Genomic DNA, 72089 nt, shown 5'->3' on the forward strand with positions numbered 1-72089 from the left:
GAGGCCCTACAATGATAAAAATGAGGCTGCTTTCAGGAGCTGCTTGACATCACCACGCTCCACCTGCACCCACAGGTCCTAGTGCCTCCAGCCCATTTTCTGCTTGGTGGTTTAAACAGGCGTGTGAGGCCAAACCGCGCCTCCTTATGCCTCCGATTTCATAACTGTGGCCGTACCCTGTCTGTCCGCTCCGCAGCAGATGTACGTGACTGAATGGTCCTTTTATATCTCCTTTTCTATATCAGATACGCCCACGTCACCGCCATATGTATTTTTATCCCTGGAGCGGCTGCAATGGGGTCATGCAAGGCGCGGAGACGACCTGTCAGATGATCTGGATTCACTATGGCAGCTGGATGTGCACAGTCCGGGCCCCCCGGGCACAAGGGCTCCTGGTGTAGGAGGTGGTGAATGATGGGGGTGATTGACACAAGGTGACCTGTGTGCGGTACACATCATGGACTCGTATGGGTCATCACCTCCACATTGCGTCTAATGCAGATTTCCTCACAATATTGGGTATATCCCGATATCTCTTAATGCATCGCCGCTGGACGTTGACCTGAAATTGACCACTGGCTGCAGCAAAACTACAACTCCCAGCATGCACTTGAAATAGAGAGGATGAGTGTTTCTTACGGTTACAAATGGGACATGATGGATTAGGAGTTTGCGCTCTCGCGGGCTGTATGTAGTTTAGACTGCGACTGCTGTGACTTCCCGATTTCCTGCTGCGCTAAAGGGGGATAGAGCTGCTGGACTTGGTTTTTCGACTCTGTTTTATAACTTGTTTATAAAAATTGCAAGGCCTCGTGCCCACGGCTGTGTTTTTTCCACTACGACAATCCTACCGACCTGTAGGTCCTCAATGTGCTACCATGCAGGGCACGTAGATGTAATAATGGCATGGGCATGAGGTGTGAGGATTTGGATGCAGCAAATTCCATTTAAACGCCTCATCTATACATTTTTAGGGTGGGGTCCAACTTTCCAGGACCACCACCAATGCCTACCTTTAATGAGACTGAGCTGCAGTACCGGGCACAGCCACACTCATATGCACAGCGCTGTACATTCTGCCGACCGACAGTGGTTTGTGGAGTCAGATTGTCGCAGATCAATATTTATGTCCAGGAAAATGCATCAAGCAATGAATAGCGATTCCCCCCTATAGAAACATCTAGGAGCAATACTGAGCGCCGGTGGTGGCGGCTGTGTTTATGGAGAGGCCCCAGTTCTGGACTTTCCATGGCAGGTGCTGCTCCGCTCCACTATCGGGGGGGGGGCTACTGCTGGAACAATGCTTTCTGCTCAGTGTTTCCGCTTTTGATAAAAGGATCCAATTTTTTTTATCAATTTCCCAAATGATTCAGTTTCACTGTTTCCCCACATCTGTTTCCTAAGATCGTCCACGTGATACTGGTTATACTGGTATGTGCCCCGACCGTGCAGGAAAGACACAGGGAATGTGGTCAGGTCAACAGCAGGGAAAGACGGAAACCACCCAGAGATAGATGGATAGATAATAGATAGATAATAGATAGATAATAGATAGATAATAGATAGATAATAGATAGATAGATAGATAGATAGATAATAGATAGATAATAGATAGATAATAGATAGATAATAGATAGATAATAGATAATAGATAATTGATAATAGATAGATAATAGATAGATGATAGATAGATAATTGATAATAGATAGATAATAGATAATAGATAGATAGAGATAGATGGATAGATAATAGATAGATAGATAATAGATAGATAGATAATAGATAATAGATAGATAATAGATAATAGATAGATAATAGATAATAGATAGATGATAGATAGATAGAGATAGATAATAGATAGATAATAGATAATAGATAGATAATGGATAATAGATAGATAATAGATAATTTATATCTACACTGAACATAAACATAAACACAACACTTTCGGTTTTGCTCCCATTTTGCATGAGCTGAACTCAAAGATCTGAAACATTTTCTACAGACACAAAAGACCCATTACTCTCAGATATTGTTCACAAATCTGTCTAGTTCTGTGTTAGGGTACTTTCACACTAGCGTTTTTCTTTTCCGGCATTGAGTTCCGTCCTAGGGGCTCAAATCCGGAAAAGAACTGATCAGTTTTATCCTAATGCATTCTGAATGGAGAGCAATCCGTTCAGGATGCATCAGGACGTCTTCAGTTCAGTCTTTTTGACTGATCAGTCTTTCCAGAAAACCGTAGCATGTTGTATTTTTACCTCCGGCCAAAAATCCTGAACACTTTGACTGAACGCCGGATCCGGCCTTTTTCCCATTGACTTGCATTAACGCCATGTGTTCCGTCAAACCGGATCCGGCTTTTGGATGTTAAACCCGAAAAATGTGAAAAAAAAGTTAAAGTCCATAAATGGCGGATCCGTTTTTTCCAATGCATTTTTTCATTGTGATCAAAATCCTGATCAGGATTCAAATGTAATCCGTTTTCACACGTTTTTCCGGATCCGGCGGGCAGTTCCGGTGTCGGAATTGAACGCCGGATTCAAACAACGCTAGTGTGAAAGTAGCCTTAGGCTACTTTCACACTTGCGGCAGAGGATTCCGGCAGGCAGTACCGTCGCCGGAAATTGCCCACCGGATCTGTCAAAACACATGAAAACTGATCCGTATGACAAATGCATTGAAGTGCCGGATCCGTCTCTCCGGTGTCATCTGGAAAAAACGGATCCGGCATTTATTTTTTTCACATTTTTTTCGGTCTGAGCATGCTGGATCCGTTTTGCCAGAACACTCGGGGCCAGATCCGGCATTAATGCATGTCAATGGGAAAAAATGCAAGTGTTCCGGAATTTTGGACAGCATGCTGCGGTATTATCTCCGTCCTGAAAAGTCAAGAAGACTGAACTGAAGACATCCTGATGCATCCTGAACGGATTGCTCTCCATTCAGAATGCATGGGGATAAAACTGATCAGTTATTTTCCGGTATTGAGCCCCTAGGACAGAACTCAGTGCCGGAAAAAAATAACGCTAGTGTGAAAGTACCCTTTGTGAGCACTTCTAATTTGCCGAGATAATCCATCCCACCTCACAGGTGTGGCCTATCAAGGTGCTGATTAGACAGCATGAATATTGCACAGGTGTGCCTTAGACTGCCCACAATACAAGGCCACTCTGAAATGTGCAGTTTGATCACACAGCACAATGCCACAAATGTCGCAACGTTTGAGGGAGCGTGCAGTTGGCATGCTGACTGCTGGATTGTCTACCAGAGCTGTTGCCCGTGCAATGAATGTTCATTTCTCTACCATAAGCCGTCTCCAAAGGCATTTCAGAGAATTTGGCAGTACATCCAACCGGCCTCACAACCATTGACCACGTGTAACCCCCCCCCCCCCCCAGTAAGGCAAAACTGTGCACATTTCAGAGTGGCCTTTTATTGTGGGCAGTCTAAGGCACACCTGTGCAATATTCATGCTGTCTAATCAGCACCTTGATATGCCACACCTGTGAGGTGGGATGGATTATCTCGTCAAAGGAGAAGTGCTCACTGACACAGATTTATACAGATTTGTGAACAATATCTGAGAGTAATGGGTCTTTTGTGTATGTAGAAAATGTTTCAGATCTTTGAGTTCAGCTCATGCAAAATGGGAGCAAAACCGAAAGTGTTGCGTTTATATTTATGTTCAGTGTATATATATATGAAATAGATAGATAGAGTAATAGATAGATATGAGCTATATAGATAGATAGATAGATAGATGATAGATAGATAGATAGATAGATAGATAGATAGATAGATAGATAGATAGATGATAGATAGATAAGAGCTATATAGATAGATAGATAGATGATAGATAGATATGAGCTATATAGATAGATAGATAGATAGATAGATAGATAGATAGATGATAGATAGATAGATGATAGATAGATAGATAGATAGATAGATAGATAGATAGATAGATAGATAATGTGCTCCTGCTCCTCCCTGTATCTCCTTTTCCTAATTTCCTTTAAATAACCAGTGAGCCCCCTTCCTTGTCAGGAAATTATGGGCTAATGGGGAGTATCCTGGGTTCAGGATAATCTATATTATCCTAAGCAGAAAGCGGCTAAAGAGCGTCTCTCACTCTGGAGGACCCGGCCTGTCCATGCAGCACACAGACATCCTACAGATATCTGTGAGAACTGTGCAGTACTCCATTTCCCCTGCGGGGGTGCTGCAGGGAGAATGAGCACTTTCACCAGGTTCTAGCACAGATTACAGGTGATCGCTGGGGGTCCATCAGCAGGACACAAGGTGGCCCCCTGTAATAACATCCTGGCAATCTTCTCGGAGCACGGAGAGACGCTCCTCAGTGGCAGCTGCTGTGACCCTTGTCTGAGGTGAACTCTTCCTTGGAAGCTGCTGCGCTTTGCTATTTCCGTCTCCTCCAATCAGGGACATGTTACTTCCAGGAGAGCTGAGTACACGATCCGAGCGGCCGCGGGGCAGCACTTAGCATGAGGCTGAGCCCGGCTCCAGCGCTCATTTCCCGGCTCCTCCAGATCTGCTGCCCTGCAGACATGTGGCCTACTTTCATGTGCTTCCTGCAGAGCTGACATCCGGGCATGCCAGCATGCAGAACACGGGGTTTCTAGTCTGGTCATGTACCCAGCCACGGGGAAAGGCATGGCACATACTGGAGCTGGAGAGGGAGGGGGGACTGGTCTGTCAGGGGGTCTCATAGCCGAAACCTGGGGTCTCCATGTAATGGAAAGGGTCATGTAACCATTTGTTACCAATTACAGTAATCAAACGGAATCCACAGCCGATGTTGTGTCATGCGGGGTCTTGTTTGTCATAGGACCACCAGGGCTGTGGGGGAAAGGACAGCGCCAGAGTAACAAAATAATACTGCTGTACATTGCCCAAATAATACCGCTGTACAGTGCCCAAATAATACCGCTGTACAGTGCCCAAATAATACCGCTGTACAGTGTCCAAATAATATCGCTATACAGTGCCCAAATAATACCGCTGTACAGTGCCCAAATAGTACCGCTGTACAGTGCCCAAATAATACCGCTGTACAGTGTCCAAATAATACCGCTGTACAGTGCCCAAATAATACCGCTGTACAGTGCCCAAATAATACCGCTGTACAGTGCCCAAATAATACCGCTGTACAGTGCCCAAATAATACCGCTGTACAGTACCCAAATAATACCGCTGTACAGTGTCCAAATAATACCGCTGTACAGTGCTTAAATAATATCGCTATACAGTGCCCAAATAATACCGCTGTACAGTGCCCAAATAATACCGCTGTACAGTGCTTAAATAATACCGCTGTACAGTACCCAAATACCGCTGTACAGTACCCAAATAATACCGCTGTACAGTACCCAAATAATACCGCTGTACAGTGTCCAAATAATACTGCTGTACAGTGTCCAAATAATACCGCTGTACAGTGCCCAAATAATACCGCTGTACAGTGCCCAAATAATACCGCTGTACAGTGCCCAAATAATACCGCTGTACAGTGTCCAAATAATACTGCTGTACAGTGCCCAAATAATACCGCTGTGCAGTGTCTAAATAATACCACTGTACAGTGCCCAAATAATACCGCTGTACAGTGCCCAAATAATATCGCTATACAGTGCCCAAATAATACCGCTGTACGGTGTCTAAATAATACTGCTGTACAGTGCCCAAATGATACCATCATACAGTGTCCAAATAATATCATCACACAGTACCCAAATATTACCGCTGTACAGTGCGCGAATAAGACCACCATTCAGTGCCCAAATAATACCATCATACAGATTGTGAGCCCCATTAGGGACAGTTGGATGCTAATGTCGGTAAAGGGCTGCGGAATATAGTAGCGCTATATAAATGCATACAATAAATAAATAAATACCAAATACAAATAATACCTCTGTACAGTGCACAAATAATACCATCATACATAACCCAAACAATACTATCATATAGTGCCTAGATAATACTACCATACATTGCCCAAATAATACTGCAGTACAGTGCCCAAATAAAACCATTATACAGTGCCCAAATAATACCGCTTTACAGTGCCCAAATAATACCATCATACAGTGCTCAAATATTATACAGTACCTAAATAAAAGTATCATTCAGTATGCAAATAATACAAATAGTATAATGCCAGGTGCCCAGGTCATGGTGCCAGTGGAGCTGCCTTAAATGGCATCTGTCAGCAGTACCTATGAACCTGCTGACCTGTTACATGTGCACTTGGCAGCTGAAGGCGTCTGTCAGGCCTCATGCCTGGTCCTGTCAATCAAAGTGCAGACGGTGCGGTAGTTGCAGAGAGAGCGAAGCCTCTAGGAGTAACAGTAACGCCCCCCTTGCTCTTAGAGGCTTGTTTTCATATATTAAAACTGCAATGCGGGAACGTATGAACATTGGACCAACACAGATGCGTTCAACTGCCAGATGCCCATGTAAAAGGTCAGCCAGAGACAGAGTCCCCCTTTATACTACAACTCCCGCCCTCTAGTTACAGGCCATACAATGACTTCACTCCGGGGTCTCTGTGGACTCGGTGGTCTGATGTCTGATCCTGCTGGGACAGAATTCTTGGACACACCTGGAGAATACTCCTCAGGCCCCTGTCACCCCTCAGGTGACGCCCCCCTCTGCTGGCACATGAGGGCACGCTCCCCGCAGAGTCTTCCTCATTTCTGCCATGAAGATTCTGTTCATGTTTCTTATCGGCCTCTGTATAAGCTGGGTGACAACCAACATGTCCACCGCCACCACGGCTCCCACAGGGGCCCATCTTCCTAAAGAGGCGGTGCCTAGTGTAAAGGATAAGTCTGGGGGTCTGACCCCTGGGAAATGTGCACTGCCCCCCATACTTGGCAGAGCTCTGGACCGGGGTGTCTCCAGCAGTCCCATCAATAGGAATGTCCATTCATACAGGGGCGGGGGACACGGGGCCCCTTATTGTGATTACTGGGGGTCCAGTGGTCAGGCAGCTATGTATACACAAAGCCAGGGGGGGACATTAATCATAAATGGGAAACTGGCTTAGTTGCCCATAGCAACCAATCAAATTCCATCTTTCGTTTTTCGGAGCTCCTATGAAAAATTAAAGGATCAACCTGATTGGTTGCCCTCCATCTTTCTATTTGTCTCTGGTATATATAGATAAAACCTCCCATACACTGTCCTGGAGTATATAGAGATATATTTGTAGATTTCAGCACATTGTACATGGAAAAATACTACTGAGGTTTTTAGCCTTAGAAAATCCCCCATTTGCTCGCAGTGAGCTCTGTGGCTCAGTGGTCAGAGTCCTTGCAGAAGTTTGTTGGTTCCGGATCCTGCAGAGAGAATTTAAAAATAGAGACTGAATGAAAGTGAAGTACACAGGGGAGCCCCCCAGGCATACTGACAGTGCTTGGGGAACCCCCCCCCCTGGGGAACACTCCCCCCCCCTTGAGGGTCACAGCACTGACATACACTACTCGCAAAATGTTCGGGATATTTGGCTTTCGGGTGAAATTTATGGAAAACGTAAAAAGTTCTGGCTCCATGAAAGTCGGGCATTTAAAGGGCTTCTGTCACCCCACTAAACAGTTGTTTTTTTTTGTGTACTTATAATGCCTATACTGCGATTTATGCATACATACTGTAATTAATCATTTTGGTTCAGCAGATTCTGTTAAAAACGTACTTTTAAAATATGCTAATTACCTGTCTACCAGCAAGTAGGGCGGCCACTTGCTGGTAGCAGCCGCATCCTCCTATCCTAAAGACGCCCCCTCCGCATGTTGATTGACAGGGCCAGCGGACGGGATCTTTCTCTGCTGGCCCTGTTTGCATTCAAAATCTGGCGCCTGCGCCGTAACGGTATTCAGTCGGCGCAGGCGCACTGAGAGGAGGACGCTCGCTCGGCCGCTCCATCCTCAATGCGCCTGCGCCGGGTGTAGATGTGACATCATCGGCACAGGCGCATTGAGGATAGAGCGGCCGAGCGAGAGTCCACCTCTCAGTGCGCCTGCGCCGACTGAAGACAGGTACGGTTCAGGCGCCATATTTGGAATGCAGACAGGGCCAGCCAGAGGACGATCCCGTCCATTGGCCCTGTCAATCAACATGCGGAGGGGGCGTCTTTAGGATAGGAGGATGCGGCTGCTACCAGCAAGTGGCCGCCCTACTTGCTGGTAGCAAGGTAATTTGCATATTTTAAAAGTACGTTTTTAACATAATCTACTGAACCGAAATGATTAATTACAGTATGTATGCAAAAAATCGCAGTATAGGGATTATAAGTAACCAAAAAAAACAAAACAGTGGGGTGACAGAAGCCCTTTAAGTAGAAGCAGCAATGGTGATTTCCTCATCTCACACAATTTATTGACACAGAAGCCCACACCAGTGCTGGGTATACCGCCACAAGATGTCAGCGTCTCAATAACTGTGGCCTTGAGCATCAATTCCAGCTTGACAACGATGTCTCATGCTGTCGACTTATTGTCTGCTGAGGCATGGCATCCCAGTCTTCTTGAAGGGCGGCCCTCAGGTCATGGAGGTTCTGGGGTACAGAGTTACGAGCCTCTACACGGCGACTCTGCTGGTCCCATAGGTTTCCAACGTCTGGAGAAAGCGCAGGCCACTCCATTTGAGGTTCCCCAGTCTCCAGCAGCCGTTCCCTAATGATGTGACCTCGATGAGCTGGTGATTTGTCCTCCATGAAGATGACATTCAGCCTGTGTTGTTCCTACAGATGCACAATGACTGGATTAGTGATGGTCTTCAAGTAGTATGGACTTGTCACTGGACCATTCACACAGTGTAGGGCAGTTCTGTATTGACTAGACACACCTGCCCACACTGTAACACCACCACCACCAAAGGCTCGTCTGGTGACAACAGTGGCTGATGCATAGCACTCTCCTTGATGTCTCTCACATTGTTGGCGGCCATCATTTCTGCTCAGCGTGAATTGACTTTCATCAGTGACCAGCACTGAGGCCCACTGGTCCCTCGTCCAGCGTAGATGCTCCCTGGCCCGTGCCAGACGATGACGCCTGTGCCTGGTTGTGCGGTCAGGTCATCTAGCACACAGACCACACTGATGTAAACGGTTTTGAATGGTCTGAGGTGACACTTGGGTGCCTCTCACCTCTCTTAAATGTGCCTGGAGTTCTGTGGCATTCATCATCCGGTGGTCATCAGTGAGGGATGTGGCCAGAGGACGATTCATGGATCAAACACCTGTTCCTGTGAATTTTGCTGTTAAGCTCCTTGTTAGAGAACAGCAAGTTGTGCAAAAAGTAGTCCCAAACTTTTTGCTCGTCAGTGTATATGAAGTCAGCGCAAAGCAGAAAAGATACCGCCCCGGCGGCGCCCTGATCAGCAGTCAGGTTAGCGGGTCCACTTATCACACACAGCAGTGCTCTACTGGTCCCTACACTGCCCCCCATAGATTCTGTGGCATGAGTCATGTGACTACAACACTACACTACTGTGATGTCACTACAACAGAGGAGCCGAGGTGCGGTATCTACACAGCTCCACTGACAACAGTGAACAAGGCTCGCATTCTATTCCTCACTCAGCATGCAACACAATAAGGCAATAAAATCTCCTGTGTCTGACAACTTGTGCAATTTTTCATGCAGTCACCGGCAGGAACACGTCTACTCCACATGTAGCAGAGCTGACCTGGCTGTACAGTAGTCTGACCCCTCCCACATGTAGCAGAGCTGACCTGGCTGTACAGTAGTCTGACCCCTCCCACATGTAGCAGAGCTGACCTGGCTGTACAGTAGTCTGACCCCTCCCACATGTAGCAGAGCTGACCTGGCTGTACAGTAGTCTGACCCCTCCCACATGTAGCAGAGCTGACCTGGCTGTACAGTAGTCTGACCCCTCCCACATGTAGCAGAGCTGACCTGGCTGTACAGTGATCTAACCACTCCCACATGTAGCAGAGCTGACCTGGCTGTACAGTGATCTAACCACTCCCACATGTAGCAGAGCTGACCTGGCTGTACAGTAGTCTGACCCCTCCCACATGTAGCAGAGCTGACCTGGCTGTACAGTAGTCTGACCCCTCCCACATGTAGCAGAGCTGACCTGGCTGTACAGTGATCTAACCACTCCCACATGTAGCAGAGCTGACCTGGCTGTACAGTGATCTGACCCCTCCCACATGTAGCAGAGCTGACCTGGCTGTACAGTGATCTAACCACTCCCACATGTAGCAGAGCTAACCTGGCTGTACAGTAGTCTGACCCCTCCCACATGTAGCAGAGCTGACCTGACTGTACAGTGATCTAACCACTCCCACATGTAGCAGAGCTGACCTGGCTGTACAGTAGTCTGACCACTCCCACATGTAGCAGAGCTGACCTGACTGTACAGTGATCTAACCACTCCCACATGTAGCAGAGCTGACCTGACTGTACAGTGATCTAACCACTCCCACATGTAGCAGAGCTGACCTGACTGTACAGTGATCTAACCACTCCCACATGTAGCAGAGCTGACCTGACTGTACAGTGATCTAACCACTCCCACATGTAGCAGAGCTGACCTGACTGTACAGTAGTCTGACCCCTCCCACATGTAGCAGAGCTGACCTGGCTGTACAGTGATCTGACCACTCCCACATGTAGCAGAGCTGACCTGACTGTACAGTGATCTAACCACTCCCACATGTAGCAGAGCTGACCTGGCTGTACAGTAGTCTGACCACTCCCACATGTAGCAGAGCTGACCTGGCTGTACAGTAGTCTGACCCCTCCCACATGTAGCAGAGCTGACCTGGCTGTACAGTAGTCTGACCCCTCCCACATGTAGCAGAGCTGACCTGGCTGTACAGTAGTCTGACCCCTCCCACATGTAGCAGAGCTGACCTGGCTGTACAGTGATCTGACCCCTCCCACATGTAGCAGAGCTGACCGGGCTGTACAGTGATCTGACCACTCCCACATGTAGCAGAGCTGACCTGGCTGTACAGTAGTCTGACCCCTCCCACATGTAGCAGAGCTGACCTGACTGTACAGTAGTCTGACCCCTCCCACATGTAGCAGAGCTGACCTGGCTGTACAGTAGTCTGACCCCTCCCACATGTAGCAGAGCTGACCTGGCTGTACAGTAGTCTGACCCCTCCCACATGTAGCAGAGCTGACCTGGCTGTACAGTGATCTGACCACTCCCACATGTAGCAGAGCTGACCTGGCTGTATAGTAGTCTGACCCCTCCCACATGTAGCAGAGCTGACCTGGCTGTACAGTAGTCTGACCCCTCCCACATGTAGCAGAGCTGACCTGACTGTACAGTGATCTAACCACTCCCACATGTAGCAGAGCTGACCTGACTGTACAGTAGTCTGACCCCTCCCACATGTAGCAGAGCTGACCTGGCTGTACAGTGATCTAACCCCTCCCACATGTAGCAGAGCTGACCTGGCTGTACAGTAGTCTGACCCCTCCCACATGTAGCAGAGCTGACCTGGCTGTACAGTAGTCTGACCCCTCCCACATGTAGCAGAGCTGACCTGGCTGTACAGTAGTCTGACCCCTCCCACATGTAGCAGAGCTGACCTGGCCGTACAGTAGTCTGACCCCTCCCACATGTAGCAGAGCTGACCTGGCTGTACAGTAGTCTGACCCCTCCCACATGTAGCAGAGCTGACCTGGCTGTACAGTGATCTGACCACTCCCACATGTAGCAGAGCTGACCTGGCTGTATAGTAGTCTGACCCCTCCCACATGTAGCAGAGCTGACCTGGCTGTACAGTAGTCTGACCCCTCCCACATGTAGCAGAGCTGACCTGGCTGTACAGTAGTCTGACCCCTCCCACATGTAGCAGAGCTGACCTGGCTGTACAGTGATCTGACCCCTCCCACATGTAGCAGAGCTGACCTGGCTGTACAGTAGTCTGACCCCTCCCACATGTAGCAGAGCTGACCTGGCTGTACAGTAGTCTGACCCCTCCCACATGTAGCAGAGCTGACCGGGCTGTACAGTAGTCTGACCACTCCCACATGTAGCAGAGCTGACCTGGCTGCAGTGACGTAACCACTCCCACATATAGCAGAGCTGACCTGGCTGTACAGTGATCTGACCCCTCCCATATGTAGCAGAGCTGACCTGGCTGCAGTGACGTGACCCCTCCCACATGTAGCAGAGCTGACTCGGCAGCAGTACTCAGGTATCCGACGATTTGAACTAAGCTCCGCCTCATGTAGGCAGCGGATTAAACACGGCCACGCCCACTCACAGTGCACGCACTGAACGTTACTTTCCACCTGTACACTACGCTGTTTACGTAAGATAACTCCGACACCCCTGCGTCGAATGCGTAACCCCCCCCCCCTCGTGCCCGGCGCTCACCCACGCTACGCCGCCGCAGACGTACGTCACGACAAACACCAGTACGCCATTTACGTACCTGGACGATCCCAGGTTACGTAGGATTCGGAAATCCCAGGAACCACCCCCTTCACTCCTTGACTCCGCCCCCCTGCCGGGGCTGGCTGATACGAATGTAAACCTGGCCCCAGGAAGATGGCGGCTGCGGCGGGGAGTCGGAGCTCGTCGTCCGGATTAAGCGCAGCCGCGGGCGGCGTCTCGGCCCCCGGCAGTCCGGAGACGGGGCGGCAGCAGGCCGGAGAAGCGGAAACCGGGGCTGAGGAGTCCAGGGCGGCGGACTGGAGGCGCAAGCATCTGCGCAAAGTGCGGAGTGTGGATGTGGACAGGCTGAGAGCGGAGCCGGAGCCCGGAGCGGGGGAGCCCGAGCCAGTCCTCCCCGGAGGGAGCAGCGAGGACGTGCTGCCCGGGTACGTGGGGGGCCCGGGGTCCTCTCCGCCAAGTGCGGAGCGACCACTACAACGCCCAGCCTCCTCCTGATAGGGGCTGTAGTGTCTTCCATAGGAATGCCCCGAGCCGCGCACGGTAGGAACCGCATGCGGCTTCATTAGCGCATCTGGAGCCGACTTTCCTGCAGTTTCTATTTTTAAAAAAAAATTTGGTCATGTGATTTGAGGACGGTAATGGCTGTATGTGAATTGTGACGTGCGACATGACTGCGGTTTTTGGTGGAAGTCGCTGTGTAGCCCCTGTCGATTGTACAAGGAAGGGCTGTGTCACTTGGGTTCTTCAACATCTCTGCTTGCTGTCATTGAATGTGGATATTCCTGCTTGCACCCCAGATTGTTTTATCCATCCAGTGTTACACACTGATACATTGTGACAAACCCTCAGGACTGGGCACCTTTGTAGTCATTGTGTATACCTGGAGGAATGTTTCTATTCAGTGACAGCAAGCAGACGGCAGCATTGTCAGAAACGACTCCTGCGACTCGAGATGTCGCCACGTTCTTCGGCTCAGGGTGCCGTGTGTGTGTGTGTGTGTGTGTGTGGGGGGGGGGGGGGTGGTGGTGGTGGTTATGTACAGATGTAGCAGAGCCGAGTGCGTGGGCGCCTGGTTTAAGGTGATTGAAAGGGTTTGCGGCTGTGTTTCCAGAATCTCTGCTTGCTGCCGGTGAATGGGAACTTTCTTGTTTACGGTCAGTGGCTGAAATCGTTGCTGCACTTCTGCTGCTTTGCTACAGTGTGTCGGCCTGAAATCCAGGGTGAGCAGAGGATTGTCCACACGGCTCGCGCCCTCGGGAGCCTTTGAATGACTAGCCCTAGTCTGACAGCAAGCAGAGATCTTGAAACGGTCTATTGCAGCGCTGCAGTCCGGGTTTTATAGGGCGACGCTTCACGTGTGGCAGAGAGAAGGCGTTGTACTGAGCAAGGGACCAACTCGGCTCTGCTACACGTGCGATACGTCTGTGCGTTCGTTAATTATGCAAATGCTCGGCGGTCCCGGGGCCGAGGGCGACAGATGCCGCTGGCGGGCCGGGCACAGATGTCCGCTGGCATTTCACTGGCCGCTGCTCAGTAGATGCCGACTGTGAATTCACTTCTTTGTTTCGCCTCCCACGGGGGTCGGATTTTGTGCCTGAGCGGGAAGGGGTTAACGGAGATGAAACTCTGCAACTCTGCTGTGCAAACACTGGGGTCAGAGAACGTCTCTTCCTGTCAGCTGCCCGCTGCACACAATGCCGCTCTGCCTGCGCCGCGCCGCTCCCGGAGGAGACGTTACCTGCGTCCGCCTCGCGCCAGGCCGGGCTCGTGTGAATGGCGTAGTGCAGGTGAGGCGTTAAATACCGCCATTTAGCGCCGCGCTGGGACCTATAACCTGGTTGTATTGTGGCCTCCGGAACTGCGATCTCCCAGCGGTGTCCAGTGTGGGCGCTGCACCCGACCTACAGGAGACGTCAGTTGTTTTTTTTTTTTTTTGTTCCTGTTCTCACTATTTTGATGCCTTGTCGATGGCGACCATTGGAATCTGCACGTCCGTCATCTGCAGCGCGGCACTACAAGCCCCAGCACACCGCCCGCAAAGGAGCCAGCGGCCAGGGCATGCTGGGAATTGTAGTGTCGGCTATGGCTGAGGCTATAGTTAATGCTCAGCGCCCCTCCCCCACCATCCTTCGTGGGGCGCTAGGTACTGGGATGTGTCTTCTGTTATCACAGGGTGACATCTGGATTTAGTTTGGATTTGGGGGGGGGTATACACCGCTGGCTGCTACACAATTTAACTATTTAAAACCGCCATATAACTGGTTGAGTTTTTATTGCTGGAGCGGTGTGAACGTCGCCTTCAGGTTATGGATGTTCTGGCGGCGTTTGTTTTCCGCAAGTCATGGTTTCAGTCCTGACTTGTGTCGCACTGGATGTCGCTAATCCGCGTGTGAAGCCGCAGCAGGAATCGAAGGGTCACCACTGGATGGCGGTAAAATCCGCAGAGGGTACGGCCACAGGGGGCGCAATCTACGCCTACGCGGATACTAGGTGACGGATGCTGCGGGAGCTTTTCCATTAATGTAATGTGAACAGGGTGCTGCAGACCATTCCTGGGGTGGTGATAAAAGGGGTCACCCAGCCTTAGGACACGGGAGGGGGGTATGTGCTGACTGTGCCTTTAAGTGATCCTTGTATAGCGGAGCCTCCGATGGGGGTAGTGATCCGTTCACCATATGTCACAGGGGAGACTGAAACTTATACAAACGCAGGAAGCGCTCGGCCCGGAGCACGACATCATTTTGCACGTTTCCCTCTGGTCGGAGTTCTCCTTAATCCTCTGACTTAAACCTCGACGGAAATAACCCGCGAGCCATTAATAGGATGAACCGCAAATAGCGGCGCTTATACGGGAGAATCGCGGGGCATCGCGCTGTCCCCGGCTATCTATGGCTGTGTACGTGCAGGCGGCGTGTACAGGGCCGGACGCGCGCCCTTCTCGGAGCGCTGGTCGGCGAGGGTCATACATGGCCGGCTCTGCACCTAGTACGTCGGAGAAGATCTGCTGTGGTTTCCATTGCTATACGTGGCACAACCTGCTGACGTCCTCCCTTGTCAGTGGAGAGGATCCGCTGCAGGATACGGCGACTAGTGGATCGGTCGCCGATTTCCCGTTTCTTGGTTTTCCCCCTTTTTTTTGCCTCTTTCCATATATTTGCATCGTTCACAATGTCCCCCAATACATGGATGACGGCACTTCTATAGCAGAGCCGTGGCTCCGATTTCCCCCCTCCGTATAGCGCAGATCAGCCACGGAGGAGTCCGCAGCACAGTTCGCACCCAAAAAATAATGTGGCCACAGCGCACACAATCCTGCGCTAAGCGACTCCTGACGTCTACCTCGGCCTAAGCTAGCCCCAACCGTAATGATGGAATTCTGCCTGCCTGCGGTCACCACTAGAGGGAGCTAATGCAGGCCGATGTCTGAAAAGGAGCTTTTTTTTAAATCGCTGTGTTGGGAACGCCCCCTCCGGTTTATCCGGTGCAGGACACACTCCTACACTGGAGAGTCTGATGCTGTGGTCGGAGGAGTTTGTGTAGCCTAAGATGCCGTAGATGGAATGGCCGCATACCGCGTGTTGTAAATGAGCAGAATTTGCGCGGTCACCCGCGGATGGAGTGACATTGTAAATACGTTTTCTTCTCCGATCGCATTCAAAGCAAATCTTGACGTTCTGCCTGTTTTGGTTTTTTGTCTGCACCCCAGACACACGGATGGAAGAATGAAGAGGTTACAATGCATTAAACATGGCGGCCGCGTCGTCCTCTCCAGCGCAAGCGCAGAAGATTGCCGTTTAGGGTTGTAGGAAAGCCGCTGCACGGATAGGGGCATTGGTGGCCTGCGAAGGTCCTATCTGTAGGGGGCACTGTCTGCGGTGCGGTGTGCTGGGGGTGGGGGGGCGTTCCCTCGTCACAGGCCGCAGCGCTGTTAATAGATCAGCCTGTGTGTAGCCGGGAGTAGCAGGCACATGCCTGGAATATTTGGTTTGTGTCCCAGTTTCAGCACCGGGACCCGAAACTGACCTCGGGGTTATGTAAAGTTGATTAGTCTGCCGCGCCGAGCACCTCATCGCCGCAGGGAGCTCAGCACCTGGAATTCTGAGAGACTTTCTGGGAGTTGCACCCACAGGTGCCAAAAACAGCCGCAGCACCCCATCGTTTCCTGACACTGCCCCCGATCCCTCTGATAACCTGGGCACCGAGGGGCGTGGGAAATCTGCACCGGGGTTATAGAACTATAAATGAGAAGCTCTGCTATATACAACTCTGCTGGTTTGTTACAATGTATCAGTCTGGAGTCCGGGCTGTTTAGCTCACAGAGCATTGTCTAGACTGGATACAACTGTACTAGTTTGTTACAATGTATCAGTCTGGAGTCCGGGCTGTTTAGCTCACAGAGCATTGTCTAGACTGGATACAACTCTGCTGGTTTGTTACAATGTATCAGTCTGGACTTAGCAGAGTTGTATCCAGTGTAGACAATGCTCTGTAAGTTTGTATAATTTCTTCAGTCTTCAAGATCTCTGCTGGCTGTCATCACATAGAACCCATCACTGTTTACTTCCAGGGTCATGTGATGGACGTAGCTCTGATAACTGGCCTGTGGCGGGCTGTGTTTCCGTGACCAGGACAGTGAGCAATGAAGGTTTGTATTGGATGACAGCAAGCGGAGGTCAAGAGTAGTGAGCAGTTGTTACAGAAAGAAATTTTAGTTTTTCTACCCCATGGAAGCAAGCAGAGATGTTGAAATCTATAATAACTTATGTATGAATACACCACTCTCCGACCTGTTCACCCCCTCAAATGCCACTGAATGGAGCGGCTTCCCGGGCAGATCTGCGGGGTCCCTCCTTTACTGAGTGAAGGGGTCCTTCGTTTGGGGCTCATCTATAGACCATGAATGGGGGGAGGGGGCCATGTGGGATCTCAAGTCACCCCTTGTAACGGTTGCAGTAGACCGTCCGGTTGCCCCATATAAAATGTCTGTCTGATGGGGCATGCTGAGAGTTGTAGTCTTGGATGAGCGGGGGTCTGTGCAGGGGCAGCGTGCTGAGGTCCTCTGGGTTTGTGCTCCGGCTGATGGCGGAGGACATATTGGACGGTGTTGTCCGGACTCGCCGGCCCCTTTAGGACGTGTTTATAGCGCCCTCTGATGATCTGACCATGTGTCTGCATCTCCAGTGCCTTATACTACAAGGTGAGCATGTGGCGCTCAGTGCCCCGCGGGTAGTTTTGGCATGTACCCCTGTCGGTGTGTTCCTGTGCCGCCCGTGTCCCATAACCAGGAATACGGCAGTAGATTCTCTGTTTTACAGCCAGGATTACATTGTAGCAAATGCCCAGCTCTGTTAGTTGTCACCTATTTAAAGGGGGTCTCCACCTTGGACGGTCCATACATTGATGATCAGCTTATCACAAAGGGTCTTCCTGCTGTGACCCCCCCCCCCCACCACCGCTTGGCTGTAATCTGGCAGTAAGTGTTCAGCTTCCCTGCAGCGCCCCCGCAGGGTAAATGAAGTATTACACAATGTCCGTCTACATCAATCGGTTATTTCAACCCCCTTTACATGAGTGTCCATCTATGTAACACGTATGGCCGGGGGGGGGGGGGCTGCAGACCCCCGACATCCATACACGAGTCACACAAGGTCGGGGAACTCCTTTCCTGTTGCTTCTGTACCGCCAGCCTATGCCCTCCGTCCACTTAACCCATGCAAGTCCTCATAGCTATTTCTGCGCTGTGTGAATTCACCCTGATGGGGCTCATTGTCTAATTTCTCAGTCTCTGACCCGTAGACTTCTTAAAGGGAACTGCTGATTTCACGAGAAACGGATCAGCCCTGCGTGCAGATGCAGAGCTCTCGACGAGCTGGAGACTGGTCGCTTAAGGCGCGCAGTCAGTGCAGTGTCGGCAGGACGATACAGTCCCGGTAGTGGTGGGCATATACCCGGCTCATGTCTATTCGCCCGTCCTGGGTCACTTTAAGACTCTGTCGCCCGTATGTGGCGCCGCTCCACTAGATCCCGCGATAAGATAGGCGGTGTTTTCTCTTTACGTTCTGCTGGATTCTCAATGACTCGTGAACAGCTTTCCTTTCCATGAGGGTTGGCGACGGTTAAGCCGTGACCTCGGCGGGACGTGTGATCCCCTGCTGAGAGCATGTGACTTCCCGAACCTTGTCAACAAACGTAGGGGGTTTCCTTCTCCAGCATGGAGGGGGCGTGACTGGTTTGTCCTCGGGACCCAAAATGCAGGGAAGTGTCCTCCGGATGACCGTCCTGTTTGGTTTTTGGCAGTGTACCCGGCTGCCGTGGCTTCAGAGTACAGGCTGCCACCCAGTGCATGGTGTCTGATGTGGGACCCTCTAAATATTAACCAGGTTCCTGGTGTGAAGTCATGCGAGTCCCACGCTCCCTCCCCCGCTGATAATCTCATAGGTTTTATCTGTGAAAAAATTTTGGTCGCCCTTTGTGCGCCCGCCGGTCTCGATGTGGAATTTCACCCCCGCTTGCAAACGTATTTTTTGGGGAAATCATGCAGCGGAGCAACGTGTGACATATCGCAAGTCATGAGGGAATGTCTGCGGCTCTGATAGTCGGGGAAGCCGGCCGCCCCCTCGAGATGGTCCTGGGGCCAGTATGGTGAATGCAAGCTCCTGTGTGACGCCACGTGGCCCTAATATCGCACCCCTCTGTGTGTGGAGCCCTGGCGTGCTATGGCGGTATTACACTGCCCAAGGGGACCCCATGTACCACCACCCATATTACGTTTCAGGACCCAGGGAAAGATGATGGGGGTTGTGAACCAGTAGGGTGAAGAAATGGCTGAGTCCACACTACTTACCCTCCGCTTGTCTCATGTGAGTTCCTGTCCGCATGACGCGGACGTTTCTGGCCCTCGCCGCGGCTTCCGCTATGTGACAGTCCTGACCGTGATGTGCGGTGACGGCCGTCAAGACTCCTAGAGGATGATAAGACTTCACTGGTCTGACGTTTCTGGCCCCTGGGTATGAAACCCGTCAGTTTAGTATATGAGGCCCCAGCATGTGCCATAGGAGCGGATATACAGCGAGGTACAGAGGTATCTGCTCCTGACCTCGGATCTATAGGGTCCCGCCCAGTAAGCCCCTATAGTAACTGTCAGTTTTGGGGGGTCCTTTCTCTTCTGGACGCCGCTCCCCCTGTGAAGTGAGGGTTTTGTGTTTTCCTCTCCTGTTACTTTGTATCAGTTTGTTCAGAATTCAGTGTATCTAACCGACAACCAGTATGCATGTCCTTACAGTCCTTACAGCAGTTGTCGCCCATCCTCCCCCTGGACGGCAGGTCTGCCCGACTCTGGTCATGAAGAGTGGCGGAGCCTGGCTATCCACGTGTATGAGTGAAGGAAGCAGGTATCCAGCAGGTTTTAACATATGAGCGGGGGGCCGTCTTCAGTTTATGCCCCCCGCCAAATTAACATGCATGCTCAGCTGAGTTTATGGAGCTTTATCAAGGAAGTTTGCTACCTAAAGTCATAAGAAATTTATAATAATGATGTAAAAGTGGTGGTGACAGGAGGAGGAGAAAGTAGTAGAAGTAGTGACAGGAGGAGCAGTAGTAGGGGCAGTGACAGGAGGAGCAGTAGTAGGGGCAGTGACAGGAGGAGCAGTAGTAGGGGCAGTGACAGGAGGAGCAGTAGTAGGGGCAGTGACAGGAGGAGCAGTAGTAGGGGTAGTGACAGGAGGAGCAGTAGTAGGGGTAGTGACAGGAGGAGCAGTAGTAGGGGCAGTGACAGGAGGAGCAGTAGTAGGGGCAGTGACAGGAGGAGCAGTAGTAGGGGTAGTGACAGGAGGAGCAGTAGTAGGGGTAGTGACAGGAGGAGCAGTAGTGGGGGTAGTGACAGGAGGAGCAGTAGTGGGGGTAGTGACAGGAGGAGCAGTAGTGGGGGCAGTGACAGGAGGAGCAGTAGTGGGGGTAGTGACAGGAGGAGCAGTAGTGGGGGCAGTGACAGGAGGAGCAGTAGTAGGGGCAGTGACAGGAGGAGCAGTAGTAGGGGCAGTGACAGGAGGAGCAGTAGTAGGGGCAGTGACAGGAGGAGCAGTAGTAGGGGCAGTGACAGGAGGAGCAGTAGTAGGGGCAGTGACAGGAGGAGCAGTAGTAGGGGCAGTGACAGGAGGAGCAGTAGTAGGGGCAGTGACAGGAGGAGCAGTAGTAGGGGTAGTGACAGGAGTAGTAGTATGCAGGGCAGAGGAAGCACTCAGGACTTCCTGCTCTTGACCTCTCCAGTCATGTGACTACTTGTGTTATGGTCACATGATCTGAATTCATTATGTTGACTTCAAAGAGGAAATCTGTAACTGGAGGCGGCCGTGTGTATAGATTTGGGGAGGCCGCAGGAGGAGGCGGCCGTGTGTATAGATTTGGGGAGGCCGCAGGAGGAGGCGGCCGTGTGTATAGATTTGGGGAGGCCGCAGGAGGAGGCGGCCGTGTGTAGAGATTTGGGGAGGCCGCAGGAGGAGGCGGCCGTGTGTATAGATTTGGGGAGGCCGCAGGAGGAGGCGGCCGTGTGTATAGATTTGGGGAGGCCGCAGGAGGAGGAGGCCGTGTGTATAGATTTGGGGAGGCCGCAGGAGGAGGCGGCCGTGTGTATAGATTTGGGGAGGCCGCAGGAGGAGGAGGCCGTGTGTATAGATTTGGGGAGGCCGCAGGAGGAGGAGGCCGTGTGTATAGATTTGGGGAGGCCGCAGGAGGAGGCGGCCGTGTGTATAGATTTGGGGAGGCCGCAGGAGGAGGCGGCCGTGTGTATAGATTTGGGGAGGCCGCAGGAGGAGGCGGCCGTGTGTATAGATTTGGGGAGGCCGCAGGAGGAGGCGGCCGTGTGTATAGATTTGGGGAGGCCGCAGGAGGAGGCGGCCGTGTGTATAGATTTGGGGAGGCCGCAGGAGGAGGCGGCCGTGTGTATAGATTTGGGGAGGCCGCAGGAGGAGGCGGCCGTGTGTATAGATTTGGGGAGGCCGCAGGAGGAGGCGGCCGTGTGTATAGATTTGGGGAGGCCGCAGGAGGAGGCGGCCGTGTGTATAGATTTGGGGAGGCCGCAGGAGGAGGAGGCCGTGTGTATAGATTTGGGGAGGCCGCAGGAGGAGGCGGCCGTGTGTATAGATTTGGGGAGGCCGCAGGAGGAGGCGGCCGTGTGTATAGATTTGGGGAGGCCGCAGGAGGAGGCGGCCGTGTGTATAGATTTGGGGAGGCCGCAGGAGCAGGCGGCCGTGTGTATAGATTTGGGGAGGCCGCAGGAGCAGGCGGCCGTGTGTATAGATTTGGGGAGGCCGCAGGAGCAGGCGGCCGTGTGTATAGATTTGGGGAGGCCGCAGGAGCAGGAGGCCGTGTGTATAGATTTGGGGAGGCCGCAGGAGTGTCGGTTCGTGGTGGGTACAAGTCTAGATCACCTGTGTAATGTGCGCCCCAGAGCATCATGGGACCTGGGTGCTACATGGGAGCGTCTCCCGCCATGGGTATGATATTCCTTGTCACCCGCTCGGGGCGATTACCTTCATGTCTTCTCGGCCTCGTCTCCTCGCATTTTATTCCCGTGTCCCTCCTGTGAACTCACCCCCCCCTTTTCCCTCCTCACCTGGCGGCTGAGCGGGGGCACGTGGGCTCAGATTGGGGGTGCTGTATGTTGCCAGCCGGCGTTGTAATTTGTTTTTTATTATTTATTAGTTCGAATGGGCTTTTTGTGTCCATGGGGGGAGGGGGGGGGGGCATTTTAAGTGTCTTCTGCTGCGGAGGTCACAAATGAGACCCTCTGAAAAGGCTGGGAGGTAAGAGGAAGCTGGAGATTAGAGTAAAGGCACGTCGGGGTGGGGAGCGGGGGGCGCAGGACTTGACGGATCGGGGGGGCGGTGATTAAGAAGCGGTGCATGAGTTAAGCGCCACAGAAAGGATCAAACGCTGGAGCCCTGACCACCTGCAATTAGGAGCCTTTCTCAGGGCGACTTCAAACAGGTTTTTTTTTTTTTTTTTAGCCAATTTAAGCCTGAGGGCTGCTTTAACCCTTGCACATCCAGCAGAGCCCATCGACAGGCCCGCCATGAGGCTCTTCTCTGTGAGAAATCCAACATGTCTGGCCCTTCTGTCTCCCCATGTCTGCTGTGGGGGGCGAGTCAGGAGGTGCCCCATACACATTCGACCAGTGGTTTCCAACCTGTGGCTCTCCAGCTGTTGCAAAACTACAAATCTCAGCATGCCAAAAGGCTGCCTGTGGTTTTGCAACAGCTGGAGGAGCCACAGGTTGAAGACCACTGCATTAGATGGTCGGTGGTCCTGCTAAGATGGTTCACCTGACATGTACAGGGGTCAGCAACCTCCGGCACTCCAGCTGTTGTGAAACTACAACTCCCAGCGTGCATAATTGCTCTGCTCTTTTCAAAAACCCCATAGAAATGAATGGCGCATGCTGGGAATTGTAGTTTCACAACAGCCGGAGCGCTGAAGGTTGCTGACCCCTGATCTAGTATGTCTGGGGACCTTTAGGCCCTGTTCACATCACTCCTGGGGTCTGTCCGATAAGACGGCCTTACGGGGGTAGTGCAGCAGCCTCGTGGGGTCTTGAGACTGTGCAGTTCGAGCAGCTGAAGTGTGCCGCCCGCACATAGGTTGTGCCGCTCCGTCTGTGGACCCCCGGGGTCCTGCCTGCTCCGACTCGACAGGACCAGAAAGCAGCTTTATGTCCTCCGCCTGTAGAAATTCCTGCACCGTTCCCACCTGCACGAGAGGAACAAAAGGCCATTGTGCGGAGAGAAAGTAAATGGTGCTGCGGTCACATGAGAGGGGTGAGCCATTATGCGCCGAATGTGCTGCCCCCGGGCACAGGCGAGAGACGGGCAGAAAACCTATGTACTGCAGATAACGTAAGATCTGGTGTCGGCGCCTCCGCCTGCCGTGGCACTGATGTATGTAGGACACCATTAGTCCACGGCTCTCGGCACCCCGTGCAGCGCTTTGTGTATCATTCGTACATTGGCGGACGACGACGACTGCGCAGATGTTCAGTGTGAGGCGTGCCCCTTGCGTCACTCCCTGGAGAATATTGCAGAGGTTTCAACCTTTGCCATGCGGGGTGCGGATTTAGTGGAGGAATCTCCAGCGACTATGTCGCCTTTAGTGCAGATTTTTAACGTGGCGCCATACTGTGCACATTGGACGGCGTGCGTGGGACGGAGGCCGAGCGTCGTCGATATCATGTCTGCCGCCCGGTAATCTGTAGGGTGGGGGTCTCGCCGCAGTTTGATCTGCAGCCCATCAGGTGTCAGGCATTATACCTGCATGGCGGTGGTCCGCAGGCCCCTGGTTCACGTCGCGCAGCCCCCCCCCCCCCCCCATCAGCGGTCCGATGTGCGCAGCTCTGGAGCACTTCCTCTGCTTGTCTTCTGCTGACAGGAACTGCGCAGCGGTCGTCGCTGTGTGTTTTCTCCCCGCAGGAAGTCTGAACAAGACAGAAAACAAAGTCTCCTTAAAAAAGAAAAAGGAAACCGCGCCGGCCGTCTATATTTCACTTTTTTGTAACGTTAACCCTTGCGATGCACGAAGGCTTTCGGTCACTGAGGGTCTGACTAATACGGGGCCACACCACCTTACACCCCCCCCCCCCCTCCTCCTCCTCAGGGAAGACTTTGCAGATGTGGATTGTGTTCGTTCAGTGCGGGGCAGCAGAGTTACTACAGGGTTAACCAGTGTGTTCAGTCTCTGGTGACGGCTCATAGGGCATTGCAGCAGAATGTGATCTCCCGCCGGCGCGTTTCAGCTCTAACCGGTATATTCCGGACCCTATAGCGGATGATGGCGCTGCTTCTCCCGTCGTCATGTCTAAAAGGGTTACAGGCCTAACGCGCTCCGCTCTGTAGATGGGAACATACGCCGCGATGTGTGAATGCCGATCCACGACAGACAGATTGAATTTTTTTTATATATATATATATATATATATATATATATATATATATATATATATATATATATATATATATATATATTTTTTTTCCCCCGATCACATGGACGTATCCAGTGAGTCCTGCTTATTATGGGACAGTCCTCAGACACGATATAAGGACTATAGAGAGCGACTGATGTGAATGAGGCCCTGCGCTACAATGTAACATTCCGGCAGTGGATACATTACACACATTGTATCACATATGAGGAAGTCCCCTCCCCCAGCGCTCACGTCCCCAGTCCAGCCTCACAAAGCTGCGCTTTCCCCGTCCGGATCCATTGAAAGGGATTTTCTCTCTCCAGGAAGGATTGCGTTCGGGGGCTGCCTGCCATATGCCGGATCTTATCAGCGCTTCCCTTGTGCTTAATCTGCTCTGTGCCGCTGTCATTGTGGCCGCTGCTCTTTTTACGCCCCCCCACCTCCTCCGAGGACGTATCGGGCACATACTTGGTTCGGTCAATAGGTTTACTGTTTGTCGGCTCAGATAGCACGCCCTACAATACACAGCGGCGTGGGCGTCCTGTGCGGGGGTGGGGGTTGCGTTTCTGCTGAGATCCCAATGAGATTTCATCTGGAAAGAAGAAAAAAAAAATATAATAATGTTTACATGTTCCTCTGACTTCCAGATACAGCGCCACACCTGTCCGTGGGTGGTGTGGGGTATTGCAGCTCAAATGTGGTCACGTCACTAAAGCGGAGCTGCAGTACCAGACACAACCCATAGACGTGAGAGGCGCTGCTCCTGGAAGAAAGAAGCCATGTTTTTCTTCGGGGTTGCTGGTGGTCTGACTGCTGAGAGCCCCCCTCTGGACCCCGGTGTAAATGCAGCGCATGCGTGTCCACCACTCGGGTCGGGCGTCCCCTTTATGAACAGTGTAGTGTGCATTTGTGACCGTTCACTGTCCGCTGAGACCCCCAACGATGAAGAGATCGGCGCTACGTGTCCCCTGTATGGATGCAGCCTTAGCGCGTCCACCACTCCGTTCATGAGTCATGAAATAGGGGGTCCCATGTGTCAATGGAGAGGTAGTGTGGGTGTAAGACCATTGCTCCATTCACAGTCCGAGACCCCTAACAATCAAGAGATCTGGGGGGGGGGGGGGGGTCCCAAAGACCGCTGTGTGTATGTAGCATTCGCTGACTGGACCCCAGCAGTCATGAAATCTGGGGTCCCCTGTGTGAAATGGAGCGGTTAGCATGCATGGGTGGTCACCGCTCCATACACTGACTGCTAGGACCCCCCCCCCCCCCCCCCCCCCCACGTAGTCAAGCGATCGGGGGTCTCCTGTGTGAATGGAGTCGTAGTGTGCATGCATTGCCAGCTCTTCATTCACTGTTTGTCTGCGGAGACCTCCATTATCATGAGATTGGGGGTCCCCTATGTGAATGCATAGTTAATGCGGATGTGTGACCGGTTTTGGACTGCTGAGACACCCCCCCCCCCAGCTATCACAAGGTCGGGGGGCTTTGAGCAGTTGGCGCAGTATGAGCGGTGTCCTTCCTCGTGGCCCTCGGCCCGGCAGGATCTGGTTATATCCCGGTCCTCCTCATGCATGCGGGACGGGTTTGGATAATGGGTTTCAGGAAGGTTATGCCAAGTCTCTACCCCCCCCCCCCACAGGATCATCCGCATCTGTGTACTTGTCAGGGGTTATTGATTTAGTCGGCGCTCGATCTTGGTGGCTTCCCGGCCTCTCCAGTGCCCCGCAGCATTTCTGCTCTAAAAAGCAAACAAGCAAATGTTCCCGAGTGCTGCATACGTGCCGCGGTCCAGCCAGTCGGAATAATCTGCCAGTAATTGTAATGTGGCAGAGCGGAGGTAGCACGGGACGCGCTGGACGGACGCCGCTCTAAAGGTCTCTTCTCCCCTTTCTATGTCTTCCTGCAGCCGTGACATGGAGAATAAAGAAACGCTTAGGGGGCTGCCGAAAATGGAGGACCGCCCGGAGGAGCGCATGATCAGGGAGAAGCTCAAGGCAACGTGTATGCCAGCCTGGAAGCACGAGTGGCTGGAGAGGAGGAGCAGGCGAGGCCCCGTGGTAAGTCCGCACTGTCTGGCACAGGGCCGGTGGTCTGCAGCGGTGCTTAGGTCTGTGCTAGAAAGTGATCACCCCCATCATTCAGACACTTGGGTTGCTAATTCACGTCAAGAGATTAACCCCTTATATGTGTGGCACAGGGTGAGGTGAGAGTTGCAGACAACTCTGATCCCAGCCGTTTAACCCCTCAGGTGCCACGGATAGACATAAGCCTTACACTGCCCTAACACCAGCGTATTGTACTGGCAGTCCTGGGATTCTTTCTGCGTCTCATGGCTGATTGCCCCGGAGTCCCCCAGTCCTCGATCGTGTCTTTTAGGGTGACATGCGGTGACCTAGATGAAGGAGCAGACCACCATGATCATGTCTCCCGACCCTGGCTGTAGAGAAGGAGCACATTGTCATGCGGTCCGTAGTCGTTTTAGTCTGTGTTTAATTTTTTTTTCTCTTTGTGATGCAGATCGTGAAACCAATTCCAGTGAAAGCAGACGGCTCGGACGCCATCAGATCGGACTCCTCTGTGGAAGGAACGGTGAACGGGGCCGTGCACACGGCAAAGGGACGGCGCAGTCCGTCTCCCAGCAGCAGCTCTTCCAGTTCTTCCAAGTCCAAGCCAGAGTCTCCAGGATTGCGGAGGAGAGGAGTGTCTCCGGTCCCGGTAAGTCTCTCCAGACATTGCGTCTGCCATCTACATCCGCAGCTACGTCCAGCGCCATTTTACACGGCTGCATTCACTCCTCTTCTTATTCCCCCCCCAGTTTCAGAGCGGCCGCGTCACGCCACCCAGGAGGGCTCCTTCTCCTGATGGGTTCTCGCCCTACAGTCCCGAGGAAACCAGTCGCCGCGTCAACAAAGTAATGCGAGCTCGGCTGTATCTTCTCCAGCAGATAGGACCCAACTCGTTTCTAATCGGAGGCGACAGCCCGGATAACAAGTACCGCGTCTTCATCGGGCCTCAGGTTTGTAAAATCATTGGTGCCGGATCCGGGGATTCGTGTACAGGTCCCCATCAGCTTTAGGGCCCATGCACACGAACGTATATTTCAATTATTTTTTTTTTGTTTGTTCATGTCTATTCTGTTTTGCGTTCGTATGTGGAACCATTCATTACAATGGGGCTGCAAAAAAACGGAAATGACTCCATGTGCATTTCGTTTCCGCAAAAAAATAGAACATGTCCTATTTTTATCCGTTTTGCGGACAAGGATAAGGCATTGTTACAATGGATCCGGCAAAAAAAAACAAAAAACTGATGCAATACGGATGTCACATGGACATCATCCGTATTTTTTGCGGACCGCAAAATACATATAGTCATGTGCATGAGCCCTTATACTAAGCAGACAGTGTATTTCTACAAGACCGAGTAATGGTGGACTGATAGACGGGGTAGGCGGACTGCTTTTAGACTAATACCGCCACATGGCTGAGATACCCAGCGTCCCCCCCCCATCCTGCGGAGGTGCATTAGCAAGCACTCAAAACCGGCGCTCTTTTGGCTGTCTGACAGCGGCTTAGTCTCGCCCTTGTCTTGGAAATCTGTTTGCAGAGACGAAGAACGCGAACGCCATTCCTTGCTGCGTTCTGCCAAGCCGTTGCACAATGCAGGCCGACGAGACGCCCGAGAGGGGCGGTGCCCTGCAGGGGGCATCTCGTTTTTCTCCCTTGGGAAAGTCGTCGGTTTCAGGCTTCCTTTTCTGAAACAATATTGCGCTACATGGCGTCGTGGGAAGGCGAATGTGTGTAAACAGAGCGATGGCCCCGCAGGGCCGCTGCAGGTAGACGCTCCTGATTACTCACCTCGAACAAGGACCTGGGGCTGTCTGCTGCCAAATCCTCCTCCGTTAATTCTTGTATGACAAGTCAGGTCGTGTTCAGCAGAGCGCCGGCGTTTTACGGGCCTCCAGCTCTAGCAGATTCATATGGTGTTAAGCAGCGTTCTCTCCACAGCGGAGTCTTCCTCGTAATGGGTGGCGAGTGATCCATTACAACATGGACGACCTGGGACCATTGCAGTGCTGCGCTCAGGGGTTACTGACTGGCAGAGCAGTGCACTAAGCAGAATAGCAGAGCTGTGGTAGTAGGTCTTGCAGCGCTGCTCCCGCTTGTGCTTTCGGATGCCGTCTAATTGGCGCTTTGCTCTCTTGCAGACCTGCAGCTGCGGCAGAGGCACCTTCTGCATCCACCTCCTCTTCGTCATGCTACGCGTCTTTCAGCTGGAGCCTTCGGATACGATGCTGTGGAGGAAAACCTTGAAGAATTTTGAAGTATGCAGATTGTCCGCTCCTTGTATTATAGCGGCGATTATTGGGCCCCCTCTTCCAGGGCTCTGTAGGAAGGGAACCTCCATGTGTGGACTGTAGGAGGATACATAAACCAAAGCATATAGCGGCGGTGACCTGGGTGTATCTGCAGAGCCCGTGTGCCGCCATAGGCTGCGCTGTATTTCTAAGATACTCTTCCATAGATATGGGGTTGGATGGAACATGGCACAGTTATTATAGAAATGTAGGCATATTACCGTGGTATTCCTGTTCTGATCGGTGGGGGACACCCTCTGTGTTGCCCAATGACCCCTGAAATAACGGGACACAGTGTTTCTCTGCCCAGACCACAAAGGGCCACAAGACGTGGTAGCCTATCCTTGTGATCACGTCCTGAAGGGCAAGGGTGCCCAACCTGTGGCCCTCCAGCTGTTGCAAAACTACAACTCCCAGCATGCCAGGACAGCCTACTGCAGGGCATGATGGGAGATGTAGTTTTGCAACAAGCGGAGGGCCGCAGTTTGAGCATGCCTGCTGTAGGGCAAAGCCCCCTTTAAAGGCTTACCTTTTTTTTTTTTTTTTTAATCGTCCCAGTTGAAAAAAGAATCGTTTTGTGTCTACAGCTCCTGTGCAGACCTGTGTGTCTCCATGGTAACCGCAAACACATAGGAGGGAATGTCTGAAGTCAGTTTTGCACGAGTCTGTGTCGGAGAACTTTATGCCTCATTCATCAAATGTCACAGGTTGTCTGATAAATGTGTCTGACTAGGAAGTGAATACAAGGCACTTACTAATGTATTGTGATTCTCCATATTGCCTCCTTTGCTGGCTGGATTTGTTTTTCCATCCCATTTATACACTGCTCGTTTCCATGGTTACCACCACCCTGCACTCCAGCAGCGGTGGTCGTGCTTGCACCGGTCTACGTCCACTCCCGCGGTCCTGGCCACCAGAGAGGCCGAAGCATTTTCCTATAGTGTGCAAGCACGACCACCGCTGCCGGATAACAGGGTGGTCATTACCGTCAAAGCAAGCAATATGGAGAATCGCATATACATTAGTCAGTGCCATTTGTATTCACTCTCTCCACATGATAAATGCCATTTGCTGAAGTGAGAGGACCCCTTTAAACACTTTTGTCTAGAAAAGTTACTCCAGTTTTCCTACCCCAGCCTCCAGATTGTGATTTTATTTTATTTTTTTCCCCCAACTTTAAAAAAAAAAGTCTGGAGTGCATGGTCATGGTGTAAAAACGCAAAAAGTCGCCTAATTTTTCGGGAACTAGTGCAAAAAGACGCAAAAGCCTTTATTTTGAAACCAGAATTGTGGAGTGAAGGAATGATAAATCGGGGCCATTCCGTGTAGTGTCATCCTGCAGGCCACATTTACACGACCAACCATTTGTGCATCCGTTTTCTGTCCGTCTGTCCATTTTTATGGCCGTTTTGCACCCATTGTTAATGACCAGTATATATTATCTCCCCCCCCCCCCAAATAGTGCCCTAGTATAAATAATGCCCTCCTTTGTGTCCCCTGTTATAATGCCTCCCAGTAGCTAATATAGCCCCCAGTTGTCCCCCCTTACATGTATAGTAGCCCCCAGTTGTGCCCCCTTACATGTATAATAGCCCCCAGTTGTGCCCCCATATATAATGCCTTCCCCGCTAGTGCCAACAGAAAAATAATAGAATCCTCATCTCTTCCACTTGACGGTTTGTGGACACTTCGCTCCTCGCTTTTCACTGTGACATCACAGCGTTGTGATGTCACAACACGTGATGATGTCACAACACTGGGAACGTCAAGTCCTGCTGCAATCGGTGAATAGCGAGGGTTTGATGAACGAGTGTCTACGTGGTGCTCTAGGTTAAGGGACCTTTGATGTCATCGACATGTGACCAGTAACATCCACTTTTTACTGGTCCCATGCCGATGACCTCATCAGAGGTCCTTTATCCTTCTACATAAAGAAGAGTCCTGCTGCAGGAGGAGTTCCCTGCAGTTCTTACAGGTACATGCCTCCTGCTATATACCTGTATTAATTATGAGGCACGTGGTCTTATTACATTAGTGCCTCCATGTGCCTCAGGAACATCCTATAACTCATGGGTTTAATGATGGTGTCACTTGCTATTAATATGAGGCACATTAACACCCTGTGCCTCAAAGTAAGGGTGCATTCACACGACCGTATGTATTTTGCGGTTCGCAAAACGCAGGTCCGCAAAAAATATGTATGGCGTCCATGCTGCTCCTTTATTTTTGCAGACCCATTGCAACAATGTCCGTGAAACTTACAAGAATAGGACACGTTCTATCTTTTTTGCGGGGCCTCTGAACGGACATACGGATGCGGACGGCACACAGTGCGCTGTCCTCGTTTTTTTGCAGCCCCATTGAAATGAATGGGTTCGCCTCTGATCCACCCAAAAAATCCAGATTGGATAAGACCAAAAATAGTTGTGTGAATGGGGCTTATTAGCGAGAGCCACTCCGTCATGTACCTCATATAATAGGCAACATGGGGTTAATGATGGTGTCACTTACTATTAACGTGAGGCACACGGAGGTCCGAATTAATAACGCCATATGCTTCACGCTAACAGAAACCCCTTCAGCCACCTCCTCACATAATGGGCAGCGTGGAGTTAATGTGAAGTACATCTATCACGCGGCCGTTTTTTCGCCGTTGTGTGAATCTCGTACTTGGCTGGAAGTACAAGACCGATAAGGGGAGAGCTTGACCGCAGGATCCGACTACACGGGGCTTCTTTGTTGTCTGTTACCATGGAGACACATAGGTAGCTGTAGGACACTTTCAGTTAACCTTTGTTGCAAAGTAATGAAAATTAAAATAGTTGTCCTCGAAGGCAGACAAAGCCGCGTCTTGGTTCTCCAGCTCTGCTACATCCTCTGCTCTCTTCCACCCCGGCTGCATTCTTTATTTTTATTTCTTTTCCGGCACATCTTCTCCTCGCTGCGGGCTCTGTCCATCTGCGCGCAGTTTTTAGCCTTTTTATTTTTGTTGTTTTTCTTCACGTATATTTCTTTTTCGTTAGGTTGAAAGTTTGTTCCAGAAATATCACAGTAGACGTAGCTCAAGGATCAAAGCTCCATCTCGTAACACCATCCAGAAGTTTGTATCACGCATGTCAAACTCTCATACATCATCCTCATCCCCCACCTCCACATCTAGCTCAGATACCAGGTTTGTACCGCTGCTGCGCCATCCTCTGCCTATGATCGATTAGTTATGTCTGACCACACAGTTATAAAGATTGTCATCCTCGTAAATTCTGCCTAAAAGGGGGCGTCCATTTTGGTGGGTTTTTTTTCTCCTCAAATCAATTTTCTCCTCCTTTTTTGACTTTTCGAAAGCAACTGCATACATCAGTGAAGATCAGTCATCTCCCAGAAGTCACAAGTCTTAGGTGTCGGCCATTTTTGTTTGCAGGTTTATGTGGAGGAGGAGAGTCCCTTGTAGAAAATCCAATTACCACAAGATTGGGGCATCCACATCTCTTCAGTCCATTAGTGTCTCTGCATTTCAAAATAACTTTTCAGAGTATACAGTCCCTGTGCAGACCGATGCATCTCCATGGTAACAGACTACAAGCAAACCCTGAGTAGTCACGATTTGCACTCAGCCCCTGGCAGCAAAGATCTGGTGAGCAAGAAGCAGGAGACAGAGGAAGGGGCGGTCTCAGACTACATAAGGGCTTGCTTGTAGTCTGTTACCATGGAGACACATAGGTCTGCCTAAAGACAGACCCAAAATAAGATTGTACAGAGAGTCCCCACTGCAAATAGAAGGAAAAGTGTTAAAGCGTTTTCCCAGGAATGTGAGAACCCCTCCCTTTAACGGGGAGGGGAGGTCACCCTGATTTTTGTGCTCTGCCGCCGGTTCGACCCTTCTCGTTGCTCAAAGTCCGTTGTCTATTTCCTTGGCAGCATAAAAGATGAAGATGAACAGATGTGTCCGATCTGCTTGCTGGGCATGCTGGACGAGGAGAGCCTGACTGTATGTGAAGAAGGCTGCAGAAACAAGCTGCACCACCACTGCATGTCCATCTGTACGTCACCCGCTCCTGTGCATGACACTACAAGACACATACACCAGTCCGCACCAAGGGCACCCCCCGGTGGCAGGAAAGGGAGTGGCACTGTGTGTTTATTGGTTTCAGCACCTGCTTCACCATGAGAACATTTGCTTAATGGCCACTAGACCCTAAAGGAGTTGTCTCATATCGCCGTTACTAAGATGAGACGCAGGCCCGACCACCAGCCGCCCCGAAAAACAGCAGAGTGCGCCGGCGCTGACTGTGTCAGTAGCTTCCATTGTGGTGCATTAGAGCTACGGAAACAGCGAGCGCTGGAGCACTCTGCTCTTTTTTGCATGGCTGGTGGTCAGGACTGTGTCTCACCTCGACCTAGTAACTTCTAGATGAGACAACCCCATGGAAAGTAATCATCGGTTAACGTTTTTAGGTCCAGAAATCTGCGCAGATTAATTTCTTGTATCTTTATTGCAGTGAGGGCTCACTTTTTCAGATGCAGAGCTCCAAAATTCTGCTACCTGCAGACACCACTAGAAGGAGCTCAGGAGATTGCTGCATACAGATATACACAGCCACCACTAGAGGGAGCTCAGGAGATTACTGCATACAGATATATACAACCCCTATTAGAGGAGCTCAGAGATTACTGCATACAGATATATACAGCCACCACTAGAGGGAGCTCAGGAGATTACTGCATACAGATATATACAGCCACCACTAGAGGGAGCTCAGGAGATTACTGATACCTTTAGCACCACTAGAGGGAGCTCAGGTGATTACTGCATACAGATATATACAGCTAACCACTAGAGGGGGAAGAGGGCTCAGGAGATTACTGCATACAGATATATACAGCCACCACTAGGGGAGCTCAGGAGATTACTGCATACAGATATACAGCCACCACTAGAGGGAGCTCAGGAGATTACTGCATACAGATATATACAGCCACCACTAGGGAGCTCAGGAGATTACTACATACAGATATATACAGCCACCACTAGAGGGAGCTCAGGAGATTTATACAGATATATACAGCCACCACTAGAGGGAGCTCAGGAGTTACTGCATACAGATATATACAGCCACCACTAGAGGGAGCTCAGGAGATTACTGCATACAGATATATACAGCCACCACTAGAGGGAGCTCAGGAGATTACTGCATACAGATATATACAGCCACCACTAGAGGGAGCTCAGGAGATTACTGCATACAGATATATACAGCCACCACTAGAGGGAGCTCAGGAGATTACTGCATACAGATATATACAGCCACCACTAGAGGAGCTCAGGAGATTACTGCATACAGATATATACAGCCACCACTAGAGGGAGCTCAGGAGATTACTGCATACAGATATATACAGCCACCACTAGAGGGAGCTCAGGAGATTACTGCATACAGATATACAGCCATCACTAGAGGGAGCTCAGGAGATTACTGCATACAGATATATACAGCCACCACTAGAGGGAGCTCAGGAGATTACTGCATACAGATATATACAGCCACACTAGAGGGAGCTCAGGAGATTACTGCATACAGATATATACAGCCACCACTAGAGGGAGCTCAGGAGATTACTGCATACAGATATATACAGCCACACTAGAGGGAGCTCAGGAGATTACTGCATACAGATATATACAGCACCACTAGAGGGGACAGGAGATTACTGCATACAGATATATACAGCCACACTAGAGGGAGCTCAGGAGATTACTGCATACAGATATATACAGCCACCACTAGAGGGAGCTCAGGAGATTACTACATACAGATATATACAGCCACACTAGAGGGAGCTCAGGAGATTACTGCATACAGATATATACAGATACAGCCAGCACTACAGGGAGCTCAGGAGATTACTGCATACAGATATATACAGCCACCACTAGAGGGAGCTCAGGAGATTACTGTATACAATTATATATAGCCACCACTAGAGGGAGCTCAGGAGATTACTGCATACAGATATATACAGCACCACTAGAGGGAGCTCAGGAGATTACTGCATACAGATATATACAGCCACCACTAGAGGGAGCTCAGGAGATTACTGCATACAGATATATACAGCCATCACTAGAGGGAGCTCAGGAGATTACTGCATACAGGTATATACAGCCACCACTAGAGGGAGCTCAGGAGATTACTGCATACAGATATATACAGCCATCACTAGAGGGAGCTCAGGAGATTACTGCATACAGATATATACAGCCACCACTAGAGGGAGCTCAGGAGATTACTGCATACAGATATATACAGCCACCACTAGAGGGAGCTCAGGAGATTACTGCATACCGATATATACAGCCATCACTAGAGGGAGCTCAGGAGATTACTACATACAGATATATACAGCCAGCACTAGAGGGAGCTCAGGAGATTACTGCATACAGATATATACAGCCACTACGAGAGGGAGCTCAGGAGATTACTGCATACAGATATACACAGCCACCACTAGAGAGAGCTCAGGAGATTACTGCATACAGATATATACAGCCAGCACTAGAGGGAGCTCAGGAGATTACTGCATACACATATATACAGCCACCATTAGGAGATTCCTGATTATTATGTATACATCTAGTCCAATAATACATTATACAGTGAGCTCCCCCTAGAGACAGCTGCAAGTAGGTAAATCTGGCAGTGCAGAGGATTTGGAGCTCTGTATCAGAAACGTTCTGACTGCTATAAAGCTATAATAGTATCGGACCTGTTATTTCACAGTGGACCATTCCATTTAAAGAGGACCTCTCCCCTCTCCTGATGTGTCTGTTTTAATAGCTTCATGCATTCCCCATGTAATAACGATTCTTGAGCGTCTATTCCTATGTCTCTATGTTGTGCCATTCCTTTATTATTTCTATTAGAAGTAACCAGTTGGGGTTTGTACCTTCACAGCCTGAAGATGGCAGCACTGATTAGATAGTGAGTCTGTGCAGGTACGCTGGTCACCTCCCCTCTGTACCCTTACTGCAGACTGCTAACAATCCATTCATCATTTCTAGCAGGAATAATAAAGGACTGGCAACAACATAGAGCCTTAAGTATAGATGCTCAGAATTGTTATTACATAGGGATGCATGAACCGATTAAAACTGGCATGTCCGTAGCGGGGAGAGGTCCTCTTTAAGGTCATGTTGTCTCCATTAATGACACGGATATATATGGAGTGTTCCCACGATTGATTAAGATCTTCAGCTCTAATCATTGCCTGTCGGCCCTTGTTCACATCAGCAGTATTGTATAGATCATTGATCCATGAATGCTTCATGTATATCCTCCATACGAGTAACATGGGCAGAAGTGGGCATGAAGAGTCACCCGGGTGTGTGGGGCGCAGAACATAGGAATTCAATCAGCCGATCAGAAAATGTATATAAACTGTGGAGACAGCGCCATCTGGGTGGACATGTTATCGCACAATCTGATGAAATTGTAGTCTGAGAGTCTGTTCGGGAGAAATGTGTTGGAGGCAATCGGTGCAGTTGCATAATGTCAGATGGGCTGGCATCTAAAAAGCTTAACGGTCTTGTCCAGCATTGTAAATGCTTAGGTCGCTGCTTTGCGCTTTCTTCTATGCCGTTCTCGCCTCTGCTTTAGGGGCTGAGGAATGCCGGAGGAACCGGGAACCGCTCATCTGCCCCTCTGGCCGCTCAAAATGGAGATCTCAAGACTTCCACAGGTCTGTCGTCACTTCGTGTCCTGGACCGGCCGCATCAGACTGGGATATCGGCATCGTGGGTGATGGTTGTGCTTTTCTGTTTGCAGTCATGACTTGCCCGGGCCCTGTGGATTCTCCTCCCACCCTCCGCGCCGCCCAAGAGCAGACGCCCCTCCAGCAGCCGCAGACAGCCCACAGCTGGATCCCAAAGAAGGTCCCAGGATCCGAACCTTAACCTGACTCATTATGGGGTCCAGCAGATCCCTTCCTCTTACAAAAGCATGGCCGAGCCATGGATTCAGGTATCCTGATCCTCCCTCCAGAGCTCTGCCTTAAAGGGGTCGTGCCAAGTTTATAAGTTATCTCCTGTCCACAGGATAGCTGATTGATGGGGGTTTCAGACTTCTAGGGCCCCCACCGATACTGGGAGTGGACCTTGTTTCCCTGTTCTGATGGAGCAGCAGGTCGAGCATGCACCACGTTAGTCCATTCATTCACTAAGGGAGCAGCAGCGATGGCGAAGCTCTTGACTCTGCCATCTCCAGCGCTGTCATAGAGAATGAATGGATCGGCAGAGTGCATGCTTGACCTACTGCTCAATCAGAACGTGGGGCGGGAACCATTCGATTCGGTTTGGACCCCCTCCCCCGTAATCAACTAGTTATACACTCACTTTTCTGTGGATTAACTGGGGACCGCCACTTTAGAGGGAAAATACACCTCGCACCCCCCCAATAAAATAAGCAATGTTGCATACAGCTTCCATGCAGAGCTGTGCGTCTCCATGGTAACGGCCTCAAACAGTCTTGTGTTTCTTGCTTCCATCTACCCCTTACCTACTACGTCTGTGTTGGTAAGATGTGGTAGAGAGTATGACTACAGGATTTGTTTGTAGTCTGTTACCATGGTAACACAGACACGTAATTGTTAGTTTGTTTATTTATTTTTTTCTTTAGGTTTTTGGGATGGAGCTGGTCGGGTGTTTGTTCTCCCGAAACTGGAATATCCGAGAAATGCGCTGAGGCGCCTGTCACATTGACGTCAGCGGGGCCCTGCTGTTGGCTAATGGTGAAAGCACTGGAACGTCCGGCACTGGCGGCTCCTCTGGCGGAACGGCACCCCACGCTGCCAGCGGCTCATCTCAGTCCAGTATCTCAGTGGACGTGTGTGGAGGCGTGCTGCAGCGTGCTGTCCATGGTGTGCGGAGACCCCCGTCTACAAAGTCTACGTCGCTGCTTTAGTACGTTTCTCTCTCCCCCCCCGACTCTTTCTTGTCTGTGTTTTTTACTTTTACATCGTGCACCTCCCTAACCGGGACTTTACCGTCTGTATAAACCCTGGCGGGCCATGTTGGTGTACACCCCCCTGCCACACGACGGCCGGAGCGCAAAAAGCTGCAGCGACTTCTCAACCCTGTGGTGGAGACCATTCTGGTCAAGTGCGCGGACGCCAACAGGTGACGTAGAGCAAGCGGCTCTAGCATGGCTGTCGGGGAGCGATGGCGGGCGTCACAAATTTACAACCCCTTCTTGTTGTCTCCCATCAGCCGTACAAGTCAGCTGTCCGTGTCCACGCTGCTGGAACTATGGCAAAGGACAGGCGGGGGAGCTGGCGGTGGGACGAGAGATCCTCAAAATCTGGTGAGTGACGCCTCTCTGCTCAGAAATGTGACTCCCATGCATTTTAACACGTGGCGGATAGACGAAACCCTGTTGGTTTTTCACGTGTTAATGTCCCGAGGTGCAGGGCCTGTTCCCTGCTTGCTGACGGTTTCCATGTCATGACAAATTTTTGCTGTTCAAGTCACAAAAAAGTAGGTGATGATCAGGGGTGCACCTAGCCTTTCTGCTGCCTGAGGCGAAAATTGAAACGGTGCCCCCCCGCCCTACTGTTAAAGGCATACTGACTATAGAGAGATGAGCACTTCCACAATGGAGGCGCTCGTTTCCCAAGGCCCTGTCACCGCCCCCACTTGTCTCCAGTTTTCACCGCCTGAGGCAGTTGCCTCAACCTGGCCTCATTGCGGGTGATGATCCCCAAAAACAATAGGGGTCATTTTCCTTTTTAAGTGCAGTAATGAAATATTCAGGTCTGAAGGTGCGTTGTATGCAGCGCCCCCCCCCCCCCCCTTCCCCCAACGACAATTTGGGTGCCTTTTTTATAGTTTACGGACATTTTCCTAGCACACGTATGATCTGAGCTGTAATTCGCTGTCTCTTATTAGGTTCCATCGGCATCGGGGGTGTGGAGTACGTCCTAAACTGTATCCTGGCCACCCAGCCGGAGTTGAACTGGCAAGCACTACTGGGCCGCCTATGTCTCATCGACCGGCTGCTGCTGGAATTTCCTGCTGAATTTACCCCCACATAATCAGTGGAGACGTTGTACAGGCCGACGCCACAGTCGAGAGGTATGGGGGGGTGGTCATATGCAAAATGAACTGGTTTATTCCAGAGGTAGCAGCAGCAATCGGACCCAGATGCCGCTCTGCCACATTGGATCGCATGGTTGGCAGGGGCCCCCCCGGTTGGGATTTTACGTTGGGGTCTGGTAGCTCCCATCATCCCGGTCTTGCTCTGGATGAATCACGTCATGCTATTGCCAAGACTATACACTTGCACAGGTAGTGGGTAGATGTGCAGATTTCTGGGTGGGAAACCCTAGTTTTGACCCCCCCTTTGTATTCCTGATGAGTTCTTTCTCTTCCAGGTACAGGAACCTGCTGTCCTTGCTGAATTTCGCATTGCAGTCCATTGACAATTCGCACTCAATGGTCGGAAAGCTGTCGCGCCGGGTGTTCCTGAGCGCTGCCCGGATGGTGGCGCCAGTCCCCCATGTGTACGTCAAGCTGCTGGACATGTTAAGCGCCACGAGCTCCACCCATTACAGCCGCATGCGGAGGCGGTTAATGGCCATCGCTGAAGAAATGGACATTGTGGAGGTCATTCAGCAGGGCCTGGCGGACTCGCAAGCTTTCGAGAATCGCAGGGAAGCTTTCGTGCAGGCCGCCTGCCCCGGCAAACTCCCCTGTAACCTCCCAAAGTAATTCCCCGGAACATACTATGCAGCTATCAGGGAAGGTCGGGAAGGACCTAGGCGTCTCCAAAGCAGCTTCCGGCCCAGTGGACTTGAACGAGGCGCTAGAAGCGATTTCCTTTGGACTTCCGGTGTCCACGGCACCACCCCAACAACCAAAGCCTGCCATCCAGACAAAACCCAGACCGCTCAGTCAGTGCTTGAACTCTCCTTCCTCCTCTCAGCCCCATTCCTTATTCCAGACCTTGCCTTCCCCTTCTTCCATCCCGTCTGGGACAGCTGGCCCTGTCTCCGACGTCGCCAAGGCCCAAACCTCAAGCTTTTGCCCCCTGTAAACTTTCCTCCGCTTCCCCTCAGACTCTGAGGAAATTTTCTCTTCAGATACAGAAGAACCACTCAGGGGGGGAAAGAACACGAAAAACTCTCCCCCGTCTTCACCCAAGCGAGACCTTTACCATCTCACCAGATACACAGGCCAAAACCCTCCCGGCCCACGCCCGAGGACACGGGCAAAGCGGGAGAATCTCCGAAAGGCAATATGACTCTGGAACTAAATGTTTCCCACTGTGACAATAGTGGTGGTAGTAGTACCAATGCTGTTATACCTAGTGACGACACTGTGTTCACCCCCGTGGAGGAGAAGAGCCGCCTGGATGCTAACACCGAGCTCAACTCCAGCATGGAAGACTTATTGGAAGCGTCCATGCCGGCCTGTGACGGCACAGTCACCTTCAAGTCTGAGGTCGCGGTGCTGTCGCCTGAACGGGCCGAGGTCGATAACACCTACAAGGAGGATGTCAGCCATAATCAGAAGTGCAAAGAGAAAATGGAGGCCGAGGAGGAGGAGGCACTGGCCATTGTGCTGGCCATGTCCGCTTCTCAGGATGCTCTGCCAGTCGTGCCCCAGCTGCAGGTGGAGAACGGGGAGGACATCATCATCATCCAGCAGGATGTAAGTTCACTCCTTCTGGCGGCAGTGGGTCCACAAGTTAAGTCACCCCCTCCCTTTTATGGCCCAAAGCCTGTGAGCTCAGACCTCCACATGACGCCAATGTGGTGACCTTTTTAACTAGTGGAGGTCGGACCTCACAGACCATCACCAGTGGTATCTTCAGGGTCTGATGTGTGTGCTGACATTACATTGGGAGGGGGACGTTTGGCTCTGAGGTTAAATCTGTTGGTGTGGGCTTCAAATGTAAAGCTCCGTGTACCATAGAGCAGGGGTGCACAACCGGGGGGGTCCGCAAAGCCAAGGGTTCCTGCCCCCGTCCTGCAGGACAGAAACATAGCTGATCGTGTTGCTGCCTGGAGCGCCGCCTAGTGCTGGATTACAGGAGCTGGTCGGGTCCCCGGCTGTCGGTGACAGAATCAGGGATTCTGCCTTCTCAGATGGGTGAGCGCTATGTAGTTTAAACCCGATGATCACGTGATCGCCGGGTGTCTCGGGGGCAGGGGAGCGCAGAGCTGCAGGTCAGTAGAACTCATCGGCTCTGCCCACAGGAGGCTGGTTTCCTCTGTAATTGGGGCCTCTTTGGATGCTTCAGTTACTGTGCAAAAAAAAAAAAAAAAAAAGTCTCATTGTCTCCCAAAGGCCTTTTAGGGACAAGTTATGTGGCAAAAATATAAAGGTAAAACACAATAACAAAAAACAAAATAAAAAATATAATAAAATGCAAAAGAATATAAAAAATAATAAGGGCTACTTTCACACTAGCATTTTAGTTTTCCGGTATTGAGATCCGTCATAGGGGCTCAATACCGGAAAAAAAACGCTTCAGTTTTGTCCCTATTCATTGTCAATGGGGACAAAACTGAACTGAACGGAGTCACCAGAATGCATTCTGTTCAGTTTAGTTGCGTTCCCATACCAGAGAGCAAACCGCAACATGTTGTATTTTGTTTTCCGTCCTGGGATGCGGAGCAAGACTGATCCGGCACGACCCACAATGCAAGTCAATAGGGACGGATCCGTTTTTTCTGACACAATAGAAAACTGATCCGTCCCCCATTGACTTTCAATGGAGTTCATGACGGATCCGTCTTTTAAGGACAATACAACCGGATCCGTTCATAGCGGATGCAGACGGTTGTATTATCAGTAACGGAAGCGTTTTTGCTGAACCCTGCCGGATCCAGCAAAAACGCTGGTGTGAAAGTAGCCTAAAAAAAAGGTCTGTGTCTCCCAGAGGTCTCTTAAAGACCTCTTTGGGGACATATTATGTGGCAAAAATATATTTTAAAAATTAAAAGAAAATTATGAAAAAAATAAATAAAAAGCATACAAGAAAAAGAAAAAAGTGCAAAATAAGTGTTCACTCTCCCTCAACGGTCTTTTTGTGACCCCTTGGGGGACAAATTATGTGGCAAAAATGTATTAAAAAAGTAATAAAGTAATTATAACAAAAAATAAAATAATAACATAAAAGTAAAATGGAAAAAGTTCAAAATAAAAAAAATCCTGTCCGTGTCCTCCAAAGGTCTTTGTATCTAGCAGAAATATGTACACTCCGCGCACAAATCCTGAATATGTGCATTTACCTTCATGCAGCTTATTCTGGGAAGAGGTGTCAACAGCCCCTCGTTGGTCCCGGGCCTCCGTAGCTACAATTAAGAAGGGCATTTTTGCTGCGGCCAGACTGGTTATCCCCGTCATCGGAAATCAGCAATGATCCCCCTATCGTGGAGTCAGTGGAGGAATTGCACAGTATTAGGGCCTCATGCACATGGACGTTTTTTTTGCGGTCCGCAAAACGGATTTCTGTTGATCCGTGATCCGTGACTGTTTTTCGTCCGTGGGTCTTCCTTGATTTTTGGAGGATCCACGGACATGAAAAAAAAATCGTTTTGGTGTCCGCCTGGCCGTGCGGAGCCAAACGCATTCGTCCTGACTTACAATGCCGTTGACACAATATGGTGCAATTGCAAACGGATCCGTCCCCCATTAACTTCAATGTAAAGTCAGGAGTCACCATTATACCATCAGATCTGAGTTTTCTCCAATCCGATGGTATATTTGAACTTGAAGCGTCCCTGTCACCATGGGAACGCCTTTATGTTAGAATATACCATCGGATTTGAGTTAGATCGTGAAACTCAGATCCGACAGTATATTGTAACACAGAGGCGTTCCAATGGTGATGGGGACGCTTCAGGTTAGAATATACTGAGAACTGTGTACATGACTGCCCCCTGCTGCCTGGCACTCCGGGGGACTCCGATCGGAACTCTCCGCTGCCACCAATGATGGAAGGGAGGGGGGGGGGGCGGCCGCACTGGCCACCAATGTGTTAAATACAAGGGAGGGGGGGCCGGCCGCACTGGCCACCAATGTGTTAAATACAGGGGAGGAGGGGGGGGGGGGGGTCTGCCCCCTGCTGCCTGGCAGCACCTGCCAGGCAGCAGGGGGCAGTCATGTACACAGTTCTCAGTATATTCTAACCTGAAGCGTCCCCATCACCATGGGAACGCCTCTGTGTTACAATATACTGTCGGATCTGAGTTTTCACGAAGTGGAAAATCAGATCTAAAAAGCTTTTATGCAGACGGATCAGCGGATCCGTCTGTATGAAAGTAGCCTATGGACAAGGATGACGGACGCGGATGGCAATCTTGTGTGCATCCGTGTTTTTTCACGGACCTATTGACTTGAATAGGTCCGTGAACTGTTGTCCGTCAAAAAAATAGGACGAGTCTTATATTTTCGACCGACAGGAAACACGGATGCGGCTGCAAAACTGCATTTTCCGATTTTTTTTTTTTCTCCACTGACCCATTGAAAGTCAATGGGTCCGCGAAGGAAAACGGAACAACGGCCGCGGATGCACACAACGGTCGTGTGCATGAGGCCTTATGCGGATGGAGGCGATCATAGCAGAAACTGACGACCGTTTAGAGGAATATGACGCCATATGGCAACCCTGGAAGACTTTTGTATAGTCCACCGCATTTATGGACTTGATCCTCTCGGTAATCCCTTAGAGGCCGGGCAACCAGAGATGGCCGATATTGCAGGTTTATATGGCCGGCATCACCCTCCTTCTCCCATGTATTTCCGTTTCCCCTTTTTTCCGATTCCTTTTGCCTACCCCCCCTTTTTTTTATAATTATTATTTATAGTTTTATTATCTTTGTTTCTTATGTTTTTAACTTCATTGTGGGTATGAGTTTTATCGACGGCCGTCGGGTATTGAATGGAAGAGACAGACGTCCGCTGGAGGTCTATGAACGGGGGCGTCGGATATAGCGACCATAGCGGTTTCAGGATCAGAGACAAAGTAGCAGACGTCCTGTGATATGTCCTACATATTATCATATAATGTCATTTGCTTTAACCGTGCCCAAAGTAGATGGAATGTTTATATTGTACGATTCAATAAAAAGTTCCAACATAAAAAAAAGGTAAAAAAATAATAATAATAAAATACATAAAAGAAAAAACACCCACACCAACCAAAACCAAAAACTATACATATTATATAACAAAACTACTGACACAAAATAGGGAGCTGATAATAATAATTTATTTTGGTGTCAGTTAACATATTTTAAAAAATTGCATTTTGTAAAGGTTTTGTACAGTTTCCCCCCCCCCCCCCGCCCCAAATAAAACAAAAATATGTATTCTCAAGCCCTATTCTAGTAGTCCAACAAATAAAAAAAGTTGCAACTGTTTGAACCACCATGTGCGCTAAATCACAAAAAGTGTCTGGTTGTGGTCAGTGAGCGCGCTCCCCGCTAGTGAGGGAAAGGGCTTACTGGTTATTACGTGGCGCCTGTAACTGGGGGGCCGGAGGCGCCGTCCACTGCAGTGAAGGAAGGCGCTGATTTATGAATAGGAGGCAGGAAGGAAGTTTTTCTGGTAAGAATTATTTTTATTCTCCTCGCCCGCCCCGCCCCCGCCGTCTCCATCTTCCGGCCCCTGCGCTGTTTACATCTGGCTGGCTGTGGACACGGTCACATGCTCTGCTCCAGCCAATGACTGGCTTCAGAGGTGAAACGCTGCGTGTGGCCACATCACTGCTGAAGCCAGTCATTGGCTGGAGAGGAACATGTGACCGTGTCCACAGCCGGCCAGATGTAAACATAGCAGAGCGGCGGGCAGCAGGTCTATGAATCTTCGGTTTTAGGGGCCAAGCTGCAGGAACTTTTACTGGCAAATCCCTTTTAAGCCTTATTACACTGGACGATATTCGGGACAATTACTGGGAACGAGTCTCCATAGATGCGCTCGTTCCTGGTATCTGGCGGAGCAAGATAAGTCACCCGTAGGTGCCGCACTGACGCCGACTAGAGGAAAGTGCAGTGGGTGTTTTTGTTTTTGTTTTTTGGCACCCACTGGGTCTATATGCTGAATGCGGACACAGCCATAGAGATTAAAGGGGTATTCCCACCACAGTAAGGATCCGTAAATGAGAATACCTCTTTAACCCCTTCCTGACATGGCAATTTTTAATTTTTCCCTAAAAAAATTCCGTTCACACAGCCGTATGAGGGCTTGTTTTTTGAGGGACGAGTTGTATTTTCTAATGCCACCATTTAATATTACATACAGTGTAGTGGGAAGCTGGAAAAAAAAAAACAAACTCCAAATGGGGCGGAAACCCCCCCCCCCCCCCCCATAGTTTTATGGGTTTCATTTTCACAGCGTTCCTTATGCGGTAAAACTGACCTGTGCCCTTCATACTCTGGGTCGCATCATTACAGCGATGCCACATTTATGGGAGGTGAAGTGACGAATAAACTGCAAATTGGCCATTTAAAAAAAAATGTTTTTCCTGTTTACGGCCTTCACCTTACAGGATAAATACATTTATATTTTAATAGTGTGGTCATTTTGAGATGCGGCAATTCCTATGATGTTTATTTTTATTATGAGGGAAGGGAGTGATTAGAATTTTTTTTTGTTTATTTTTTAAACTTTTTTATTTTTTTACTTTTTTCTTTAAGCCCCCTAGAGGGCTTTAATATGCAGTTTTCAGATTACTCATACCTTACATTGCAATGAATGATGAATTCGCTGTGTTCTCATGGAGCCCTGCCACCTGCTGGCCATTATAAGAACTACAGCTGTAATAGTATGGGTTTCTTCAGAGACCCAGGCTATAGAAAACAATGAATGGCTCCCCTGATCACCGCACGCAGGAGGTGTTCGGGCCCTGGGAGCGCAATCTCTTGGGGAAGCCTCCTCAGATGCGGTGAACTCGCCTGAGGGGTTAAATGTCTGCGATCGGTGTTATCGCCAATCGCAGACGTCCGTCCTGGGTGTCTGCTGTGTAAAACAGCAGAAACTTTGCCCCATATAGGCCCGACATCCACCATCCATGTACAGCAGCTGTCAGGAAGGGGTTAATACAGCGTTCCCTACCTGCAGAAGGAAACCTGTGACAACCAATATGGCTACTTCTGCCGCGCTCACAGGGGTTGTCATTCAGGTTTCCTACCTCCCTTAGACGTGGGTATAACTAGGCCAAAAGCTGGCCGACAGCATATGGGAGCTGTGATGGTGGCCATGTTGTCCCTCACATTGCAGCCCCAAAAATAAGCTGGTGTGCCTAATCCATCTGGTGCCCGGAGGGCCACATTGTCTTACAGCGCCGTCCATTACACAGCCTTTGTTTTTACCATCCAGTAGTACTACTACTCCCAGCAGATCTGACAGAATTGTCAATTTGAATGTGATCAGAGTCTTACGTTGTGACGTTCTCCTGACAGACTCCAGAGACGCTGCCCGGGCTTACCAAAGCAAAGAACCACTATCGGGAAGAGGTGGAGTGGCTGAAGGGCCAGCAGATCGGACTGGGGGCGTTCTCCTCCTGCTACCAGGCTCAGGATGTGGGGACGGGCACCCTAATGGCTGTAAAACAGGTGAGAGACTGTGCCCGTACATAGCGGGTTGTATTCTGGGGTCAGAGCTGTGCCTGTACATAGTGGGTTGTGTTATGGGGTAGGGTACAGCGCTGTGCCCAGCAGGGTTATACCTATACGTAAAGGGGCATGTTCCTAGGGTATCGTACAATGCTGTGCTTGGCAGATGTGTGCCTGTACACAGAGGGTCGTACTCTGGGGCCGGGTATAGCGGTGTGCCCGCACATAGAAGGTTGTGTTCTGGGGTCCGGTACAGCGCTGTGCCCGCACATAGAGGGTTGTGTTCTGTGGTCCGGTACAGCGTTGTGCCCGCACATAGAGGGTTGTGTTCTGGGGTCCGTTACAGCGCTGTGCCCGTACATAGAGGGTTGTGTTCTGGGGTCCGTTACAGCGCTGTGCCCGTACATAGAGGGTTGTGTTCTGGGGTCCGTTACAGCGCTTTGTCTGTATATAGAGGGTTATGTTCTGGGGTCCGGTACAGCGCTGTGCCCGTACATAGAGGGTTGTGTTCTGGGGTCCGGTACAGCGCTGTGCCCGTACATAGAGGGTTGTGTTCTGGGGTCCGGTACAGCGCTGTGCCCGTACATAGAGGGTTGTGTTCCGGGGTCCGGTACAGCGCTGTGCCCGTACATAGAGGGTTGTGTTCCGGGGTCCGGTACAGCGCTGTGCCCGTACATAGAGGGTTGTGTTCTCGGGTCCGGTACAGCGCTTTGTCCGTATAGAGAGGGTTGTGTTCCGGGGTCCGGTACAGCGCTGTGCCCGTACATAGAGGGTTGTGTGTCGGGGTCCGGTACAGCGCTGTGCCCGTACATAGAGGGTTGTGTTCTGGGGTCCGGTACAGCGCTGTGCCCGGTCAGGGGTATGGACATGTTTACATGGTCTGATAGGAGCACACTAGCCTACTAGTATGGTATATTGAAAACATGGCGGCTTCACCTTGTAATCTGTTTCGTCTGCCGCCCGCCAGGTAACCTACGTCAGGAATACGTCCACCGAGCAGGGAGAAGTGGTGGAGGCGCTGCGCGAGGAGATCCGCATGATGAACCACCTCTCTCACCCCAATATCATACGGATGATGGGGGCCACCTGTGAGAAGAACAACTACAACCTCTTTGTGGAGTGGATGGCAGGTAACGGCGGTCAGCGCCCCTTCCACCAGGATGTAAGGATCTGGGGGCGTTCCCTTCATCCTCTGTTCATTTTTCAGGTGGTTCTGTCGCTCATCTGCTGAGTAAATATGGCGCCTTCAAGGAATCTGTGGTCATCAACTACACGGAGCAGCTTCTGCGGGGCCTGGCGTATCTGCACGAGAATCAGATCATCCACAGAGACATTAAAGGTGAAGTGCAGGGATGATGGGGGATGTAGTCACCGATCGCAGCCATGCGCTGTATTAATACAGTGCACGACCTTCTGTATTAATCTACCCTCTGCTTTGCCTTCCACAGGTGCCAACCTACTGATCGACAGCACTGGACAGCGGCTGCGCATCGCTGATTTTGGAGCAGCCGCCAGACTGGCCTCGAAGGGCACTGGCGCTGGCGAATTTCAGGGGCAGCTGCTCGGGACGATTGCATTCATGGCACCAGAGGTATGGTAGAGACGTCGGTGCGCTGCGGTCAGGACGCGAGATCGGCGCCACGCGTTTCACAATGTCGCTGTTTTTCCCCAGGTGCTGAGGGGGCAGCAGTACGGGCGGAGCTGTGACGTCTGGAGCGTCGGCTGCAGCATCATAGAGATGTCCTGCGCCAAACCTCCTTGGAACGCGGAGAAGCACTCCAACCACCTCGCCCTCATCTTCAAGGTAGGACATTCTGCTTTGGAACAGGTGTAGATGCAGTATAAAGCATGGTGGAGGGGTGGAGCATTTTCAGGCCACAGCTGAGCTGGAGTGCCAGAAGACCAGATTCCGCTTCTGCTTGTTGACCTCCCCTGGTGACCTTTTTTGTGCGTTTTCACCTTACAGATCGCGAGTGCGACAACCGCCCCCATCATCCCGGCTCATCTCTCGCCCGTTTACGGGATGTGACCCTCCGCTGCCTGGAACTTCAACCTCAGGACCGACCCCCATCCCGAGAGCTACTGAAACACCCGGTCTTCAGGACCAAGTGGTAGAAAAGCCGAGAGACGGACGTCTTAAACATGCTACTGATAGCGGGGGAGGGGCTCCCGATATACTGCCCCGCCCCCTGCCACAGACAATACCCATGTGTTGTGTAGCCGCTCCGTGCCTCCGGAGCTGCAGCCCCCGCGTTTAGGGGTTCACCTGTCGCTTCAGAGTCGAGGTTTTCTTCTCTTCTTTCCCCTCCTCTATTTATTTTCTGAAAATTGCAAAAAAAACAAAAAAAAAATTATAAGATCAATGGCGCGTTAGATGGGCGTGACCGCGGTGCAGGGGCGACCCCCGCGAGACGCGGCCATAGCGAGAATGCAATGTGTAAATACACTGTACAACACCCGACAACCTGCTCACTCCCTCCTTTCATGTTTGATACGTTTTTATATTATAAGGTAATTGTCATTTCATGTGTTTGTTGGGACAGAAATTTTTTTATTTTTTTTATTTTTCTGTTGCAAATTAATTTCCCTGTCGGAAGAGTAACCTGGAAACGATAAAGCTGAATTGGGTCGTACGGAACCTCAGGTTCTTATCGTGGCGCTCCACTTGTGGCCTGATAAGCAAACTGGTATCCCCCATGCTTTACCCTGCAGCTCACCCTATTGACATTGGCTCCGCCCCATTTGACGAAGCCAGCACGGCGATCGTGCGATCGCCACCGCTCCGGCTTCTCTAGCCGCTGTGATCAGCTCGAACCCCCAGGGATCGAAACTGTGCTATTACACGGCGGCCATCGCTCATACTGGCCCCGCCCCTGACCTGACCTCCATGTACCCTAACGGGGTATTGGTGATCTCGACGATCGTCGTGATTAATTGGTCTTCCCAGAGACCAGCACGGCCTGGAATAGGTCTCCTGACGCAGGCTGCTTCTCTGCCCCTTCCCCATGCTTTACCCTGCAGCTCATCTCATTCAGATTGGCTACTGCGTTTTAAGGACTTCCTTGCTGCCTGACCAGTGTTTGATTACATGGCGCCACATGTACAGGACCGGTTACAGAAGGATCTGTCTGGGAGACGATGGGGGTGGTGGTTCTGTGTGACGCTCGGCTTAGTTTCCAGGTTGCTCCGCTGACAGGGAACCTTTAGTGCGCATCTTATTCCTTGCATCTTGGTTAGGACGGGGTTAACTTCATATCCTTGTGTCCGCTGATTCTAGCAATATGGACGACGGATCCATCTCGAACCAAATCAAAATGTTTGTGACTTGACTACGATCTGTTTTTTTTTTTTTTTTATTAATTTTTATTTTTTTCTGTTTTTAATAATTGGCCAGCTTGCTGCTGGTTTCCTTCTGTGATACACGAGGATCATAATCCAATGACTGGTATTAGCCAGGGTTAGAAAGACGACTTCTTATGAATACAGCGCCGCCCCTGTCCGCAGGTTGTGTGCGGTATTGCAGTTTTGTTCACATGAATGGAGCTGAGCTGCAATACCAGACATGACCTGTGGGGGGGGGGCGCTACTTTATGGGAACCGTTTTTTCTTCACACATTGCAAAAGGTGCCAGACGTTACCTGCTGCAGCTTGTCTCCCTCTCCCCCGGCCGCGCGTGTTTCTGCGGGGGGTGTTGTCACCTCTAAAGCGGCAGGGATGAGCAACCATCGGCACCCCAGGTGTTGTGAAACTACAACTCCCAGCATGCTCCTTCCACTTGTGTGGGAGTTTAGAGAACAGCTGATGGGAGATGTAGTTTCACAACAGCTGGAGGTGCCGGTTGGCGGTTGCGGACCCCTGAGATAGAGGAATGTACACAGCGCTCCCACCGTGCGGCGTCCCGTGTACTGCCGTTGGAAACCAGCGGGGGGGCGTTGGCGCTCATCGTTCTGATCAATTCAATGACTTTTTTTTTTATTTTTTTTTTTTTAACTCCTTGGAAGCCAGGTGAGGTTGTTGCACAATGAAAAAGAATCCAGTTATTCCGTAACTCAGGATCCGCTCGCGATAAGCTACTGTACGTCCCAGCTGCCTCCGCCGAGGGCGCGCTGAGACGGCGTCAATGTGAATTTCACGACATCGGACATTCCTTTTTCGTGCGACAGACAAGCAAATTCCAAAGAGTTAAAGTGACTGTTCCTCACTGTGAAGTCTCGTAGCTCTGCCGCTCGTACTTGACTCTCTCTGTATATATATTTGTATGTATTGCACTCTTTCCAATGTACTGGAAGGCTGACGGATGTGTCGCCGCTGCCCCTCCCCCTCCCCGCACAATGGCTCAATCAGTATTACCCTGTAGATCTCTGCTCCTCACGCTCTCTGTCTCCCCTCCTCCACTGGTGTAATCAAAGCTGGACTGAGAATGGCGCCTGAGCGCGTCTTCACGTTACCTGGTACTCCTGTACATAACGCCGCCTGCTTCCTGTGATTTCGGTCTCTACTACCTCAGGTTCCTATAGATTTTTCTTCTACCAAAGTTTTTTTTTTTTTTTTTTTTTTTTTTTTTACTATTTTTTTCACGAGGAGATGATATTTGCTGTATGATTCCTAAGACTTCCAGGGCTCAAGGGCTAAAAAAAACAAAAAACTTTCTCTTAGCACCTTAACTGTGCAAGCAAAAAAAATAAAAATTTTAAAAAAAAGTTGCCGAAATCTCGGGGTGAAGAATAAATTGGCTTCGATGTATCCAATTTTATTTTAAAATATATCGAAATATTTTAATTATTAAAGGTGTTTTTTTTTTCAACCCGTGATGTGATTTTATAGCATTTATTTGTATGGATTTCTGGTGTTGTTTTTTTTTTTTTTGTTTTTTGTTTTTGGTCTTTAGAGTAAATAAAAGTTTTGAAGAAACTGCTGCTTGATTTTCTACACGGATGATTATTGGCATGTGCGGGATTAACCCTTCCACTGCCAGGGGTGTTCACGACCGATACGTGGTGGAGATGCCGCCCCGCTCTTTACTTTTATCAGTGCCTTCATGCAACTTGTAACATTTTGTAAAAATTGCATTTTGTGGGCGACAAGTCTGATGCTGGCAGATATGGTCACATCCGACTGGTCAATGTCCTGATGAGGCGCGGGAGATGGATTCTGTTCCGATCCTGTTTGTTACAGTGTATCAGCGCTTACAAAGTTTGTTCCACATTGGATCGGGTCCCTATGCTTGGTGCACAGGCCGGAAATCCTCCGATACTTTCACATCTGCGTTTTCCCTTCCGGTTTTGAGATCTATCAGAGGAAAACGCTTCGGTTTTGTCCCCATTCATTGACGAAATGGAACAGCGTGCGGCGGAATACATTCCGTTCTGGTTTGTTGCATTCCGTTCTGGTTTGCCAGCGTTTTTTTTTTTTTTGTGTGCGCATGGGAAACTGAACGTGTCGGATCTGGCTACCAACTGTAAGGCCTCATGCACACGACCGTTGTGTGTTTTGCAGTCCGCAAATTGCAGATCCGTGAAACACAGATGGCGTCCGTGTGCGTTCCACAATTTGCGGAACGGCACGGACAGCCATTGATATAACTGCCTATTCTTGTCCGGGAAACGGACAAGAATAGGACAGGTTATATATATTTTTTGCGGACCACAGAACGGAGCAACGGATGCGGACAGCACAGTGAAGGGGTCCGCACCCGAGCCGCAAAAAACTGCGGCTCTGATGCAGACCAAAACAGTCGTGTGCATGAGGCCTAAGTCAATGGTGCCTGATACGTTTTTTTTGTGACGTGAAAAAAGCGGATCCAGCGCCCATTGACTTACAGTGGTTTTATCGCTGGATCTGGTTTCTTCATTTTTGATACAATACAACCGGATCCGTTCTGAATGGATGCGTTTTGCTGTGGTTTTGAGATCCCATGCCAGATCTCAAAACTGGACAGCAATGAAAGTAGCCGCAGACATAAACCTGGGTCTCCACTAAGACTAGTTTTCAAAAATATATAAGTACTGTGCAAAAGTTTAAGGCAGGTGGGGAAATGTTTATCAATTTGAAATGCAAAGTTCTTTCCTTCAGTATCGATCTTGTAGTGCACGGCCCACGGTTTGCAGGGAGCTTGTCCTCAGCATCTTGGAGGCCACATCATCACTTCTTTACATTGAAGACTGTTCTTAAAGGGCATCTGTCAGCAGTTTTGTACCTATGACCCTGGCTGACCTGTTACATGTGCGCTCAGCAGCTGCAGACATTCGTGTTGGCCCCATGTTGATATGTGCAACGCGTTGCTGAGAAAAATGATGTTTTATTATATGCAAATGAGCCTCTAGGAGCAATGGGGGGGGGGGGGGGGTGTTACCGGTCCACCTAGAGGCTCTGCTCTTCTCTGCAACGGCCACGTCCTCTGCACTTTCATTGAAGGACCAGGCAGTGTAAATGTGATCACACCTGGTCCTGCTAATCAAAGTGCAGCAGGTGCAGAGGAGAGCAGAGCTCTAGGGTGTAACGGGAGCGCCCCCGTTGCTCCTACAGGCTCATTTGCGTAACTTAAAACATCAATATGGAGCATGCACAATGGCGCCCTGTTCTGGCAGAGGAAGATTACTGGTGTTCACTGTAGTATGGCTTGTGCGCTGCCAATCCCCATGGACTATAATGGGATCAGACAGTGATCTGCTTTATGTGCAAAATACTAGAATCACTAATGTGAGAAATTACTGAGATAATACACAAGGGAAAAAATTACTGACACGGTGTAGCCGAGTAAGGGCCCTTGCACACGACCATATGCGGTCCGTGAGCGGGCCATATGTCCTGGAGCGGCATTGATCGTGCGCACGGGAGCACACAGCATCATACATGCTTGTCCAAAAAAAAAAAGTCGCCACCCCGGATTTAACTAAACAAATAGTTCTGAGCCTCCTATTGGATAATTACTGCATGGGCGATTATCTTTCAGCTGGCAACAAGTTATTTAACCCCGACTGGTGCGATGAGTTGCTTCCATTTCTTAAACAACCATGTCGAAGACACATCTCGTGGTCGTGAAAAGATGTTAGTCTGTTTGAGAAGGGTCAATCATTGGCATGCATCAAGTAGAGAAAACATCTAAGGAGATTGCAGAAACTACTAAAATTGGTTAAAAACTGTCCAACGCATTCTTTAAAACTGGAAGGATAGTGGGGAGCCCATCGTATTCGAGGAAGAAATGTGGTGGGAAAAAAATCCTGAATAATCGTGATCGCGATCACTTAAACGTTTGGTGAAATCAAATCGAAGAAAAACAACAGTAGAACTCAGGGCTATGTTTAATAGGGAAAGTAAGAGCATTTCACACGCACAATGCAAAGGGAACTCAAGGGATTGGGACTGAACAGCTGGGTAGCCGTAAGGAAACCACTAATCAGTGAGGAAAACCAGAAAAAAAGGCTTCAAATTGCTAGGGAGCATAAAGATTAGACTCTGGAGCAATGGAAGAAGGTGATGTGGTCTGATGAGTCCAGATTTACCCTGTTCCAGAGTGATGGGCGCATCAGGGTAAGAAGAGAGGCAGATGAAGTGATGCACCCATCATGCCTAGTGCATACTGTACAAGCCTGTGGGGCAGTGCTAGGATCTGGGTTGCTGCAGTTGGTCAGGTCTAGGTTTAGCAACAGTATGTGCTCCAAGAATGAGGTCAGCGACTACCTGAACATACTGAATGACCAGGTTATTCCATCATGGATTTGTTCTTCCCTGATGGCACGGACATATTCCAAGATGACAATGCCAGGATTCATCGGGCTCAAATTGTGTAGGAGTGGTTCAGGGAGCAGGAGACATCATTGTCACCCATGGATTGGCCACCACAGAGTCCAGACCTTAACCCCATTGAGAATCTTTGGGATGTGCTGGAGAAGGCTTGCGCAGCGGTCAGACCTTACCATCAGCAAATGGCAAGATCTTGGTGAAAAATGTATGCAACACTGATGGAAATAAATCTTGTGACAATGCAGAAATTTATCGAAACAATGCCGCAGTAAATTGACCAGCATGCACTTTCTATAATGCCAATGTCTTATGTGGCACAAGGGTTTTTGGGCCCCCTCGGGCTCCTGGGGCCCGGGTAGCGACTGCTATCTCTGCACCCCCTATAGCTACGCCCCTGTGCATACCCATTCACTTGAATGGGTCCACAATCCGGAAGGTCCATACGGAACCCCACAGAAGTACCACAGAGTGCGATCATTCATTCTGTGAAGAAACGGGGGTCAATTATAGCCCTTATTTAAAGAAGGAGGGCAGCAAATGTTGGACCTGCTGGTTTGAGTCCTCGCTTGGTGAGTAAAAAGGGTCGTTCCAGACATTGTACTGAAGAAGTAAGAACTTTGCTCAAGAAGTTGATTGGAGAAGAGAAACCATATAAAGAAGTACCAAAAATAATTGGCTGCTGAGCTAAAATGATCTCCAATGATTCAAAATGGCAAACAAAACCTGAAACACGTGGTAGGAAAAGAAATACGACCATCCATTGTGGATCATAGAATAACAAGAAGCATCCAATGATCAGCCCCAGGAAATCCAAGAAGATCTTCAGCTACCTGTGAGTCCTGCCACAATCGGAAGCCAAACTACTCTGCAAGAAACCCCCGTAAATAACCATTGCTGAGAAGATGTGTGGTGAAAGGGTTAGTTTGCCAAAGTACACATTGACCGGCCTAAGAGAAGTGGAGGAACATTCTGTGGACGGAGAGAAGATTGTTCTTATTGGGTCTGAAGGCCACAGACAGTTTGAGAGACGGACCCATAAACACTGAATTCCAGCCACAGTTCACTGCGAAGACTGTAAGACATGGACAAGCGAGCAGAATGGTTTGGCTTCTCATACTCTGGAGTCGGGTCCATTTATAACATACCGGGCACCACGGACCGGAGGAGGTCGTGAAGCCTTATGCTGAAGAAGAAATGCCCTTGAAATGCAGGTAAAATGCTGGTTTCAGACCAACAAGATTGATGTTATGAGTGACCGCCCAATCCCCAGACCCTCGATCCGATGGAGATTTGTGGAGTGACATCTAAAGAATGCAGAAGAAGTGTGGAATCTGGTCCGGTCAGCTCGGGCTGGAATATCTGTTCTCCGGGTGTCGGATGTCTCCATGCCACACACATGGGAAAGCAGTTGTCAGAATAAAGGTTAGACAACGTTCACATCAGCAGTTTCCTTTCCGCTATTGAGATCTGTCGGATCTCAAAACCGGAGGAAACCGCTTCCGTTTTTTCCCCCTTCATTGTCAATGGGGGACAAAACTGAACGGAACGGGAGTCACCAGAATGCATTCCGTTCCATTCTGTGTGTTCCCGTAACGCACAGAAAAGTCCTGCAAGCACCGTTTTTGTGTGCGTCATTGGATGTTGACATGAAAAAAAAAAACAGATCTGGCTTCCATTGACTTACGTCTTGTTCATTTGGGATATAATACAACCGGATCTGTTCGGAACCCATGACGGATCCAGTACAAACGCAGAGGTGATAGTGATAGTAGCCTTATACAACTAGATATTCAGTGATTAACAGAAAAGCGACATCTGGAAACAAATTTTGGTTTTTAGTGTAAATATTGGAGTTTGTAAGTGAAAATGCAAACACTGCTATTTTTTTTGAACAGTCTATTATTCCTTTTTCTTCATTTTTAGTTTGAAAATTGACATTTTTTTCACATTTTTCATTTGGGATTGGACCGCGCGCGCTCCCCAGTGCCTCTGTGTGTATGGGAATAAATGATGTTACGAGGAAGGAGCTTTTTCTCTGTTGTTTTCCCCTTCGCCTATGACAGCCCCCGGTCGAGACCGCCTCCTCCTCAGGAACCGCTTTAAAAGAGTGTCTACCCCCAGAGGGACAGGTGGGAATCAGAACTGAGCTGCGGGAGCCCGACTAGTTTATAGTATTGGGAGGGTTATCCCCGCCGGCGACTGGGCCTCTTTCTCTCTCCTACCCCACTCCGTCTCCTTCTCGGGCCTGGAGGGTTTCTCTGCCTTCCAGGGGCGTCTGCGCCCGTCATCGCACGTGCCTGGGGAGAAGCACTTCCGGGTTTAGAACGCTGTAAAGATCGGAAGTTGGGGGAGCCGGCATGCGCCGCCCATAGGGACGAGCTCAGCCAGCTCACTGCCATGCTGGTGTGAAAGAAGCCGGCAGTTCCTCCTATTTGGCTGATACCCGCTCAGCGCGGTGAAACCACCAATGATACGCCGGTACCTCGGTGGGATTAGAGGGGGTTGTACCCGATATTTCTGCTGCATGTTACTCATGGGGGTCATCTTCTATATTTAGGTATCTAAGGAGTCTTCTAGAAAGGTCTCCAGATCTAAAGAGATGGGTTGTGCTGTGTGTAAAAAGAAGCTACCCTCTGCTTGGGCTAAACCCCATTGTCAAGCGTGTGGGAGCAAGTTAATGGAGAAGGAAGCTCCGTCTCTGATCGGCAGCATCAAGCAGATGATCCGTGAGGAGGTTAAAGAATCGGTTAACGGTCTTCATAAAAACCGCCCTGGTACCTCTACAGGGACAGTGATGTACTTTCAAGTCATTGATGACGAATCCGCAGGGAAGCCGCTCTTTCATGCTGAGAACATTAACTCCCTAGTCAAAGCAGTAGAGCTACCATGGGCTTAGAAGACCAGAAGCCACCACAGTCAGTTCAGGGACTCTATGTTGAGGGTCTGGGCCTGAAGAGAAGAAAGGTCTTTAGGCAGTCATTGCTAAAGAGTGGAAAAAGCCTGATAGGAAGTTTTTTATTCCTTCCTCTGTAAAATGTAAATATCCTTTTGATGAGAAGTTTCTGTCTCTTGGGACAGGGCCGCAAAACTTCATGCCCCGGTAGCTAAGATGTCTAAAAAAGCTGCGCTTCGTTTTGAGGATATGGATTCTCTTAAAGACCCGATGGACAGAAGAGCAGAAATTTATTTTAAAAAGAATTGGGAAGCCTCGGAGGCGGTCTTTAAACGGCCAATCGCCGCCACTTCTGTTGCTAGATCATTAAAAGTGTGGATGGGGGAGCTGGAGGCTCACATAAAAAGGGTGGGGGGTACCCCCTAGGGAGCAGGCTAATATTCTCTATCCCTACTATATTAATGCTCTGGATTTCCTGGCCGATGCTCTCGCGGACTCATTAAAGGGAACCTGTCACCAGGATTTTGTGTATAGAGCTGAGGACATGGGCTGCTAGATGGCCGCTAGCACATCCGCAATACCCAGTCCCATAGCTCTGTGTGCTTTTATTGTGTAAAAAAAACGATTTGATAGATATGCAAATTAACCTGAGATGAGTCCTGTATGTGAGATTAGTCAGGGACAGGACTCATCCCAGGTTAATTTGCATATGTATCAAATAGTTTTTTTTACACATAAAAGCACACAGAGCTATGGGGACTGGGTATTGCGGATGTGCTAGCGGCCATCTAGCAACCCATGTCCTCAGCTCTATACACAAAATCCTGGTGACAGGTTCCCTTTAAGGTTATCTGCCAGAGTGTCCTCCTTATCTAACTCTGCTCCTAGAGCTATTTGGTTAAAAAGCTGGAATGGAGATGCTAGTTCGAAGGCTAAGCTTTGCGCCATTCTGTGTCAAGGTGATGACTTATTTGGGCCGATCCTTGACGAGCTTGAAGGGCTTACCCTCCACCAGTCAGCAGCCCACGAGGAAATCCTTCCGTTCCCAGGTTTCAAGGGGAAAGAAAGGGCTAGACAGTTTGCGGGAGCAGCTGAGAAGTCTAAAAGGGTATCTTTTTTCCGGTCAGATGCCTCAAAAAAGCAACCCCAATGACGCCAGGCCCCAGTGCGGGGTCGCCTGTCTCTCTTTTCTGGTCAGTGGCAGAAGATCTCCACAGGCCCGTGGATAAATTCTGTTATAGGAGAGGGCTTAGGGTTAGGTTTCAAAGGTTGCCTGTCATAGGAACATATCAGGAGTGTTGATGGGCGGAGGTCACAGCTCTGAGACCCCAGCGATCGCTAGAACGAGGGGTCGGAAGCGCTCAGCCAAGCGCAGATTCTCCTCGCTGCTGAGCGCGATAGTGAAAAACCGTCTCATAGACTTTCTATGAAACCGTCTAGAGTCCTTGCACTCAAGCGAGGAGAAGCTGGCGCGCTTCCGACCCCTCGTTCTAGCGATCGGTGGGATCTCAGAGCTGTGACCTTCCGCCCATCAACACTTCTGATATATCCCTAGACATATCAAAAAAAAAAAAAGTGTAGTTACTCTTTAAAGGGTTAAATGAATTTGGCCAAGTGATCTCGCAGGGTGACGCTTCACATCACATACAGTGGAGTTCAGCCTGGACCGAACAGGTTCTGGGCACAACCGGGAAACTGGACGTAAAGCACCATTCACACTGAAAGAAAAATGTCAATCAGAACAAATGTGAACCCAACAAACCCATTCCTATCTGACCACATAATTCATAAAAATAAAAATAAATACTAATGATGTGAATAAGAAATCAGCTTCAGCCTCGTCATAATACATGAGTCTGGAAGTGGTCTGGCTTTTCTTTATGTGACCGATTTACTTAAGGGGAGTGTCAGCAGCGATGACCCTGCGAAACCGCCTGCAGCACTATATAGGATCTAGAGGTGGATGCCTGTGATGTGCTGCAGCGTCTGTCAGGCTCCTCAAAAGAGGGAGAGGGGGGGGCACTTGTGTCAGGGACCGCCCAGAAGAGACTTATGGCGGATAGAATGTGTTTCTCATTCCTGCGCATCCTGGGCATCCTAGAGCTGTCAGCAGTTTTGCAGGGTCAAAATTGCTGACAGATTCCCTAAAAATAAATATTATAAGAAGGGAGGGGCAATGCTTGAGATGTGCTTGTATTTAGAATTTACAGTGCGGAGAATATATTTTTTAAAAAAAAGGATTAACTGTGCAATCATTATCAATGATCAGATAATTTAGATTCTAATTAAGTGCGCTGATACATACAGAAAAAAAGGCCATTTTTAATTGTACAGGTTTCTCCAGTATTTCTGTAACATGCAAAAAATATATATATAATAATAATACCACTAGATGGCAGTACTAATCTTGTTTCGGGGGCAGCCATTTGGAATTTGCCATGTAATTAAATAAAGCTACCACTAGAGGGCTCGTGTATAATTTAGAATGGCTCGCAGTTGGACAAACCTGCCACTAGATGGCAGCTATCTCTCATTCACGTAGCACTTATAGATGAGAACCGTTCATTGATGTTACATGCAATTCAGTAAAGCTGCCGCTAGAGGTCTCTAGCGAATCATTTGAGGAGCGCACTTTCCTATGTCATTTTACAAAGCTACCACTAGATGGCTCCCCCAAAAAAACCTCATCACGTTATTGGACAAAGCTACCACTAGATGGCGGCTTGTCAATCATTTATAAAGCATGTAACTGCTAGACTAACACTTGTTACTATGTGGTAACATGTAGTTGGATAAAGCTAACCGCTAGATGTCGCCCCGCGCATAAGGAATTGGGCACGCCTGTCCGTGACATGTAGTTGTTTAAAGTCACCAGGAGGTGGCGCATTCATAAACCGTTTAGGAAGTAACCTAGAACCATGTCTTCCTTTATGGTATGTGACGTCACATAACTCCACCCCCAGCCTGTGAGCTCGCCTTTCTCTCCTCCTCCCCGGGTGACGTCACCTCCAGGTCATGCTGTCGCCGGGCTCGGTGCTCCGGGCGCTTCTCACCGCTGGAGGTCGTACAAGTATCGCTTTGTCCCCTGGGTGGCGCTCAACCTGGCTCGAACCGCAGGTCTGATATACCCTACTCCCCTGTGTATCCGTCACGTGTGCTGTGGCTGCCCCTTTAAATGACAGGACTGCCCCCCCCCCTCTCCTTCTCCAGGTGGAAAATGGGGTCTAAAATATATGCAAATTACGTGACCCCCCTCCCCCCCATCCCTGTTGGCATATTGAGCATCCATGTCTTGTAGTGCACTAGGACCTGCAACTACTACTCCCAATATGTGCTGCAGCTGCAGGTTGCCGATCACTGCAGTAAAGGGTCCTGTGGATCCTTTTTCGGGATAAGTATAAAAATCCAGTGCAACATTGTAAGGCACGTTGCACACAACCGTGTCCATTTTGCAGTCTGGAAACCGCGGATCTGCAAAATATGCATGTATTTTGCAGACCCATTGAGTTCGATGGTCCGTGGTCCAGGGGCGGACTGGGAACTTAAAGTGGCCCTGTTTTGTGGTTGGGTCCAAATTGATGGAAGGCAGGGCCAGCAATACCACAACCATTACAAAATACATCCCCAAAAACTTCCACTAGCGGCTGTGAGGAGGGCTAAGGCGGCCCCCTGGGAAACTTCCCTGTGTGGTCTATGGCCAGTCCACATTGGATCCGCGTGCTTTCTGCAAAAAGACAGAACGTGTCCTGTACTTGGGCGCAAAATGCCGACCACCGACCCATTAAAGCCAATAGGTCCGCAAAAAAATGCTGATGCAACAAGGACGGTATCTATTCTGCGGAACCGCAATCTGCTCACACATACGCGATGTGCATGAGGCCTTACAATGAGGCGGCGAAAATATAAAAAATCGTAAGAATTGTGGTTGAATTACCTTTATTTTTCCAATTAAAATTATTGAAATTTAACCAAATACCAACTGAATACAACAATAATAAGAACGTTACGGATGCTGCGGTACAAAGAGGCAGAATGGAAACCCTGCCGGTGTCCTCGAGGGGTTAATGACGTGACGTTGGCTCTCTTCTCCCCGCAGGACGCTGCGCCATGTCACCTCCGGCGGCCGGGATAAGGTGGCGGCTGTCGCCGAGGTCTGCTCCTCGCTGGTCGCGTTCTTCCAGGCGCTGTTCACATCTGATATCGGCACCAGAGGGAGCTGCTGGACCTGCTGCCCGCAAGCACCCGCGCCATGTACCCTGCGCCAGACGCCAGCGAGCAGGCGGTTGACGTCATGTACAAGTGTCTGGGGTTCTCCATCGATCGGCGCCTGAGTTCTCTGGACGCTGCCCGGGACCGGGGTGTTTGTCTCCAAAGGGTGGTGCCTAAAGGAGCCTTAGTGTCAATGTATCCCGGGTACTTGTCCTACTTACGCTGCCCTCCAAAATATACCACCCGGACCACTAATGATACGCCTGCCCAGATATCCATTATCATGGGGGCCAGTATAACCAGGGTGGTGGGAGAATGTCTGTATATCATTCACTGTATAAGTGGAGCGTGCCAGTATGACCCGAGGCCCCACTGGGTGTTCAAACATGGCGTCAGTAATGTCCGGTGCTGCCCATCTCGCTGTGACGTCCCCTGCTGTAAATCCTCCAGTATATCTGAGAGATGTTTGAGCCATGAGATGGGCGTCTATGACATCAAGGGGTTAATTTAATGCAGGACTATAATCCGGTGTCACATTGATCCGCTCTCTCCGTCTTTTCCCAGGAGCCGTCTACCAGTGTCATGAGCCCATCTTTTTTCAGTCGATCGGGAATCCGTTTATCTTCCGGTGCCTCGATGGAATTCTCATTGATGGCAACGACAGAGGAATCTCCAAATCTGTGTACAGGTCAGTAGAGAGTGCACCAGGACCGAGGTACGAGCGTGACCCCGGGAGCCGCTCACCTGAGGACTGCCTAATATACCCACATGCTGTATTATACTTCAGAGCTGCACTCACTATTCTGCTGGTGGAGTCACTGTGTACATACATTACTTATCCTGAGTTACATCCTGTATTATACTCCAGAGCTGCACGCACTGTGCACATACATTACTCATCCTGTACTGATCCTGATTACATCCTGTATTATACTCCAGAGCTGCACTCACTATTCTGCTGTTGCAGTCACTGTTTACATACATACATTACTTATCATGTACTGATCCTGAGTTACATCCTGTATTATACTCCAGAGCTGAACTCGCTATTCTGCTGGTTGTTGGAGACAGAAGCTGGGGGATTTCAGCTCAGAAGCCTGTAGAATTTTGAATGCTGTGTCTGATTTTCGTCTTCCAGTTCTGTTAGTATTACGATACATTCTTTCGTGGTATCTGGTACTGTTCCTCTGGATTTGTGCTCCGGCTGCAGAAATGAAGCCATTCTGATGTGTGGAGCAGATTGTCAGTTGCGAAAATGTCTCCTTCAAATCACAGCCTTAAAGGGAACCTGTCACATTGGGCATGGTGACTGGTCTGCAGGTGGTGGAGCAAGAGGAGCTGAGCAGACTGATATCTAGCTGTTTTATTCCTAAGCTCTTTCTGTGGTTGGCAGTCCAGTGGGCAGCCCTGTCGTTGGCGGGCGGCCTTATCAATCAGTGGCGGGCGGCCCTTCCTGTCTTCAGTTTTATGACTTGAAGCGGTTTGTGTTTCAGGTCGTGCAGCGGAAGAGATCGGCTTGGACCCCTGGAGATGTGTGACTGCACCTGGCTGACCAGCGCACCCCGAAATACGCTCGCCGTGGGGCAGTACGTTAATAACTGCTCTAACGGTAAGTCACCCTCATGGCGCCCACTTCGTCCATGTCACGTGCTTCTCAGTATTGTGCACATCAAGAGCATGAGAGCCACCGGTCAGATCTCGGGGCGAGGATCCCCACCCCAGGTGGCCATTACTGTGGATCCTTTGCCTGATACATATAATTACAATGTATCCACCGCCCCTGGGGAGGCCCCACTGATTACACCATACCGTTACAATCATCACTGGCCTGACGGTGCCTCTTGTTCCCCACAGAGCGTGCAGCCAATGTCTGCTATCAGGAGTTTGACGTCCCGCCGTCTTTCCCCGTCGAGCTGCGGCAGTACATCCCAATATCCGCTACTCCCATGAGGTGGACGGGTCAGTATGGAAAGAATACATTCTCTTCTCTTGGGGAGAGGAAAGGTAGATGCTGGGGCTTCATCGTCAACGCTATGAGGGTGCGGCCACCTACCTGTTAGAGGGGATTGGAGCAGTGGCAGGAGGAAAGTGGACAGCCGCAGTCACTGACGCTTGCGAGGAGGGGGAAGGGCTCGTCCGGGGCATTGATTGGAGAGGCTGCATTTCTCCGGTCTCTTCCTGGACCAGTGACGTCACTTGACCTAGGCGCAGCTCGGTTCCATTCAAGTGATGAATGGGCCTAGACTGCAGTACCAAGTACAGCCACTATACAGTGTGCGGCGCTGTGCTTGGTGAGTTGTGAGGAGTCAGACCCCCACCGATCTCATACTGATGACCTATCCTGATGATAGACCATCAATATTGTACGCCATTTAAAATTGTAATTTGTTAATGGATGTTTTCCGCAGCAATTGGACGATATCTGATAAAACCAGACTTTGGCCCCGTGTGGACGTACCCATCAAAAGTATACAACCTGGTCCTGACCTCACAGGATGTGTCCCAGGCAATGGCTCTAGCGCCTCCAGCATGATAGGGCTGAGCGGGGGCTCGGGGCAGAAAATGAAGGGGGGAGGGCTGCTTTAGATGCTGCAACTGATATTATTTGAAAGCTGACATTCCAGGCTTTCAAACAAGACCAAAATGACAACATTAGTCCAAGCAACAGAGGAGAAATCGGGAATAATCGTGGATGAAACCTGCTTTTACCTTCAGCTCTATTCACTGCATCCCGATTTCTATCAGTGATATCTTCCCCTGTAGTGAAGATAATGCTGTCATTCTGTGGTATTGTCTGAAAGCTTGGAATACCAGCTTTGAAAACAATAAAAAGCCCATATGGTACCAAACCAGAGATATGAGCAGATAAAGCAGCCCCCCCCCCCCCCCCCCCCCCCCCCCCCTCTTCAGTCTGGAGGAGTAGGGGGAGCAGCTGCAGAGCTGACAGGCTGCAGGAGGAGAGAAAACATTGTAAAAATATATAGAAATGTGGCATTATCATCAGTGTAATGACCAGATAATACAATTATATTATTTTTACCACTCGGTGAACACAGTAAAAAAAAAAATCCACAAAATAATGTAAAAATTGCATTCATTTATTTAATTTTTTCCCCCCTAAAAAATGGAACTAAACAGCTTCGTCCATTGTGCAGAGCACGTATCTGGTTAGCGCAGCGCTGCTCCCATTGAAATGAGTGGTTGTCAGCATCGTCTGCTACACAGAGTCCCGGAGCTGGAATGGCGCTCAGTACTTACGTGTCTTTGGTTTTCTTCCAGGCCGCTGCGCTGTGTGGTTCTCGTCGCGCTTAGAGACATTCGCTGCGGTGAAGAGCTTTTCTCCAACTACTTTACGCTTGTCGAGTAAGAGCACGTCACAGGGCGGACGCCGCGGAAAAGCTTCAAAACTGTACAAAAATTCAGTGGGTTTTGGATCCAAAAAAGGAAGATCGGAGTTGACTGAAGAGCACTGGGAAAATTTTTACATGCTTAAGAACACGCAGGATAAAATACTATTTTTTTTTTAAAAGTATTTAAAAAGAACTAAATGCATATATTTATTTAGCAAATCTTGCAATTAAAGGAGTCGGACCTCCAGCCTACAGGATGCAATGGGGAAAGTGGAGGAATTGCTCAGGGCAACCAATAAGACTAGAGCCAGCGAGTCACCACGTTTTAAGAAATGTCCATGGTTAGCGGTGTTATTTTGGCGCACCAGATTTATCCACTGTCACTCGTGTTACATTTATAATACAACAGCTTTATTTCTCATTCAAGGTTTTTATTGAATTTTCAGAGAAAACAATGGCAGAAATGCGTAGTGAAATATACAATACTAAGCAATGAGTTTAGGGCAATCAGAATACAATATCAGCAGTTCAAACCACCAGGGGTGCAACTTCTAAAACAATAGGAACAGTGTATAGAAAACGAAGCAAAAAATAAAAAAAAAAAAGTCAGGAAACATTAGAAACAACAGAAAAGAAACGAGAGGTGGGGATGGGAGGGGAGGCCGGGTACAGACGAATGCGCTTGCTACAGATAGGCATCCCGGAACTCGTCAGAAGTGCGGAACGTCTGCCTAGGGCTCCACGCCTTTGTGTAATGGGCAACGTCCAGCGGGGTGATACAGATTAGGTCCTCCATCCTCTGGTGGAGAGCAATTTCCTCGAACCGCTCCTTCAGTAAGGGGGGGGGGGGGGGGTGATTTCCAATGACGGGGGATAACCGTTTTTGCAGCTTGAAGCCTATATTTCAGAAGGGAGGCCTTATAAGCTGGGATAGTCAGGTCAAAGATGACCAACAAGAGGGATTCAGGAGTGTTAGGTATAGGAATCCCTGTCACTGTCCGTGTGATTTGTGTACCGAGTCCCAGAAAGGACGCAGGGTGAGGCATTGCCACCAAACGTGGATCATGGTGCCTTCCTCTGACAGACATCTCCAGCATCTATCGGACACAGACGGGAACCATTTATGTAAAAGAGTGGGCACCCTGTACCACCTGGAGAGGACCTTGTAGTTTGTTTCTTGCGCCTATGTGGAAATCAGCGCCTTGTGGGTCAGGAAAAAGGCTCTCTTCCACTGAGAAGGGGTGAGTTGGACGCCTAAGTCGCGTTCCCAGGCTCGGCAAAAGGGGGGAAGGTGGGAAAAGTGTTGCAGTATGAGCAGGTTATATATAGTGGAGATGTCCCTAAATACCGCCGATGGGGCTAAGCACATTTGTTCAAACGCAGTAAGGGCTCTAGACAGAACATGGGTTTTGCGCATGGATGAGTAGAAGTGTTGAAGTTGGAGGTACTCAAAAGTGTGTCTAGGGCGAGTAGCAGAAGGTTCTATTAGCTGATTAAGGGATTTTAAAGATGACCCGCTAAGGACGTGACAAAATCGGAGAGGGCGCAAGCCTGTGCCTGTCAGAAAGGGACGAGAGGAGCTTCCAGGCGGGAAGTCAGGGTGATCTGTGATTGGGGTTAGAGGACCCGTAGCATCAATGGGGGAAAGGCGGCTATGTATGGAGGCGAGTATTGCGAAGGTATGGTTGACCGTGAAAGAGGTGCTTGGGGCAGAGACGCTAGACGACCCGATCAACCAAGGAAGCGCCGAGAGCGAGGTAGGGGAGGAATCCTGTGCCATGTGGACCCATGTCTTAGTGGAGTCCACTCTCAGCAGATTTAGAAGTCTAGCATACGCCGTGGAATAATAATGCGATCTCCCCCCCCCCCCCCCCCGACTCCTTGGACCTAGTCAGTATTTCATATTTCGTCCGTGGCCTGCCTGGGGCCCACACAAACCGTGTAAAGCATCGTTTCAACTGCAACCATTAGGTTGATGGCAATCAGATAGGGATGGTCTGCAGGAGGTAGAGCAGCTTTGGCAGTAAGTTCATCTTCAGGATACTAACCCTGCCGAACCATGAGAAGTTGCGGCGATGCCAGGAGTCCAGATCCGCCGGAGAAGCGGAGAGAAGTCCATCTGAAAGAGCTGGGAGAGGTCCGCCGAGACTTTTATGCCCAGATACTTTATTCCCGCGGGCGGCCAGGTGAAAGGGAACGAGGATTTAAGGGAGGAAACTAATTCCTGAGACAAGGAGACGTTCAGGGCCTCGGACTTGGACATATTTATTTTAAAGTTCGTCCATTCGCCGAAACCAGTGAGTTTGCGGAGTAAGGACAGGAGCGCAATACGTGGGTTGGTTATGTACAATAAAAGGTCATCCGCAAAGGCTGCGCATTTATGCTCCATGCTACCTATCTTGACTCCAGCAATATCCGGATTTTCACGGATAGAAGCAAGGAGGTGCTCCATCACTAATACATATAGGAGGGGGGATAGCGGGCAGCCTTGACGCGATCTATTGCGGATGAGGAAGGGAGGGGAATATGTGCCATTGATCTTAACGCGAGCAGAGGGTTGCTGGTATAGACTTTCCCATGAAGTCCGAGCCTATCCGCAATCCCGAAAGGGCAGTTCGAATCGCTTGCCAGGAAACTCGATCGAAGGTTTTTTTCTGCGTCAAGGGATAAGATCATAAGGGGGGTGTTGGTAGATTTCATGTGGTGGACGATGTCTAGTGTTTAGAGGGTGTTATCACGGGCTTCCCTCCCGGGGGTAATGCCTACCTGGTCAGGGTGTATCAAAAAGGGCAGGAACGTATTTAGTCTATTGGCAAGCAGTTTGGCGAATAACTTAAGGTCCACATTCAGCAAAGAAATGGGACGATAGCTGGCGCAGAGGTGTGGGTCCTTGTCGGGCTTGGGGATCACTGCAATGTGGGCCATGGTAGATTGCGCCGGAAAAGGGCATTCAGAGGACACAGCATTGAAGACCTTCAACAGAAAGGGAGTGAGAGGAGCCGAAAAAGACTTATAGAAACTGGCGGTAACTCCGTCAGGACCTGGGCTCTTACCACCTGGTAAGGACTTGATCACGCCCTGTAACTCAGTTTCTGTGAACGGGGCCTCTAAGCTGGCGCTTTGTTCAGTAGACAATTTAGGGCCACGAGATAGTGAATCGGGGTCAGGTCAACCTCCGCATCATGGGGGCAAGGAAGGTTATACAATCGGGAGTAAAAAGAGTGGAAGGAGGAGGCGATTTCCTCATTAGTGTGCACCATGTGTGATTTTTGACAGCAGGGACATGGGAAGCGGCAATATGGCCTCTGAGAGCCCTCGCAAGCAGACGTCCGCACTTATTGCCATACTCGTAAAATTTACTGTGACAGGTTTGAATCATCCGTTTGTAGGACGCTTCCAGAAGGCGTCGCGCGTCCATGCGCGCATTCTGAAGGTCACAAAGGACGGACTGAGAAAGGGCTCGCTTATGAAGAAGCTGTAAAGATGCAACCTTCTGCAGAGCAGTCCGTAATGGCCTTTTCCTTTTTAAGACGGGTGCCATGCTTGACGAGAATCCCACGGAGGACACATTTTAGGGCCTCCCATTGCATGGGAAGGGAGGTTGGGTCTGAGGCATGGTCAGAGAGAAAGTTGGCTACAGTGGTGTAGAGGTCCGCAGCACATACTGCGTCTAGGAGGAGGGACTCATTTAACCGCCAGGTCCATTCGTTTCTAGCTGAGGAAGGGAGCATCAGGGAACAGAAAACCGGGGCATGGTCAGACCAAAGGATATTGCCGATGGACGTGGAAACCAACCACGAGAGGGCGGTTTGCTGGACAAGGATATAATCTATTCTTCTATATGAGTAGTGGGGAGCTGAAAAAAAGGTGTAATCTCTATCTGCGGGATGGTGAATGCGCCATGGGTCATACAGTACTTGGAGCAGTGCTCTTTTCACCTTTTTGATGGCAGCATAAAAGAGGGAGGCCCTACCTGAGGAATAGTCGAGCGTGGGGTCGAGAGTGAGATTAAGGTCACTGCAGAACACGAGCGTTCCACGAATCAGGGGCAGGACCTTGTCCACTAAATCCGTGATAAAGGGGACCTGGTTTGCGGAGTGTCGCCGCTTGTCCTTTGGGTCCCGCATAAAGGGCGAAAGGGTAGCCCCACCGGTAGAGGATGCTTCGCTCCCTAAGAAGGTCCAAGAGGGGTCGTAAGGCAGCTGTCTGGGCCAGAATGTAGCGGGAAAGGTCCTGCAGAAGCTGGAGAGTGGACCCGTCAAATGACAAAGACGAGGACTGTCCAGCGTTATTCAGGATTTGTTCCTTGATCACGTAGAAATGGATTCTACAGATGACGTCCCTCGGTTTAGAACCATCCGGGTTGGGGGATCTCAGGGCTCTATGCGCTCTATCTATTTCTATGTGAGAGCCCGGCGGACGACCTAGGACTTTGTTAAACAATCCAACTATGGTGCATAGAAGGTCAGAGGCTGTCACCGATTCTGGCAGGCCTCGAATCCGTATGTTGTTACTGCGATTGCGATTTTCGATGTCATCCAGGTGCTGATGTATAGAGCTGGGCCTCGTAGGATTGGAGGGTGTCTTGGAGGGCCGAGACCGTGGCCGTTAGAGATGTGTGGTCTTGAGCGACAGAGTCAATTCTGGAGTCAATCACGGCCATCTCAGAGCGGACCTGCGAAAATTCACGCTTGCATTCCTGCAGTATGTTAGTGGCAAAGCTGGATAAATCTGCTTTGGTGGGCAGAGAGCAAATAAGAGTGCGCAAGTCTGCCATCGTTGGTGGCCTGGCTTCATCCCAAACAGGTCAGCTGAGGCAGAAGGGACCCCTACATAGGGGGAAGTGTATGTGAGGCCCGGTATCTTAGGGGAAGCCCCGGACGGTAGCTGGTGGGGCCCTTCCCAGGAGGATCCAGTGGACCAGTATGGCGAGGCAGCCAGAGAGGGCCCAGGAGAATGGGAGGGAGGACGGAAGGATTCAGCACAGAAGGAGCGCCTCTATTGTGGGGGCCTTCCCCAGGAGGGTGATGAGCGCCTGCAGGAGTGACCAAAGGGCCCCTCTGGAGGGTGAAGTCGTCCATGCTGCCAGGTGAGGGCTGACTAGGCGAGAAAGGGCGGGCTAGGGGCTTCAGGGCGCAGCTTTGAGGAGTGGTGGGGTCCCCAGCCCCTAGTCCCCCGTTGCTAGAGTCCTGTGGGGAGCCCCCATGACTGACCTGCAAGTCGGCTGTGTTCAGCGCTGCGGCGAGCGCCTGCAGGTCCAGGTCAGGTGCGCACGCCAGGGGGGAGGAAGGCGTCGATGAGCGCGGCTCCAGGGAGGTCCGATCCCGGGCCCGCGGCTCTGCAACTGCAGGTGAGGTGAAGAGCAGTGGGGGCACAGAGAGGGATCGGTGGCGCTGTGTAGTGGGGCTCCCCGGTGTGTCGGAGGCGGGCGCATGGTCCGAGCGCCGGTGCCATCTTGTGTGGCTGCATGGAGGCCTGTCGGTCCGGAACCCGGAGATGGTCAGGCTCTACCCTTTTTGACCGTTTTCCCCATCTGGAGAGGCTGGGTGCAGATGGATTTCGCCAGGGATGCAGAGGAGCTCAGGGAGAGCACGTCTTCACTCTCTCATGGCTGGGCACGCGCCCACAACAGCTTTATTTAAGGGCACCTGTCCCCTTGGTCATGACTTTCAGAGAAGCCCATAGAAGCTTTTTCATGTGCTTATGGTGCTCCTCTACCTGCTGCACGCCATGGTCAAGGTTTCCCCGTCCACTCCCCGCATCTTGATGGATGTTCTTTTGAGCAGGGAATGTCATAATAATCTTTATATAGTACCAACATATTCCGCGTCGCTGTACAATCAGCAAACCGGTGAACAATTAAAACAAGAGGAATGAGGAGTGACACCGAAGGTAACAAGTGTATGTTTTGTACAATGGTCCGGCCATCTTACCACAATAGGGGAGTAGATATAAGGCTGCATGAGCCGCCACCAGCCGATATGTGTAGTGCTTCTGAGTGTATTTGTGGTGAGAATAAGCCGTTTAAATCGATTACTGTACTGTATGGGCAACCAGTGCAATGACTGGCACAGGGCGGAGGCATCAGAGTAGTGACTGGCACAGGGCGGAGACATCAGAGTAGTGACTGGCACAGGGCGGAGGCATCAGAGTAGTGAGTGGCACAGGGCAGAGACATCAGAGTAGTGAGTGGCACAGGGCAGAGAATCGGAGTAGTGACTGGCACAGGGTGTTGGCATCGGATTAGTGACTGGCACAGGGCAGAGGCATCAGAGTAGAGACTGGCAGAGGGCGAGGCATCGGATTAGTGACTGGCACAGGGCGGAGGCATCGGATTAGTGACTGGCACAGGGCGGAGGCATCGGATTAGTGACTGGCACAGGGCTGAGGCATCGGAGTAGTGACTGGCACAGGGCAAAGGCATCGGATTAGTGTTTGGCACAGGGCAGAGGCATTTTAGTAGTGACTGGCAGAGGACGGAGGCATCAGAGTAGTGACTGGCAGAGGACGGAGGCATCGGAGTAGTGACTGGCAGAGGACGGAGGCATCGGAGTAGTGACTGGCACAGGGCGGAGGCATCAGATTAGTGTGCTGGCACAGGGCGGAGACATTGGAGTAGTGACTGGCACAGGGCGGAGGCATCAGAGTAGTGATTGGCACAGGGCGGAGGCATTTTAGTAGTGACTGGCACAGGGCGGAGGCATCGGAGTAGTGACTGGCACAGGGCGGAGGCATCGGAGTAGTGACTGGCACAGGGCGGAGGCATCAGATTAGTGTGCTGGCACAGGGCGGAGACATTGGAGTAGTGACTGGCACAGGGTGGAGGCATCGGAGTAGTGATTGGCACAGGGCGGAGGCATTTTAGTAGTGACTGGCACAGGGCGGAGGCATCGGAGTAGTGACTGGCAGAGGACAGAGGCATCGGAGTAGTGACTGGCACAGGGCAGAGGCATCGGAGTAGTGACTGGCACAGGGCGGAGGCATCGGAGTAGTGACTGGCACAGGGATCGGAGTAGTGACTGGCACAGGGCGGAGGCATTTTAGTAGTGACTGGCACAGGGCGGAGGCATTTTAGTAGTGACTGGCACAGGGCGGAGGCATCGGAGTAGTGACTGACAGGCATCGGAGTAGTGACTGGCACAGGGCGGAGGCATCAGAGTAGTGACTGGCACAGGGCGGAGGCATCGGAGTAGTGATTGGCACAGGGCGGAGGCATCGGAGTAGTGACTGGCACAGGGCGGAGGCATCGGAGTAGTGACTGGCACAGGGCGGAGGCATCGGAGTAGTGACTGGCACAGGGCGGAGGCATCGGAGTAGTGACTGGCACAGGGCGGAGGCATCGGAGTAGTGACTGGCACAGGGCGGATGCATCGGAGTGGTGACTGGCACAGGGCGCTACATTCAAGATAGATTGGTGAGGGGAGGCCAATCAATAGTGAGTTACAGTAATCCAGACGGGAATGGATCAGGGCGACAATGAGGGTTTTTGTTGTTTCCACAGTAAGGCCTCTTGCACACAAACTTTTTTTTTTTCCCTTTTGCGTTCCGTATACAGAA

The 72089-nt window shown here is 50.3% G+C and overlaps 2 protein-coding genes across 2 annotated transcripts; both read left to right on the top strand.

Annotated features, from left to right (window-relative positions):
* Positions 1-12549: 12549 nt before the first annotated feature.
* MAP3K1 (mitogen-activated protein kinase kinase kinase 1) lies at positions 12550-51177 on the top strand. The gene is given in 31 exon segments (XM_040420918.1): positions 12550-12839; positions 26274-26424; positions 26885-27082; positions 27183-27383; positions 28575-28691; positions 31748-31896; positions 32640-32761; positions 36377-36458; positions 36545-36554; positions 36556-36618; positions 36620-36739; positions 37394-37603; positions 37605-37646; positions 37648-37677; positions 37770-37812; positions 37815-37893; positions 37984-38026; positions 38028-38071; positions 38657-38790; positions 38793-38847; positions 39147-39456; positions 39458-39787; positions 39789-39854; positions 39856-40425; positions 46185-46337; positions 47305-47467; positions 47545-47676; positions 47786-47928; positions 48010-48141; positions 48304-48349; positions 48352-51177. Coding segments are annotated over 31 exon segments (4311 nt in total). The 5' UTR covers positions 12550-12567; the 3' UTR covers positions 48453-51177.
* Positions 51178-59977: 8800 nt separating this feature from the next.
* Positions 59978-64690, top strand: SETD9 (SET domain containing 9). Its single transcript, XM_040420919.1, is given in 7 exon segments — positions 59978-60090; positions 61070-61386; positions 61748-61870; positions 62676-62791; positions 63037-63105; positions 63108-63141; positions 64462-64690. Coding segments are annotated over 6 exon segments (594 nt in total). The 5' UTR covers positions 59978-60090; positions 61070-61222; the 3' UTR covers positions 64550-64690.
* The last annotated feature ends 7399 nt before the right edge of the window (positions 64691-72089 follow it).

Source organism: Bufo bufo, chromosome 2, assembly GCF_905171765.1.
Source record: "Bufo bufo chromosome 2, aBufBuf1.1, whole genome shotgun sequence".
NCBI classification, from domain to species: Eukaryota; Metazoa; Chordata; class Amphibia; order Anura; family Bufonidae; genus Bufo; species Bufo bufo.